Source organism: Leiobunum rupestre, chromosome 11, assembly GCF_980474605.1.
Source record: "Leiobunum rupestre chromosome 11, qqLeiRupe1.1.hap1, whole genome shotgun sequence".
Lineage (NCBI taxonomy): Eukaryota > Metazoa > Arthropoda > Arachnida > Opiliones > Sclerosomatidae > Leiobunum > Leiobunum rupestre.
In genome coordinates, this window is record NC_143394.1 from 28,881,000 (window position 1) to 28,952,001 (window position 71,002).

General features: G+C 42.9%; 2 protein-coding genes and 2 non-coding genes across 4 annotated transcripts; 3 read left to right on the forward strand and 1 right to left on the reverse strand.

The window, feature by feature from the left end:
- Window positions 1-35,288: 35,288 nt before the first annotated feature.
- LOC149922162 (putative glutamate receptor) lies at window positions 35,289-44,764 on the reverse strand. Its single transcript, XM_090162255.1, has 12 exons — window positions 44,735-44,764; window positions 44,559-44,682; window positions 40,691-40,777; window positions 38,081-38,085; window positions 37,890-38,011; window positions 37,748-37,838; window positions 37,555-37,669; window positions 37,262-37,408; window positions 36,986-37,203; window positions 36,642-36,928; window positions 36,395-36,581; window positions 35,289-35,327 (listed from the first exon to the last, which is right to left on the reverse strand). The coding sequence occupies exons 1-12, from the start codon at window positions 44,762-44,764 to the stop codon at window positions 35,289-35,291; spliced, it is 1,452 nt and encodes a 483-aa protein (XP_090018381.1).
- A 1,902-nt stretch (window positions 44,765-46,666) lies between these two features.
- On the forward strand, window positions 46,667-47,670 carry LOC149922163 (speckle-type POZ protein-like). Its single transcript, XM_090162256.1, has 2 exons — window positions 46,667-47,047; window positions 47,092-47,670. The coding sequence occupies exons 1-2, from the start codon at window positions 46,667-46,669 to the stop codon at window positions 47,668-47,670; spliced, it is 960 nt and encodes a 319-aa protein (XP_090018382.1).
- A 2,160-nt stretch (window positions 47,671-49,830) lies between these two features.
- TRNAW-CCA (transfer RNA tryptophan (anticodon CCA)) lies at window positions 49,831-49,902 on the forward strand. The gene has a single exon. It is a non-coding gene; the product is annotated as a tRNA-Trp (tRNA).
- A 57-nt stretch (window positions 49,903-49,959) lies between these two features.
- Window positions 49,960-50,031, forward strand: TRNAR-CCU (transfer RNA arginine (anticodon CCU)). The gene has a single exon. It is a non-coding gene; the product is annotated as a tRNA-Arg (tRNA).
- Window positions 50,032-71,002: the final 20,971 nt, after the last annotated feature.

The following is a 71,002-nucleotide window of genomic DNA, read 5'->3' on the forward strand; positions in this document are numbered from 1 at the left end:
AAGAGAGGAACGCCTACCTCTTAGTCTCAACTGAGGCGTGAAAAGAGAGGAACGCCTACCTCTTAGTCTCATCTGAGGCGTGAAAAGAGAGGAACGCCTTCCTCTTAGTCTCATCTGAGGCGTGAAAAGAGAGGAACGCCTCCCTCTTAGTCTCAACTGAGGCGTGAAAAGAGAGGAACGCCTACCTCTTAGTCTCATCTGAGGCGTGAAAAGAGAGGAACGCCTACCTCTTAGTCTCAACTGAGGCGTGAAAAGAGAGGAACGCCTACCTCTTAGTCTCATCTGAGGCGTGAAAAGAGAGGAACGCCTACCTCTTAGTCTCATCTGAGGCGTGAAAAAAAAAAGGAACGCCTACCTCTAAGTCTCAACTGAGGCGTGAAAAGAGTGGAACGCCTACCTCTTAGTCTCATCTGAGGCGTGAAAAGAGAGGAACGCCTACCTCTTAGTCTCATCTGAGGCGTGAAAAGAGAGGAACGCCTACCTCTTAGTCTCATCTGAGGCGTGAAAAGAGAGGAACGCCTACCTCTTAGTCTCATCTGAGGCGTGAAAAAAAAAAGGAACGCCTACCTCTTAGTCTCAACTGAGGCGTGAAAAGAGAGGAACGCCTACCTCTTAGTCTCAACTGAGGCGTGAAAAGAGAGGAACGCCTACCTCTTAGTCTCATCTGAGGCGTGAAAAGAGAGGAACGCCTACCTCTTAGTCTCATCTGAGGCGTGAAAAGAGAGGAACGCCTACCTCTTAGTCTCAACTGAGGCGTGAAAAGAGAGGAACGCCTACCTCTTAGTCTCATCTGAGGCGTGAAAAGAGAGGAACGCCTACCTCTTAGTCTCATCTGAGGCGTGAAAAGAGAGGAACGCCTACCTCTTAGTCTCATCTGAGGCGTGAAAAGAGAGGAACGCCTACCTCTTAGTCTCAACTGAGGCGTAAAAAGAGAGGAACGCCTACCTCTTAGTCTCATCTGAGGCGTGAAAAGAGAGGAACGCCTACCTCTTAGTCTCATCTGAGGCGTGAAAAGAGAGGAACGCCTACCTCTTAGTCTCAACTGAGGCGTGAAAAGAGAGGAACGCCTACCTCTTAGTCTCAACTGAGGCGTGAAAAGAGAGGAACGCCTACCTCTTAGTCTCAACTGAGGCGTGAAAAGAGAGGAACGCCTACCTCTTAGTCTCATCTGAGGCGTGAAAAGAGAGGAACGCCTACCTCTTAGTCTCATCTGAGGCGTGAAAAAAAAAGGAACGCCTACCTCTTAGTCTCAACTGAGGCGTGAAAAGAGAGGAACGCCTTCCTCTTAGTCTCAACTGAGGCGTGAAAAGAGAGGAACGCCTACCTCTTAGTCTCATCTGAGGCGTGAAAAGAGAGGAACGCCTACCTCTTAGTCTCAACTGAGGCGTGAAAAGAGAGGAACGCCTACCTCTTAGTCTCATCTGAGGCGTGAAAAGAGAGGAACGCCTACCTCTTAGTCTCATCTAGGGCGTGAAAAGAGAGGAACGCCTACCTCTTAGTCTCATCTGAGGCGTGAAAAGAGAGGAACGCCTACCTCTTAGTCTCAACTGAGGCGTGAAAAGAGAGGAACGCCTACCTCTTAGTCTCATCTGAGGCGTGAAAAGAGAGGAACGCCTACCTCTTAGTCTCATCTGAGGCGTGAAAAGAGAGGAACGCCTACCTCTTAGTCTCAACTGAGGCGTGAAAAGAGAGGAACGCCTACCTCTTAGTCTCATCTGAGGCGTGAAAAGAGAGGAACGCCTACCTCTTAGTCTCATCTGAGGCGTTAAAAGAGAGGAACGCCTACCTCTTAGTCTCAACTGAGGCGTGAAAAGAGAGGAACGCCTACCTCTTAGTCTCATCTGAGGCGTGAAAAGAGAGGAACGCCTACCTCTTAGTCTCATCTGAGGCGTGAAAAGAGAGGAACGCCTTCCTCTTAGTCTCATCTGAGGCGTGAAAAGAGAGGAACGCCTACCTCTTAGTCTCAACTGAGGCGTGAAAAGAGAGGAACGCCTACCTCTTAGTCTCATCTGAGGCGTGAAAAGAGAGGAACGCCTACCTCTTAGTCTCATCTGAGGCGTGAAAAGAGAGGAACGCCTACCTCTTAGTCTCAACTGAGGCGTGAAAAGAGAGGAACGCCTACCTCTTAGTCTCATCTGAGGCGTGAAAAGAGAGGAACGCCTACCTCTTAGTCTCATCTGAGGCGTGAAAAGAGAGGAACGCCTACCTCTTAGTCTCATCTGAGGCGTGAAAAGAGAGGAACGCCTTCCTCTTAGTCTCATCTGAGGCGTGAAAAGAGAGGAACGCCTACCTCTTAGTCTCAACTGAGGCGTGAAAAGAGAGGAACGCCTACCTCTTAGTCTCAACTGAGGCGTGAAAAGAGAGGAACGCCTACCTCTTAGTCTCAACTGAGGCGTGAAAAGAGAGGAACGCCTACCTCTTAGTCTCAACTGAGGCGTGAAAAGAGAGGAACGCCTACCTCTTAGTCTCAACTGAGGCGTGAAAAGAGAGGAACGCCTACCTCTTAGTCTCATCTGAGGCGTGAAAAGAGAGGAACGCCTACCTCTTAGTCTCAACTGAGGCGTGAAAAGAGAGGAACGCCTACCTCTTAGTCTCATCTGAGGCGTGAAAAGAGAGGAACGCCTACCTCTTAGTCTCAACTGAGGCGTGAAAAGAGAGGAACGCCTACCTCTTAGTCTCATCTGAGGCGTGAAAAGAGAGGAACGCCTACCTCTTAGTCTAAACTGAGGCGTGAAAAGAGAGGAACGCCTACCTCTTAGTCTCATCTGAGGCGTGAAAAAAAAAGGAACGCCTACCTCTTAGTCTCATCTGAGGCGTGAAAAGAGAGGAACGCCTACCTCTTAGTCTCAACTGAGGCGTGAAAAGAGAGGAACGCCTACCTCTTAGTCTCAACTGAGGCGTGAAAAGAGAGGAACGCCTACCTCTTAGTCTCATCTGAGGCGTGAAAAGAGAGGAACGCCTACCTCTTAGTCTCAACTGAGGCGTGAAAAGAGAGGAACGCCTACCTCTTAGTCTCATCTGAGGCGTGAAAAGAGAGGAACGCCTACCTCTTAGTCTCATCTGAGGCGTGAAAAGAGAGGAACGCCTACCTCTTAGTCTCATCTGAGGCGTGAAAAGAGAGGAACGCCTACCTCTTAGTCTCAACTGAGGCGTGAAAAGAGAGGAACGCCTACCTCTTAGTCTCATCTGAGGCGTGAAAAGAGAGGAACGCCTACCTCTTAGTCTCAGCTGAGGCGTGAAAAGAGAAGAACGCCTACCTCTTAGTCTCAACTGAGGCGTGAAAAGAGAGGAACGCCTACCTCTTAGTCTCATCTGAGGCGTGAAAAGAGAGGAACGCCTACCTCTTAGTCTCATCTGAGGCGTTAAAAGAGAGGAACGCCTACCTCTTAGTCTCATCTGAGGCGTGAAAAGAGAGGAACGCCTACCTCTTAGTCTCATCTGAGGCGTGAAAAGAGAGGAACGCCTACCTCTTAGTCTCAACTGAGGCGTGAAAAAAAAAGGAACGCCTACCTCTTAGTCTCATCTGAGGCGTGAAAAGAGAGGAACGCCTACCTCTTAGTCTCAACTGAGGCGTGAAAAGAGAGGAACGCCTACCTCTTAGTCTCAACTGAGGCGTGAAAAGAGAGGAACGCCTACCTCTTAGTCTCATCTGAGGCGTGAAAAGAGAGGAACGCCTACCTCTTAGTCTCAACTGAGGCGTGAAAAGAGAGGAACGCCTACCTCTTAGTCTCATCTGAGGCGTGAAAAGAGAGGAACGCCTACCTCTTAGTCTCATCTGAGGCGTGAAAAGAGAGGAACGCCTACCTCTTAGTCTCATCTGAGGCGTGAAAAGAGAGGAACGCCTACCTCTTAGTCTCAACTGAGGCGTGAAAAGAGAGGAACGCCTACCTCTTAGTCTCATCTGAGGCGTGAAAAGAGAGGAACGCCTACCTCTTAGTCTCAGCTGAGGCGTGAAAAGAGAAGAACGCCTACCTCTTAGTCTCAACTGAGGCGTGAAAAGAGAGGAACGCCTACCTCTTAGTCTCATCTGAGGCGTGAAAAGAGAGGAACGCCTACCTCTTAGTCTCAACTGAGGCGTGAAAAAAAAAGGAACGCCTACCTCTTAGTCTCATCTGAGGCGTGAAAAGAGAGGAACGCCTACCTCTTAGTCTCAGCTGAGGCGTGAAAAGAGAAGAACGCCTACCTCTTAGTCTCAACTGAGGCGTGCAAAGAGAGGAACGCCTACCTCTTAGTATCATCTGAGGCGTGAAAAGAGAGGAACGCCTACCTCTTAGTCTCATCTGAGGCGTGAAAAGAGAGGAACGCCTACCTCTTAGTCTCATCTGAGGCGTGAAAAGAGAGGAACGCCTACCTCTTAGTCTCAACTGAGGCGTGAAAAGAGAGGAACGCCTACCTCTTAGTCTCAACTGAGGCGTGAAAAGAGAGGAACGCCTACCTCTTAGTCTCAACTGAGGCGTGAAAAGAGAGGAACGCCTACCTCTTATTCTCATCTGAGGCGTGAAAAGAGAGGAACGCCTACCTCTTAGTCTCATCTGAGGCGTGAAAAGAGAGGAACGCCTACCTCTTAGTCTCAACTGAGGCGTGAAAAGAGAGGAACGCCTACCTCTTAGTCTCATCTGAGGCGTGAAAAGAGAGGAACGCCTACCTCTTAGTCTCAACTGAGGCGTGAAAAGAGAGGAACGCCTACCTCTTAGTCTCATCTGAGGCGTGAAAAGAGAGGAACGCCTTCCTCTTAGTCTCATCTGAGGCGTGAAAAGAGAGGAACGCCTACCTCTTAGTCTCAACTGAGGCGTGAAAAGAGAGGAACGCCTACCTCTTAGTCTCATCTGAGGCGTGAAAAGAGAGGAACGCCTACCTCTTAGTCTCAACTGAGGCGTGAAAAGAGAGGAACGCCTACCTCTTAGTCTCATCTGAGGCGTGAAAAGAGAGGAACGCCTACCTCTTAGTCTCATCTGAGGCGTGAAAAAAAAAAGGAACGCCTACCTCTAAGTCTCAACTGAGGCGTGAAAAGAGAGGAACGCCTACCTCTTAGTCTCAACTGAGGCGTGAAAAGAGAGGAACGCCTACCTCTTAGTCTCATCTGAGGCGTGAAAAGAGAGGAACGCCTACCTCTTAGTCTCATCTGAGGCGTGAAAAGAGAGGAACGCCTACCTCTTAGTCTCATCTGAGGCGTGAAAAGAGAGGAACGCCTACCTCTTAGTCTCATCTGAGGCGTGAAAAAAAAAGGAACGCCTACCTCTTAGTCTCAACTGAGGCGTGAAAAGAGAGGAACGCCTACCTCTTAGTCTCAACTGAGGCGTGAAAAGAGAGGAACGCCTACCTCTTAGTCTCATCTGAGGCGTGAAAAGAGAGGAACGCCTACCTCTTAGTCTCATCTGAGGCGTGAAAAAAAAAGGAACGCCTACCTCTTAGTCTCAACTGAGGCGTGAAAAGAGAGGAACGCCTTCCTCTTAGTCTCAACTGAGGCGTGAAAAGAGAGGAACGCCTACCTCTTAGTCTCATCTGAGGCGTGAAAAGAGAGGAACGCCTACCTCTTAGTCTCAACTGAGGCGTGAAAAGAGAGGAACGCCTACCTCTTAGTCTCATCTGAGGCGTGAAAAGAGAGGAACGCCTACCTCTTAGTCTCATCTAGGGCGTGAAAAGAGAGGAACGCCTACCTCTTAGTCTCATCTGAGGCGTGAAAAGAGAGGAACGCCTACCTCTTAGTCTCAACTGAGGCGTGAAAAGAGAGGAACGCCTACCTCTTAGTCTCATCTGAGGCGTGAAAAGAGAGGAACGCCTACCTCTTAGTCTCATCTGAGGCGTGAAAAGAGAGGAACGCCTACCTCTTAGTCTCAACTGAGGCGTGAAAAGAGAGGAACGCCTACCTCTTAGTCTCATCTGAGGCGTGAAAAGAGAGGAACGCCTACCTCTTAGTCTCATCTGAGGCGTTAAAAGAGAGGAACGCCTACCTCTTAGTCTCAACTGAGGCGTGAAAAGAGAGGAACGCCTACCTCTTAGTCTCATCTGAGGCGTGAAAAGAGAGGAACGCCTACCTCTTAGTCTCATCTGAGGCGTGAAAAGAGAGGAACGCCTTCCTCTTAGTCTCATCTGAGGCGTGAAAAGAGAGGAACGCCTACCTCTTAGTCTCAACTGAGGCGTGAAAAGAGAGGAACGCCTACCTCTTAGTCTCATCTGAGGCGTGAAAAGAGAGGAACGCCTACCTCTTAGTCTCATCTGAGGCGTGAAAAGAGAGGAACGCCTACCTCTTAGTCTCAACTGAGGCGTGAAAAGAGAGGAACGCCTACCTCTTAGTCTCATCTGAGGCGTGAAAAGAGAGGAACGCCTACCTCTTAGTCTCATCTGAGGCGTGAAAAGAGAGGAACGCCTACCTCTTAGTCTCATCTGAGGCGTGAAAAGAGAGGAACGCCTTCCTCTTAGTCTCATCTGAGGCGTGAAAAGAGAGGAACGCCTACCTCTTAGTCTCAACTGAGGCGTGAAAAGAGAGGAACGCCTACCTCTTAGTCTCAACTGAGGCGTGAAAAGAGAGGAACGCCTACCTCTTAGTCTCAACTGAGGCGTGAAAAGAGAGGAACGCCTACCTCTTAGTCTCAACTGAGGCGTGAAAAGAGAGGAACGCCTACCTCTTAGTCTCAACTGAGGCGTGAAAAGAGAGGAACGCCTACCTCTTAGTCTCATCTGAGGCGTGAAAAGAGAGGAACGCCTACCTCTTAGTCTCAACTGAGGCGTGAAAAGAGAGGAACGCCTACCTCTTAGTCTCATCTGAGGCGTGAAAAGAGAGGAACGCCTACCTCTTAGTCTCAACTGAGGCGTGAAAAGAGAGGAACGCCTACCTCTTAGTCTCATCTGAGGCGTGAAAAGAGAGGAACGCCTACCTCTTAGTCTAAACTGAGGCGTGAAAAGAGAGGAACGCCTACCTCTTAGTCTCATCTGAGGCGTGAAAAGAGAGGAACGCCTACCTCTTAGTCTCATCTGAGGCGTGAAAAGAGAGGAACGCCTACCTCTTAGTCTCAACTGAGGCGTGAAAAGAGAGGTACGCCTACCTCTTAGTATCAACTGAGGCGTGAAAAGAGAGGAACGCCTACCTCTTAGTCTCAACTGAGGCGTGAAAAGTGAGGAACGCCTACCTCTTAGTCTCATCTGAGGCGTGAAAAGAGAGGAACGCCTACCTCTTAGTCTCAACTGAGGCGTGAAAAGAGAGGAACGCCTACCTCTTAGTCTCATCTGAGGCGTGAAAAGAGAGGAACGCCTACCTCTTAGTCTCAACTGAGGCGTGAAAAGAGAGGAACGCCTACCTCTTAGTCTCATCTGAGGCGTGAAAAGAGAGGAACGCCTACCTCTTAGTCTCAACTGAGGCGTGAAAAGAGAGGAATGCCTACCTCTTAGTCTCATCTGAGGCGTGAAAAGAGAGGAACGCCTACCTCTTAGTCTCAACTGAGGCGTGAAAAGAGAGGAACGCCTACCTCTTAGTCTCAACTGAGGCGTGAAAAGAGAGGAACGCCTACCTCTTATTCTCATCTGAGGCGTGAAAAGAGAGGAACGCCTACCTCTTATTCTCATCTGAGGCGTGAAAAGAGAGGAACGCCTACCTCTTAGTCTCAACTGAGGCGTGAAAAGAGAGGAACGCCTACCTCTTAGTCTCATCTGAGGCGTGAAAAGAGAGGAACGCCTACCTCTTAGTCTCAACTGAGGCGTGAAAAGAGAGGAACGCCTACCTCTTAGTCTCATCTGAGGCGTGAAAAGAGAGGAACGCCTTCCTCTTAGTCTCATCTGAGGCGTGAAAAGAGAGGAACGCCTACCTCTTAGTCTCAACTGAGGCGTGAAAAGAGAGGAACGCCTACCTCTTAGTCTCATCTGAGGCGTGAAAAGAGAGGAACGCCTACCTCTAAGTCTCATCTGAGGCGTGAAAAGAGAGGAACGCCTACCTCTTAGTCTCATCTGAGGCGTGAAAAGAGAGGAACGCCTACCTCTTAGTCTCATCTGAGGCGTGAAAAGAGAGGAACGCCTACCTCTTAGTCTCAACTGAGGCGTGAAAAGAAAGGAACGCCTACCTCTTAGTCTCAACTGAGGCGTGGAAAGAGAGGAACGCCTACCTCTTAGTCTCATCTGAGGCGTGAAAAGAGAGGAACGCCTACCTCTTAGTCTCATCTGAGGCGTGAAAAGAGAGGAACGCCTACCTCTTAGTCTCAACTGAGGCGTGAAAAGAGAGGAACGCCTACCTCTTAGTCTCATCTGAGGCGTGAAAAGAGAGGAACGCCTACCTCTTAGTCTTATCTGAGGCGTGAAAAGAGAGGAACGCCTACCTCTTAGTCTCATCTGAGGCGTGAAAAGAGAGGAACGCCTACCTCTTAGTCTCATCTGAGGCGTGAAAAGAGAGGAACGCCTACCTCTTAGTCTCAACTGAGGCGTAAAAAGAGAGGAACGCCTACCTCTTAGTCTCATCTGAGGCGTGAAAAGAGAGGAACGCCTACCTCTTAGTCTCAACTGAGGCGTGAAAAGAGAGGAACGCCTACCTCTTAGTCTCAACTGAGGCGTGAAAAGAGAGGAACGCCTACCTCTTAGTCTCATCTGAGGCGTGAAAAGAGAGGAACGCCTACCTCTTAGTCTCAACCGAGGCGTGAAAAGAGAGGAACGCCTACCTCTTAGTCTCAACCGAGGCGTGAAAAGAGAGGAACGCCTACCTCTTAGTCTCATCTGAGGCATGAAAAGAGAGGAACGCCTACCTCTTAGTCTCAACTGAGGCGTGAAAAGAGAGGAACGCCTACCTCTTAGTCTCATCTGAGGCGTGAAAAGAGAGGAACGCCTACCTCTTAGTCTCATCTGAGGCGTGAAAAGAGAGGAACGCCTACCTCTTAGTCTCATCTGAGGCGTGAAAAGAGAGGAACGCCTACCTCTTAGTCTCAACTGAGGCGTGAAAAGAGAGGAACGCCTACCTCTTAGTCTCCTCTGAGGCGTGAAAAGAGAGGAACGCCTACCTCTTAGTCTCATCTGAGGCGTGAAAAGAGAGGAACGCCTACCTCTTAGTCTCAACTGAGGCGTGAAAAGAGAGGAACGCCTACCTCTTAGTCTCATCTGAGGCGTGAAAAGAGAGGAACGCCTACCTCTTAGTCTCATCTGAGGCGTGAAAAGAGAGGAACGCCTACCTCTTAGTCTCATCTGAGGCGTGAAAAGAGAGGAACGCCTACCTCTTAGTCTCAACTGAGGCGTGAAAAGAGAGGAACGCCTACCTCTTAGTCTCAACTGAGGCGTGAAAAGAGAGGAACGCCTACCTCTTAGTCTCAACTGAGGCGTGAAAAGAGAGGAACGCCTACCTCTTATTCTCATCTGAGGCGTGAAAAGAGAGGAACGCCTACCTCTTAGTCTCATCTGAGGCGTGAAAAGAGAGGAACGCCTACCTCTTAGTCTCAACTGAGGCGTGAAAAGAGAGGAACGCCTACCTCTTAGTCTCATCTGAGGCGTGAAAAGAGAGGAACGCCTACCTCTTAGTCTCAACTGAGGCGTGAAAAGAGAGGAACGCCTACCTCTTAGTCTCATCTGAGGCGTGAAAAGAGAGGAACGCCTTCCTCTTAGTCTCATCTGAGGCGTGAAAAGAGAGGAACGCCTACCTCTTAGTCTCAACTGAGGCGTGAAAAGAGAGGAACGCCTACCTCTTAGTCTCATCTGAGGCGTGAAAAGAGAGGAACGCCTACCTCTTAGTCTCGTCTGAGGCGTGAAAAGAGAGGAACGCCTACCTCTTAGTCTCGTCTGAGGCGTGAAAAGAGAGGAACGCCTACCTCCTAGTCTCATCTGAGGCGTGAAAAGAGAGGAACGCCTACCTCTTAGTCTCAACTGAGGCGTGAAAAGAGAGGAACGCCTACCTCTTAGTCTCAACTGAGGCGTGAAAAGAGAGGAACGCCTACCTCTTAGTCTCATCTGAGGCGTGAAAAGAGAGGAACGCCTACCTCTTAGTCTCAACTGAGGCGTGAAAAGAGAGGAACGCCTACCTCTTAGTCTCATCTGAGGCGTGAAAAGAGAGGAACGCCTACCTCTTAGTCTCATCTGAGGCGTGAAAAGAGAGGAACGCCTACCTCTTAGTCTCAACTGAGGCGTGAAAAGAGAGGAACGCCTACCTCTTAGTCTCATCTGAGGCGTGAAAAGAGAGGAACGCCTACCTCTTAGTCTCAACTGAGGCGTGAAAAGAGAGGAACGCCTACCTCTTAGTCTCATCTGAGGCGTGAAAAGAGAGGAACGCCTACCTCTTAGTCTCAACTGAGGCGTGAAAAGAGAGGAACGCCTACCTCTTAGTCTCATCTGAGGCGTGAAAAGAGAAGAACGCCTACCTCTTAGTCTCATCTGAGGCGTGTAAAGAGAGGAACGCCTACCTCTTAGTCTCATCTGAGGCGTGTAAAGAGAGGAACGCCTACCTCTTAGTCTCAACTGAGGCGTGAAAAGAGAAGAACGCCTACCTCTTAGTCTCATCTGAGGCGTGTAAAGAGAGGAACGCCTACCTCTTAGTCTCAACTGAGGCGTGAAAAGAGAGGAACGCCTACCTCTTAGTCTCATCTGAGGCGTGAAAAGAGAGGAACGCCTACCTCTTAGTCTCATCTGAGGCGTGAAAAGAGAGGAACGCCTACCTCTTAGTCTCAACTGAGGCGTGAAAAGAGAGGAACGCCTACCTCTTAGTCTCAACTGAGGCGTGAAAAGAGAGGAACGCCTACCTCTTAGTCTCAACTGAGGCGTGAAAAGAGAGGAACGCCTACCTCTTAGTCTCATCTGAGGCGTGAAAAGAGAGGAACGCCTACCTCTTAGTCTCAACTGAGGCGTGAAAAGAGAGGAACGCCTACCTCTTAGTCTCAACTGAGGCGTGAAAAGAGAGGAACGCCTACCTCTTAGTCTCAACTGAGGCGTGAAAAGAGAGGAATGCCTACCTCTTAGTCTCATCTGAGGCGTGAAAAGAGAAGAATGCCTACCTCTTAGTCTCATCTGAGGCGTGAAAAGAGAGGAACGCCTGCCTCTTAGTCTCAACTGAGGCGTGAAAAGAGAGGAACGCCTACCTCTTAGTCTCATCTGAGGCGTGAAAAGAGAGGAACGCCTACCTCTTAGTCTCATCTGAGTCGTGAAAAGAGAGGAACGCCTACCTCTTAGTCTCAACTGAGGCGTGAAAAGAGAGGAACGCTTACCTCTTAGTCTCAACTGAGGCGTGAAAAGAGTGGAACGCCTTCCTCTTAGTCTCATCTGATGCGTGAAAAGAGAGGAACGCCTACCTCTTAGTCTCGTCTGAGGCGTGAAAAGAGAGGAACGCCTACCTCTTAGTCTCGTCTGAGGCGTGAAAAGAGAGGAACGCCTACCTCCTAGTCTCATCTGAGGCGTGAAAAGAGAGGAACGCCTACCTCTTAGTCTCAACTGAGGCGTGAAAAGAGAGGAACGCCTACCTCTTAGTCTCAACTGAGGCGTGAAAAGAGAGGAACGCCTACCTCTTAGTCTCATCTGAGGCGTGAAAAGAGAGGAACGCCTACCTCTTAGTCTCAACTGAGGCGTGAAAAGAGAGGAACGCCTACCTCTTAGTCTCATCTGAGGCGTGAAAAGAGAGGAACGCCTACCTCTTAGTCTCATCTGAGGCGTGAAAAGAGAGGAACGCCTACCTCTTAGTCTCAACTGAGGCGTGAAAAGAGAGGAACGCCTACCTCTTAGTCTCATCTGAGGCGTGAAAAGAGAGGAACGCCTACCTCTTAGTCTCAACTGAGGCGTGAAAAGAGAGGAACGCCTACCTCTTAGTCTCATCTGAGGCGTGAAAAGAGAGGAACGCCTACCTCTTAGTCTCAACTGAGGCGTGAAAAGAGAGGAACGCCTACCTCTTAGTCTCATCTGAGGCGTGAAAAGAGAAGAACGCCTACCTCTTAGTCTCATCTGAGGCGTGTAAAGAGAGGAACGCCTACCTCTTAGTCTCATCTGAGGCGTGTAAAGAGAGGAACGCCTACCTCTTAGTCTCAACTGAGGCGTGAAAAGAGAAGAACGCCTACCTCTTAGTCTCATCTGAGGCGTGTAAAGAGAGGAACGCCTACCTCTTAGTCTCAACTGAGGCGTGAAAAGAGAGGAACGCCTACCTCTTAGTCTCATCTGAGGCGTGAAAAGAGAGGAACGCCTACCTCTTAGTCTCATCTGAGGCGTGAAAAGAGAGGAATGCCTACCTCTTAGTCTCAACTGAGGCGTGAAAAGAGAGGAACGCCTACCTCTTAGTCTCATCTGAGGCGTGAAAAGAGAGGAACGCCTACCTCTTAGTCTCAACTGAGGCGTGAAAAGAGAGGAACGCCTACCTCTTAGTCTCAACTGAGGCGTGAAAAGAGAGGAACGCCTACCTCTTAGTCTCAACTGAGGCGTGAAAAGAGAGGAACGCCTACCTCTTAGTCTCAACTGAGGCGTGAAAAGAGAGGAACGCCTACCTCTTAGTCTCAACTGAGGCGTGAAAAGAGAGGAATGCCTACCTCTTAGTCTCATCTGAGGCGTGAAAAGAGAAGAATGCCTACCTCTTAGTCTCATCTGAGGCGTGAAAAGAGAGGAACGCCTGCCTCTTAGTCTCAACTGAGGCGTGAAAAGAGAGGAACGCCTACCTCTTAGTCTCATCTGAGGCGTGAAAAGAGAGGAACGCCTACCTCTTAGTCTCATCTGAGTCGTGAAAAGAGAGGAACGCCTACCTCTTAGTCTCAACTGAGGCGTGAAAAGAGAGGAACGCTTACCTCTTAGTCTCAACTGAGGCGTGAAAAGAGTGGAACGCCTTCCTCTTAGTCTCATCTGATGCGTGAAAAGAGAGGAACGCCTACCTCTTAGTCTCAACTGAGGCGTGAAAAGAGAGGAACGCCTACCTCTTAGTCTCAACTGAGGCGTGAAAAGAGAGGAACGCCTACCTCTAAGTCTCATCTGAGGCGTGAAAAGAGAGGAACGCCTACCTCTTAGTCTCATCTGAGGCGTGAAAAGAGAGGAATGCCTACCTCTTAGTCTCAACTGAGGCGTGAAAAGAGAGGAACGCCTACCTCTTAGTCTCAACTGAGGCGTGAAAAGAGAGGAACGCCTACCTCTTAGTCTCAACTGAGGCGTGAAAAGAGAGGAACGCCTACCTCTTAGTCTCATCTGAGGCGTGAAAAGAGAGGAACGCCTACCTCTTAGTCTCAACTGAGGCGTGAAAAGAGAGGAACGCCTACCTCTTAGTCTCATCTGAGGCGTGAAAAGAGAGGAACGCCTACCTCTTAGTCTCAACTGAGGCGTGAAAAGAGAGGAACGCCTACCTCTTAGTCTCATCTGAGGCGTGAAAAGAGAGGAACGCCTACCTCTTAGTCTCAACTGAGGCGTGAAAAGAGAGGAACGCCTACCTCTTAGTCTCATCTGAGGCGTGAAAAGAGAGGAACGCCTACCTCTTAGTCTCATCTGAGGCGTGAAAAGAGAGGAACGCCTACCTCTTAGTCTCATCTGAGGCGTGAAAAGAGAGGAACGCCTTCCTCTTAGTCTCATCTGAGGCGTGAAAAGAGAGGAACGCCTACCTCTTAGTCTCAACTAGGGCGTGAAAAGAGAGGAACGCCTACCTCTTAGTCTCATCTGAGGCGTGAAAAGAGAGGAACGCCTTCCTCTTAGTCTCAACTGAGGCGTGAAAAGAGAGGAACGCCTACCTCTTAGTCTCATCTGAGGCGTGAAAAGAGAGGAACGCCTACCTCTTAGTCTCAACTGAGGCGTGAAAAGAGAGGAACGCCTACCTCTTAGTCTCATCTGAGGCGTGAAAAGAGAGGAACGCCTACCTCTTAGTCTCAACTGAGGCGTGAAAAGAGAGGAACGCCTACCTCTTAGTCTCATCTGAGGCGTGAAAAGAGAGGAACGCCTACCTCTTAGTCTCATCTGAGGCGTGAAAAGAGAGGAACGCCTACCTCTTAGTCTCATCTGAGGCGTGAAAAGAGAGGAACGCCTACCTCTAAGTCTCATCTGAGGCGTGAAAAGAGAGGAACGCCTACCTCTTAGTCTCATCTGAGGCGTGAAAAGAGAGGAACGCCTACCTCTTAGTCTCAACTGAGGCGTGAAAAGAGAGGAACGCCTACCTCTTAGTCACAACTGAGGCGTGAAAAGAGAGGAACGCCTACCTCTTAGTCTCATCTGAGGCGTGAAAAGAGAGGAACGCCTACCTCTTTGTCTCATCTGAGGCGTGAAAAGAGAGGAACGCCTACCTCTTAGTCTCAACTGAGGCGTGAAAAGAGAGGAACGCCTACCTCTTAGTCTCATCTGAGGCGTGAAAAGAGAGGAACGCCTACCTCTTAGTCTCAACTGAGGCGTGAAAAGAGAGGAACGCCTACCTCTTAGACTCATCTGAGGCGTGAAAAGAGAGGAACGCCTACCTCTTAGTCTCAACTGAGGCGTGAAAAGAGAGGAACGCCTACCTCTTAGTCTCAACTGAGGCGTGAAAAGAGAGGAACGCCTTCCTCTTAGTCTCATCTGAGGCGTGAAAAGAGAGGAACGCCTACCTCTTAGTCTCATCTGAGGCGTGAAAAGAGAGGAACGCCTACCTCTTAGTCTCATCTGAGGCGTGAAAAGAGAGGAACGCCTACCTCTTAGTCTCAACTGAGGCGTGAAAAGAGAGGAACGCCTACCTCTTAGTCTCAACTGAGGCGTGAAAAGAGAGGAACGCCTACCTCTTAGTCTCAAATGAGGCGTGAAAAGTGAGGAACGCCTACCTCTTAGTCTCATCTGAGGCGTGAAAAGAGAGGAACGCCTACCTCTTAGTCTCATCTGAGGCGTGAAAAGAGAGGAACGCCTACCTCTTAGTCTCAACTGAGGCGTGAAAAGAGAGGAACGCCTACCTCTTAGTCTCATCTGAGGCGTGAAAAGAGAGGAACGCCTACCTCTTAGTCTCAACTGAGGCGTGAAAAGAGAGGAACGCCTACCTCTTAGTCTCAACTGAGGCGTGAAAAGAGAGGAACGCCTTCCTCTTAGTCTCATCTGAGGCGTGAAAAGAGAGGAACGCCTACCTCTTAGTCTCAACTGAGGCGTGAAAAGAGAGGAACGCCTACCTCTTAGTCTCAACTGAGGCGTGAAAAGAGAGGAACGCCTACCTCTTAGTCTCATCTGAGGCGTGAAAAGAGAGGAACGCCTACCTCTTAGTCTCAACTGAGGCGTGAAAAGAGAGGAACGCCTACCTCTTAGTCTCAACTGAGGCGTGAAAAGAGAGGAACGCCTACCTCTTAGTCTCAACTGAGGCGTGAAAAGAGAGGAACGCCTACCTCTTAGTCTCAACTGAGGCGTGAAAAGAGAGGAACGCCTACCTCTTAGTCTCATCTGAGGCGTGAAAAGAGAGGAACGCCTACCTCTTAGTCTCAACTGAGGCGTGAAAAGAGAGGAACGCCTACCTCTTAGACTCATCTGAGGCGTGAAAAGAGAGGAACGCCTACCTCTTAGTCTCAACTGAGGCGTGAAAAGAGAGGAACGCCTACCTCTTAGTCTCAACTGAGGCGTGAAAAGAGAGGAACGCCTTCCTCTTAGTCTCATCTGAGGCGTGAAAAGAGAGGAACGCCTACCTCTTAGTCTCATCTGAGGCGTGAAAAGAGAGGAACGCCTACCTCTTAGTCTCATCTGAGGCGTGAAAAGAGAGGAACGCCTACCTCTTAGTCTCAACTGAGGCGTGAAAAGAGAGGAACGCCTACCTCTTAGTCTCAACTGAGGCGTGAAAAGAGAGGAACGCCTACCTCTTAGTCTCAAATGAGGCGTGAAAAGTGAGGAACGCCTACCTCTTAGTCTCATCTGAGGCGTGAAAAGAGAGGAACGCCTACCTCTTAGTCTCATCTGAGGCGTGAAAAGAGAGGAACGCCTACCTCTTAGTCTCAACTGAGGCGTGAAAAGAGAGGAACGCCTACCTCTTAGTCTCATCTGAGGCGTGAAAAGAGAGGAACGCCTACCTCTTAGTCTCAACTGAGGCGTGAAAAGAGAGGAACGCCTACCTCTTAGTCTCAACTGAGGCGTGAAAAGAGAGGAACGCCTTCCTCTTAGTCTCATCTGAGGCGTGAAAAGAGAGGAACGCCTACCTCTTAGTCTCAACTGAGGCGTGAAAAGAGAGGAACGCCTACCTCTTAGTCTCAACTGAGGCGTGAAAAGAGAGGAACGCCTACCTCTTAGTCTCATCTGAGGCGTGAAAAGAGAGGAACGCCTACCTCTTAGTCTCAACTGAGGCGTGAAAAGAGAGGAACGCCTACCTCTTAGTCTCAACTGAGGCGTGAAAAGAGAGGAACGCCTACCTCTTAGTCTCAACTGAGGCGTGAAAAGAGAGGAACGCCTACCTCTTAGTCTCATCTGAGGCGTGAAAAGACAGGAACGCCTACCTCTTATCCTCAACTGAGGCGTGAAAAGAGAGGAACGCCTACCTCTTAGTCTCATCTGAGGCGTGAAAAGAGAGGAACGCCTACCTCTTAGTCTCAACTGAGGCGTGAAAAGAGAGGAACGCCTACCTCTTAGTCTCAACTGAGGCGTGAAAAGAGAGGAACGCCTACCTCTTAGTCTCAACTGAGGCGTGAAAAGAGAGGAACGCCTACCTCTTAGTCTCATCTGAGGCGTGAAAAGAGAGGAACGCCTACCTCTTAGTCTCATCTGAGGCGTGAAAAGAGAGGAACGCCTACCTCTTAGTCTCAACTGAGGCGTGAAAAGAGAGGAACGCCTACCTCTTAGTCTCAACTGAGGCGTGAAAAGTGAGGAACGCCTACCTCTTAGTCTCATCTGAGGCGTGAAAAGAGAGGAACGCCTACCTCTTAGTCTCAACTGAGGCGTGAAAAGAGAGGAACGCCTACCTCTTAGTCTCATCTGAGGCGTGAAAAGAGAGGAACGCCTACCTCTTAGTCTCATCTGAGGCGTGAAAAGAGAGGAACGCCTACCTCTTAGTCTCATCTGAGGCGTGAAAAGAGAGGAACGCCTACCTCTTAGTCTCAACTGAGGCGTGAAAAGAGAGGAACGCCTACCTCTTAGTCACAACTGAGGCGTGAAAAGAGAGGAACGCCTACCTCTTAGTCTCATCTGAGGCGTGAAAAGAGAGGAACGCCTACCTCTTAGTCTCATCTGAGGCGTGAAAAGAGAGGAACGCCTACCTCTTAGTCTCAACTGAGGCGTGAAAAGAGAGGAACGCCTACCTCTTAGTCTCATCTGAGGCGTGAAAAGAGAGGAACGCCTACCTCTTAGTCTCAACTGAGGCGTGAAAAGAGAGGAACGCCTACCTCTTAGACTCATCTGAGGCGTGAAAAGAGAGGAACGCCTACCTCTTAGTCTCAACTGAGGCGTGAAAAGAGAGGAACGCCTACCTCTTAGTCTCAACTGAGGCGTGAAAAGAGAGGAACGCCTACCTCTTAGTCTCATCTGAGGCGTGAAAAGAGAGGAACGCCTACCTCTTAGTCTCATCTGAGGCGTGAAAAGAGAGGAACGCCTACCTCTTAGTCTCATCTGAGGCGTGAAAAGAGAGGAACGCCTACCTCTTAGTCTCAACTGAGGCGTGAAAAGAGAGGAACGCCTACCTCTTAGTCTCAACTGAGGCGTGAAAAGAGAGGAACGCCTACCTCTTAGTCTCAAATGAGGCGTGAAAAGTGAGGAACGCCTACCTCTTAGTCTCATCTGAGGCGTGAAAAGAGAGGAACGCCTACATCTTAGTCTCATCTGAGGCGTGAAAAGAGAGGAACGCCTACCTCTTAGTCTCAACTGAGGCGTGAAAAGAGAGGAACGCCTACCTCTTAGTCTCATCTGAGGCGTGAAAAGAGAGGAACGCCTACCTCTTAGTCTCAACTGAGGCGTGAAAAGAGAGGAACGCCTACCTCTTAGTCTCAACTGAGGCGTGAAAAGAGAGGAACGCCTTCCTCTTAGTCTCATCTGAGGCGTGAAAAGAGAGGAACGCCTACCTCTTAGTCTCAACTGAGGCGTGAAAAGAGAGGAACGCCTACCTCTTAGTCTCAACTGAGGCGTGAAAAGAGAGGAACGCCTACCTCTTAGTCTCATCTGAGGCGTGAAAAGAGAGGAACGCCTACCTCTTAGTCTCAACTGAGGCGTGAAAAGAGAGGAACGCCTACCTCTTAGTCTCAACTGAGGCGTGAAAAGAGAGGAACGCCTACCTCTTAGTCTCATCTGAGGCGTGAAAAGAGAGGAACGCCTACCTCTTAGTCTCAACTGAGGCGTGAAAAGAGAGGAACGCCTACCTCTTAGTCTCATCTGAGGCGTGAAAAGAGAGGAACGCCTACCTCTTAGTCTCAACTGAGGCGTGAAAAGAGAGGAACGCCTACCTCTTAGTCTCAACTGAGGCGTGAAAAGAGAGGAACGCCTACCTCTAAGTCTCATCTGAGGCGTGAAAAGAGAGGAACGCCTACCTCTTAGTCTCAACTGAGGCGTGAAAAGAGAGGAACGCCTACCTCTTAGTCTCATCTGAGGCGTGAAAAGAGAGGAACGCCTACCTCTTAGTCTCATCTGAGGCGTGAAAAGAGAGGAACGCCTACCTCTTAGTCTCAACGGAGGCGTGAAAAGAGGGGAACGCCTACCTCTTAGTCTCAACTGAGGCGTGAAAAGTGAGGAACGCCTACCTCTTAGTCTCAACTGAGGCGTGAAAAGTGAGGAACGCCTACCTCTTAGTCTCATCTGAGGCGTGAAAAGAGAGGAACGCCTACCTCTTAGTCTCAACTGAGGCGTGAAAAGAGAGGAACGCCTACCTCTTAGTCTCATCTGAGGCGTGAAAAGAGAGGAACGCCTACCTCTTAGTCTCAACTGAGGCGTGAAAAGAGAGGAACGCCTACCTCTTAGTCTCATCTGAGGCGTGAAAAGAGAGGAACGCCTACCTCTTAGTCTCAACTGAGGCGTGAAAAGAGAGGAACGCCTACCTCTTAGTCTCATCTGAGGCGTGAAAAGAGAGGAACGCCTTCCTCTTAGTCTCATCTGAGGCGTGAAAAGAGAGGAACGCCTACCTCTTAGTCTCAACTGAGGCGTGAAAAGAGAGGAACGCCTACCTCTTAGTCTCATCTGAGGCGTGAAAAGAGAGGAACGCCTACCTCTTAGTCTCATCTGAGGCGTGAAAAGAGAGGAACGCCTACCTCTTAGTCTCATCTGAGGCGTGAAAAGAGAGGAACGCGTACCTCTTAGTCTCAACTGAGGCGTGAAAAGAGAGGAACGCCTACCTCTTAGTCTCATCTGAGGCGTGAAAAGAGAGGAACGCCTACCTCTTAGTCTCATCTGAGGCGTGAAAAGAGAGGAACGCCTACCTCTTAGTCTCAACTGAGGCGTGAAAAGAGAGGAACGCCTACCTCTTAGTCTCATCTGAGGCGTGAAAAGAGAGGAACGCCTACCTCTTAGTCTCATCTGAGGCGTGAAAAGAGAGGAACGCCTACCTCTTAGTCTCATCTGAGGCGTGAAAAGAGAGGAACGCCTACCTCTTAGTCTCAACTGAGGCGTGAAAAGAGAGGAACGCCTACCTCTTAGTCTCATCTGAGACGTGAAAAGAGAGGAACGCCTACCTCTTAGTCTCAACTGAGGCGTGAAAAGAGAGGAACGCCTACCTCTTAGTCTCATCTGAGGCGTGAAAAGAGAGGAACGCCTACCTCTTAGTCTCAACTGAGGCGTGAAAAGAGAGGAACGCCTACCTCTTAGTCTCATCTGAGGCGTGAAAAGAGAGGAACGCCTACCTCTTAGTCTCAACTGAGGCGTGAAAAGAGAGGAACGCCTACCTCTTAGTCTCATCTGAGGCGTGAAAAGAGAGGAACGCCTACCTCTTAGTCTCATCTGAGGCGTGAAAAGAGAGGAACGCCTACCTCTTAGTCTCATCTGAGGCGTGAAAAGAGAGGAACGCCTACCTCTTAGTCTCATCTGAGGCGTGAAAAGAGAGGAACGCCTACCTCTTAGTCTCATCTGAGGCGTGAAAAGAGAGGAACGCCTACCTCTTAGTCTCAACTGAGGCGTGAAAAGAGAGGAACGCCTACCTCTTAGTCTCAACTGAGGCGTGAAAAGAGAGGAACGCCTACCTCTTAGTCTCATCTGAGGCGTGAAAAGAGAGGAACGCCTACCTCTTAGTCTCATCTGAGGCGTGAAAAGAGAGGAACGCCTACCTCTTAGTCTCAACTGAGGCGTGAAAAGAGAGGAACGCCTACCTCTTAGTCTCATCTGAGGCGTGAAAAGAGAGGAACGCCTACCTCTTAGTCTCAACTGAGGCGTGAAAAGAGAGGAACGCCTACCTCTTAGACTCATCTGAGGCGTGAAAAGAGAGGAACGCCTACCTCTAAGTCTCAACTGAGGCGTGAAAAGAGAGGAACGCCTACCTCTTAGTCTCATCTGAGGCGTTAAAAGAGAGGAACGCCTACCTCTTAGTCTCATCTGAGGCGTGAAAAGAGAGGAACGCCTACCTCTTAGTCTCATCTGAGGCGTGAAAAGAGAGGAACGCCTACCTCTTAGTCTCATCTGAGGCGTGAAAAGAGAGGAACGCCTACCTCTTAGTCTCATCTGAGGCGTGAAAAGAGAGGAACGCCTACCTCTTAGTCTCAACTGAGGCGTAAAAAGAGAGGAACGCCTACCTCTTAGTCTCATCTGAGGCGTGAAAAGAGAGGAACGCCTACCTCTTAGTCTCAACTGAGGCGTGAAAAGAGAGGAACGCCTACCTCTTAGTCTCATCTGAGGCGTGAAAAGAGAGGAACGCCTACCTCTTAGTCTCATCTGAGGCGTGAAAAGAGAGGAACGCCTACCTCTTAGTCTCATCTGAGGCGTGAAAAGAGAGGAACGCCTTCCTCTTAGTCTCATCTGAGGCGTGAAAAGAGAGGAACGCCTACCTCTTAGTCTCATCTGAGGCGTGAAAAGAGAGGAACGCCTACCTCTTAGTCTCATCTGAGGCGTGAAAAGAGAGGAACGCCTACCTCTTAGTCTCATCTGAGGCGTGAAAAGAGAGGAACGCCTTCCTCTTAGTCTCATCTGAGGCGTGAAAAGAGAGGAACGCCTACCTCTTAGTCTCAACTGAGGCGTGAAAAGAGAGGAACGCCTACCTCTTAGTCTCATCTGAGGCGTGAAAAGAGAGGAACGCCTACCTCTTAGTCTCAACTGAGGCGTGAAAAGAGAGGAACGCCTACCTCTTAGTCTCATCTGAGGCGTGAAAAGAGAGGAACGCCTACCTCTTAGTCTCAACTGAGGCGTGAAAAGAGAGGAACGCCTACCTCTTAGTCTCATCTGAGGCGTGAAAAGAGAGGAACGCCTACCTCTTAGTCTCAACTGAGGCGTGAAAAGAGAGGAACGCCTACCTCTTAGTCTCATCTGAGGCGTGAAAAGAGAGGAACGCCTACCTCTTAGTCTCAACTGAGGCGTGAAAAGAGAGGAACGCCTACCTCTTAGTCTCATCTGAGGCGTGAAAAGAGAGGAACGCCTACCTCTTAGTCTCAACTGAGGCGTGAAAAGAGAGGAACGCCTACCTCTTAGTCTCATCTGAGGCGTGAAAAGAGAGGAACGCCTACCTCTTAGTCTCAACTGAGGCGTGAAAAGAGAGGAACGCCTACCTCTTAGTCTCAACTGAGGCGTGAAAAGAGAGGAACGCCTACCTCTTAGTCTCATCTGAGGCGTGAAAAGAGAGGAACGCCTACCTCTTAGTCTCATCTGAGGCGTGAAAAGAGAGGAACGCCTACCTCTTAGTCTCAACTGAGGCGTGAAAAGAGAGGAACGCCTACCTCTTAGTCTCATCTGAGGCGTGAAAAGAGAGGAACGCCTACCTCTTAGTCTCAACTGAGGCGTGAAAAGAGAGGAACGCCTACCTCTTAGTCTCAACTGAGGCGTGAAAAGAGAGGAACGCCTACCTCTTAGTCTCATCTGAGGCGTGAAAAGAGAGGAACGCCTTCCTCTTAGTCTCATCTGAGGCGTGAAAAGAGAGGAACGCCTACCTCTTAGTCTCAACTGAGGCGTGAAAAGAGAGGAACGCCTACCTCTTAGTCTCATCTGAGGCGTGAAAAGAGAGGAACGCCTACCTCTTAGTCTCAACTGAGGCGTGAAAAGAGAGGAACGCCTACCTCTTAGTCTCATCTGAGGCGTGAAAAGAGAGGAACGCCTACCTCTTAGTCTCAACTGAGGCGTGAAAAGAGAGGAACGCCTACCTCTTAGTCTCATCTGAGGCGTGAAAAGAGAGGAACGCCTACCTCTTAGTCTCATCTGAGGCGTGAAAAGAGAGGAACGCCTACCTCTTAGTCTCAACTGAGGCGTGAAAAGAGAGGAACGCCTACCTCTTAGTCTCATCTGAGGCGTGAAAAGAGAGGAACGCCTACCTCTTAGTCTCATCTGAGGCGTGTAAAGAGAGGAACGCCTACCTCTTAGTCTCATCTGAGGCGTGTAAAGAGAGGAACGCCTACCTCTTAGTCTCAACTGAGGCGTGAAAAGAGAAGAACGCCTACCTCTTAGTCTCATCTGAGGCGTGTAAAGAGAGGAACGCCTACCTCTTAGTCTCAACTGAGGCGTGAAAAGAGAAGAACGCCTACCTCTTAGTCTCATCTGAGGCGTGTAAAGAGAGGAACGCCTACCTCTTAGTCTCAACTGAGGCGTGAAAAGAGAGGAACGCCTACCTCTTAGTCTCATCTGAGGCGTGAAAAGAGAGGAACGCCTACCTCTTAGTCTCATCTGAGGCGTGAAAAGAGAGGAATGCCTACCTCTTAGTCTCAACTGAGGCGTGAAAAGAGAGGAACGCCTACCTCTTAGTCTCAACTGAGGCGTGAAAAGAGAGGAACGCCTACCTCTTAGTCTCAACTGAGGCGTGAAAAGAGAGGAACGCCTACCTCTTAGTCTCATCTGAGGCGTGAAAAGAGAGGAACGCCTACCTCTTAGTCTCAACTGAGGCGTGAAAAGAGAGGAACGCCTACCTCTTAGTCTCAACTGAGGCGTGAAAAGAGAGGAACGCCTACCTCTTAGTCTCAACTGAGGCGTGAAAAGAGAGGAATGCCTACCTCTTAGTCTCATCTGAGGCGTGAAAAGAGAAGAATGCCTACCTCTTAGTCTCATCTGAGGCGTGAAAAGAGAGGAACGCCTGCCTCTTAGTCTCAACTGAGGCGTGAAAAGAGAGGAACGCCTACCTCTTAGTCTCATCTGAGGCGTGAAAAGAGAGGAACGCCTACCTCTTAGTCTCATCTGAGTCGTGAAAAGAGAGGAACGCCTACCTCTTAGTCTCAACTGAGGCGTGAAAAGAGAGGAACGCTTACCTCTTAGTCTCAACTGAGGCGTGAAAAGAGTGGAACGCCTTCCTCTTAGTCTCATCTGATGCGTGAAAAGAGAGGAACGCCTACCTCTTAGTCTCAACTGAGGCGTGAAAAGAGAGGAACGCCTACCTCTTAGTCTCAACTGAGGCGTGAAAAGAGAGGAACGCCTACCTCTAAGTCTCATCTGAGGCGTGAAAAGAGAGGAACGCCTACCTCTTAGTCTCAACTGAGGCGTGAAAAGAGAGGAACGCCTACCTCTTAGTCTCAACTGAGGCGTGAAAAGAGAGGAACGCCTACCTCTTAGTCTCATCTGAGGCGTGAAAAGAGAGGAACGCCTACCTCTTAGTCTCAACTGAGGCGTGAAAAGAGAGGAACGCCTACCTCTTAGTCTCATCTGAGGCGTGAAAAGAGAGGAACGCCTACCTCTTAGTCTCAACTGAGGCGTGAAAAGAGAGGAACGCCTACCTCTTAGTCTCATCTGAGGCGTGAAAAGAGAGGAACGCCTACCTCTTAGTCTCAACTGAGGCGTGAAAAGAGAGGAACGCCTACCTCTTAGTCTCATCTGAGGCGTGAAAAGAGAGGAACGCCTACCTCTTAGTCTCATCTGAGGCGTGAAATGAGAGGAACGCCTACCTCTTAGTCTCAACTGAGGCGTGAAAAGATAGGTACGCCTACCTCTTAGTCTCAACTGAGGCGTGAAAAGAGAGGAACGCCTACCTCTTAGTCTCAACTGAGGCGTGAAAAGTGAGGAACGCCTACCTCTTAGTCTCATCTGAGGCGTGAAAAGAGAGGAACGCCTACCTCTTAGTCTCATCTGAGGCGTGAAAAGAGAGGAACGCCTACCTCTTAGTCTCATCTGAGGCGTGAAAAGAGAGGAACGCCTACCTCTTAGTCTCATCTGAGGCGTGAAAAGAGAGGAACGCCTACCTCTTAGTCTCATCTGAGGCGTGAAAAGAGAGGAACGCCTACCTCTTAGTCTCATCTGAGGCGTGAAAAGAGAGGAACGCCTTCCTCTTAGTCTCATCTGAGGCGTGAAAAGAGAGGAACGCCTACCTCTTAGTCTCAACTGAGGCGTGAAAAGAGAGGAACGCCTACCTCTTAGTCTCATTTGAGGCGTTAAAAGAGAGGAACGCCTACCTCTTAGTCTCAACTGAGGCGTGAAAAGAGAGGAACGCCTACCTCTTAGTCTCATCTGAGGCGTGAAAAGAGAGGAACGCCTACCTCTTAGTCTCAACTAGGGCGTGAAAAGAGAGGAACGCCTACCTCTTAGTCTCATCTGAGGCGTGAAAAGAGAGGAACGCCTTCCTCTTAGTCTCAACTGAGGCGTGAAAAGAGAGGAACGCCTACCTCTTAGTCTCATCTGAGGCGTGAAAAGAGAGGAACGCCTACCTCTTAGTCTCAACTGAGGCGTGAAAAGAGAGGAACGCCTACCTCTTAGTCTCATCTGAGGCGTGAAAAGAGAGGAACGCCTACCTCTTAGTCTCAACTGAGGCGTGAAAAGAGAGGAACGCCTACCTCTTAGTCTCATCTGAGGCGTGAAAAGAGAGGAACGCCTACCTCTTAGTCTCATCTGAGGCGTGAAAAGAGAGGAACGCCTACCTCTTAGTCTCATCTGAGGCGTGAAAAGAGAGGAACGCCTACCTCTAAGTCTCATCTGAGGCGTGAAAAGAGAGGAACGCCTACCTCTTAGTCTCATCTGAGGCGTGAAAAGAGAGGAACGCCTACCTCTTAGTCTCAACTGAGGCGTGAAAAGAGAGGAACGCCTACCTCTTAGTCACAACTGAGGCGTGAAAAGAGAGGAACGCCTACCTCTTAGTCTCATCTGAGGCGTGAAAAGAGAGGAACGCCTACCTCTTTGTCTCATCTGAGGCGTGAAAAGAGAGGAACGCCTACCTCTTAGTCTCAACTGAGGCGTGAAAAGAGAGGAACGCCTACCTCTTAGTCTCATCTGAGGCGTGAAAAGAGAGGAACGCCTACCTCTTAGTCTCAACTGAGGCGTGAAAAGAGAGGAACGCCTACCTCTTAGACTCATCTGAGGCGTGAAAAGAGAGGAACGCCTACCTCTTAGTCTCAACTGAGGCGTGAAAAGAGAGGAACGCCTACCTCTTAGTCTCAACTGAGGCGTGAAAAGAGAGGAACGCCTTCCTCTTAGTCTCATCTGAGGCGTGAAAAGAGAGGAACGCCTACCTCTTAGTCTCATCTGAGGCGTGAAAAGAGAGGAACGCCTACCTCTTAGTCTCATCTGAGGCGTGAAAAGAGAGGAACGCCTACCTCTTAGTCTCAACTGAGGCGTGAAAAGAGAGGAACGCCTACCTCTTAGTCTCAACTGAGGCGTGAAAAGAGAGGAACGCCTACCTCTTAGTCTCAAATGAGGCGTGAAAAGTGAGGAACGCCTACCTCTTAGTCTCATCTGAGGCGTGAAAAGAGAGGAACGCCTACCTCTTAGTCTCATCTGAGGCGTGAAAAGAGAGGAACGCCTACCTCTTAGTCTCAACTGAGGCGTGAAAAGAGAGGAACGCCTACCTCTTAGTCTCATCTGAGGCGTGAAAAGAGAGGAACGCCTACCTCTTAGTCTCAACTGAGGCGTGAAAAGAGAGGAACGCCTACCTCTTAGTCTCAACTGAGGCGTGAAAAGAGAGGAACGCCTTCCTCTTAGTCTCATCTGAGGCGTGAAAAGAGAGGAACGCCTACCTCTTAGTCTCAACTGAGGCGTGAAAAGAGAGGAACGCCTACCTCTTAGTCTCAACTGAGGCGTGAAAAGAGAGGAACGCCTACCTCTTAGTCTCATCTGAGGCGTGAAAAGAGAGGAACGCCTACCTCTTAGTCTCAACTGAGGCGTGAAAAGAGAGGAACGCCTACCTCTTAGTCTCAACTGAGGCGTGAAAAGAGAGGAACGCCTACCTCTTAGTCTCAACTGAGGCGTGAAAAGAGAGGAACGCCTACCTCTTAGTCTCAACTGAGGCGTGAAAAGAGAGGAACGCCTACCTCTTAGTCTCATCTGAGGCGTGAAAAGAGAGGAACGCCTACCTCTTAGTCTCAACTGAGGCGTGAAAAGAGAGGAACGCCTACCTCTTAGACTCATCTGAGGCGTGAAAAGAGAGGAACGCCTACCTCTTAGTCTCAACTGAGGCGTGAAAAGAGAGGAACGCCTACCTCTTAGTCTCAACTGAGGCGTGAAAAGAGAGGAACGCCTTCCTCTTAGTCTCATCTGAGGCGTGAAAAGAGAGGAACGCCTACCTCTTAGTCTCATCTGAGGCGTGAAAAGAGAGGAACGCCTACCTCTTAGTCTCATCTGAGGCGTGAAAAGAGAGGAACGCCTACCTCTTAGTCTCAACTGAGGCGTGAAAAGAGAGGAACGCCTACCTCTTAGTCTCAACTGAGGCGTGAAAAGAGAGGAACGCCTACCTCTTAGTCTCAAATGAGGCGTGAAAAGTGAGGAACGCCTACCTCTTAGTCTCATCTGAGGCGTGAAAAGAGAGGAACGCCTACCTCTTAGTCTCATCTGAGGCGTGAAAAGAGAGGAACGCCTACCTCTTAGTCTCAACTGAGGCGTGAAAAGAGAGGAACGCCTACCTCTTAGTCTCATCTGAGGCGTGAAAAGAGAGGAACGCCTACCTCTTAGTCTCAACTGAGGCGTGAAAAGAGAGGAACGCCTACCTCTTAGTCTCAACTGAGGCGTGAAAAGAGAGGAACGCCTTCCTCTTAGTCTCATCTGAGGCGTGAAAAGAGAGGAACGCCTACCTCTTAGTCTCAACTGAGGCGTGAAAAGAGAGGAACGCCTACCTCTTAGTCTCAACTGAGGCGTGAAAAGAGAGGAACGCCTACCTCTTAGTCTCATCTGAGGCGTGAAAAGAGAGGAACGCCTACCTCTTAGTCTCAACTGAGGCGTGAAAAGAGAGGAACGCCTACCTCTTAGTCTCAACTGAGGCGTGAAAAGAGAGGAACGCCTACCTCTTAGTCTCAACTGAGGCGTGAAAAGAGAGGAACGCCTACCTCTTAGTCTCATCTGAGGCGTGAAAAGAGAGGAACGCCTACCTCTTATCCTCAACTGAGGCGTGAAAAGAGAGGAACGCCTACCTCTTAGTCTCATCTGAGGCGTGAAAAGAGAGGAACGCCTACCTCTTAGTCTCAACTGAGGCGTGAAAAGAGAGGAACGCCTACCTCTTAGTCTCAACTGAGGCGTGAAAAGAGAGGAACGCCTACCTCTTAGTCTCAACTGAGGCGTGAAAAGAGAGGAACGCCTACCTCTTAGTCTCATCTGAGGCGTGAAAAGAGAGGAACGCCTACCTCTTAGTCTCATCTGAGGCGTGAAAAGAGAGGAACGCCTACCTCTTAGTCTCAACTGAGGCGTGAAAAGAGAGGAACGCCTACCTCTTAGTCTCAACTGAGGCGTGAAAAGTGAGGAACGCCTACCTCTTAGTCTCATCTGAGGCGTGAAAAGAGAGGAACGCCTACCTCTTAGTCTCAACTGAGGCGTGAAAAGAGAGGAACGCCTACCTCTTAGTCTCATCTGAGGCGTGAAAAGAGAGGAACGCCTACCTCTTAGTCTCATCTGAGGCGTGAAAAGAGAGGAACGCCTACCTCTTAGTCTCATCTGAGGCGTGAAAAGAGAGGAACGCCTACCTCTTAGTCTCAACTGAGGCGTGAAAAGAGAGGAACGCCTACCTCTTAGTCACAACTGAGGCGTGAAAAGAGAGGAACGCCTACCTCTTAGTCTCATCTGAGGCGTGAAAAGAGAGGAACGCCTACCTCTTAGTCTCATCTGAGGCGTGAAAAGAGAGGAACGCCTACCTCTTAGTCTCAACTGAGGCGTGAAAAGAGAGGAACGCCTACCTCTTAGTCTCATCTGAGGCGTGAAAAGAGAGGAACGCCTACCTCTTAGTCTCAACTGAGGCGTGAAAAGAGAGGAACGCCTACCTCTTAGACTCATCTGAGGCGTGAAAAGAGAGGAACGCCTACCTCTTAGTCTCAACTGAGGCGTGAAAAGAGAGGAACGCCTACCTCTTAGTCTCAACTGAGGCGTGAAAAGAGAGGAACGCCTACCTCTTAGTCTCATCTGAGGCGTGAAAAGAGAGGAACGCCTACCTCTTAGTCTCATCTGAGGCGTGAAAAGAGAGGAACGCCTACCTCTTAGTCTCATCTGAGGCGTGAAAAGAGAGGAACGCCTACCTCTTAGTCTCAACTGAGGCGTGAAAAGAGAGGAACGCCTACCTCTTAGTCTCAACTGAGGCGTGAAAAGAGAGGAACGCCTACCTCTTAGTCTCAAATGAGGCGTGAAAAGTGAGGAACGCCTACCTCTTAGTCTCATCTGAGGCGTGAAAAGAGAGGAACGCCTACATCTTAGTCTCATCTGAGGCGTGAAAAGAGAGGAACGCCTACCTCTTAGTCTCAACTGAGGCGTGAAAAGAGAGGAACGCCTACCTCTTAGTCTCATCTGAGGCGTGAAAAGAGAGGAACGCCTACCTCTTAGTCTCAACTGAGGCGTGAAAAGAGAGGAACGCCTACCTCTTAGTCTCAACTGAGGCGTGAAAAGAGAGGAACGCCTTCCTCTTAGTCTCATCTGAGGCGTGAAAAGAGAGGAACGCCTACCTCTTAGTCTCAACTGAGGCGTGAAAAGAGAGGAACGCCTACCTCTTAGTCTCAACTGAGGCGTGAAAAGAGAGGAACGCCTACCTCTTAGTCTCATCTGAGGCGTGAAAAGAGAGGAACGCCTACCTCTTAGTCTCAACTGAGGCGTGAAAAGAGAGGAACGCCTACCTCTTAGTCTCAACTGAGGCGTGAAAAGAGAGGAACGCCTACCTCTTAGTCTCATCTGAGGCGTGAAAAGAGAGGAACGCCTACCTCTTAGTCTCAACTGAGGCGTGAAAAGAGAGGAACGCCTACCTCTTAGTCTCATCTGAGGCGTGAAAAGAGAGGAACGCCTACCTCTTAGTCTCAACTGAGGCGTGAAAAGAGAGGAACGCCTACCTCTTAGTCTCAACTGAGGCGTGAAAAGAGAGGAACGCCTACCTCTAAGTCTCATCTGAGGCGTGAAAAGAGAGGAACGCCTACCTCTTAGTCTCAACTGAGGCGTGAAAAGAGAGGAACGCCTACCTCTTAGTCTCATCTGAGGCGTGAAAAGAGAGGAACGCCTACCTCTTAGTCTCATCTGAGGCGTGAAAAGAGAGGAACGCCTACCTCTTAGTCTCAACGGAGGCGTGAAAAGAGGGGAACGCCTACCTCTTAGTCTCAACTGAGGCGTGAAAAGTGAGGAACGCCTACCTCTTAGTCTCAACTGAGGCGTGAAAAGTGAGGAACGCCTACCTCTTAGTCTCATCTGAGGCGTGAAAAGAGAGGAACGCCTACCTCTTAGTCTCAACTGAGGCGTGAAAAGAGAGGAACGCCTACCTCTTAGTCTCATCTGAGGCGTGAAAAGAGAGGAACGCCTACCTCTTAGTCTCAACTGAGGCGTGAAAAGAGAGGAACGCCTACCTCTTAGTCTCATCTGAGGCGTGAAAAGAGAGGAACGCCTACCTCTTAGTCTCAACTGAGGCGTGAAAAGAGAGGAACGCCTACCTCTTAGTCTCATCTGAGGCGTGAAAAGAGAGGAACGCCTTCCTCTTAGTCTCATCTGAGGCGTGAAAAGAGAGGAACGCCTACCTCTTAGTCTCAACTGAGGCGTGAAAAGAGAGGAACGCCTACCTCTTAGTCTCATCTGAGGCGTGAAAAGAGAGGAACGCCTACCTCTTAGTCTCATCTGAGGCGTGAAAAGAGAGGAACGCCTACCTCTTAGTCTCATCTGAGGCGTGAAAAGAGAGGAACGCGTACCTCTTAGTCTCAACTGAGGCGTGAAAAGAGAGGAACGCCTACCTCTTAGTCTCATCTGAGGCGTGAAAAGAGAGGAACGCCTACCTCTTAGTCTCATCTGAGGCGTGAAAAGAGAGGAACGCCTACCTCTTAGTCTCAACTGAGGCGTGAAAAGAGAGGAACGCCTACCTCTTAGTCTCATCTGAGGCGTGAAAAGAGAGGAACGCCTACCTCTTAGTCTCATCTGAGGCGTGAAAAGAGAGGAACGCCTACCTCTTAGTCTCATCTGAGGCGTGAAAAGAGAGGAACGCCTACCTCTTAGTCTCAACTGAGGCGTGAAAAGAGAGGAACGCCTACCTCTTAGTCTCATCTGAGACGTGAAAAGAGAGGAACGCCTACCTCTTAGTCTCAACTGAGGCGTGAAAAGAGAGGAACGCCTACCTCTTAGTCTCATCTGAGGCGTGAAAAGAGAGGAACGCCTACCTCTTAGTCTCAACTGAGGCGTGAAAAGAGAGGAACGCCTACCTCTTAGTCTCATCTGAGGCGTGAAAAGAGAGGAACGCCTACCTCTTAGTCTCAACTGAGGCGTGAAAAGAGAGGAACGCCTACCTCTTAGTCTCATCTGAGGCGTGAAAAGAGAGGAACGCCTACCTCTTAGTCTCATCTGAGGCGTGAAAAGAGAGGAACGCCTACCTCTTAGTCTCATCTGAGGCGTGAAAAGAGAGGAACGCCTACCTCTTAGTCTCATCTGAGGCGTGAAAAGAGAGGAACGCCTACCTCTTAGTCTCATCTGAGGCGTGAAAAGAGAGGAACGCCTACCTCTTAGTCTCAACTGAGGCGTGAAAAGAGAGGAACGCCTACCTCTTAGTCTCAACTGAGGCGTGAAAAGAGAGGAACGCCTACCTCTTAGTCTCATCTGAGGCGTGAAAAGAGAGGAACGCCTACCTCTTAGTCTCATCTGAGGCGTGAAAAGAGAGGAACGCCTACCTCTTAGTCTCAACTGAGGCGTGAAAAGAGAGGAACGCCTACCTCTTAGTCTCATCTGAGGCGTGAAAAGAGAGGAACGCCTACCTCTTAGTCTCAACTGAGGCGTGAAAAGAGAGGAACGCCTACCTCTTAGACTCATCTGAGGCGTGAAAAGAGAGGAACGCCTACCTCTAAGTCTCAACTGAGGCGTGAAAAGAGAGGAACGCCTACCTCTTAGTCTCATCTGAGGCGTTAAAAGAGAGGAACGCCTACCTCTTAGTCTCATCTGAGGCGTGAAAAGAGAGGAACGCCTACCTCTTAGTCTCATCTGAGGCGTGAAAAGAGAGGAACGCCTACCTCTTAGTCTCATCTGAGGCGTGAAAAGAGAGGAACGCCTACCTCTTAGTCTCATCTGAGGCGTGAAAAGAGAGGAACGCCTACCTCTTAGTCTCAACTGAGGCGTAAAAAGAGAGGAACGCCTACCTCTTAGTCTCATCTGAGGCGTGAAAAGAGAGGAACGCCTACCTCTTAGTCTCAACTGAGGCGTGAAAAGAGAGGAACGCCTACCTCTTAGTCTCATCTGAGGCGTGAAAAGAGAGGAACGCCTACCTCTTAGTCTCATCTGAGGCGTGAAAAGAGAGGAACGCCTACCTCTTAGTCTCATCTGAGGCGTGAAAAGAGAGGAACGCCTTCCTCTTAGTCTCATCTGAGGCGTGAAAAGAGAGGAACGCCTACCTCTTAGTCTCATCTGAGGCGTGAAAAGAGAGGAACGCCTACCTCTTAGTCTCATCTGAGGCGTGAAAAGAGAGGAATGCCTACCTCTTAGTCTCATCTGAGGCGTGAAAAGAGAGGAACGCCTTCCTCTTAGTCTCATCTGAGGCGTGAAAAGAGAGGAACGCCTACCTCTTAGTCTCAACTGAGGCGTGAAAAGAGAGGAACGCCTACCTCTTAGTCTCATCTGAGGCGTGAAAAGAGAGGAACGCCTACCTCTTAGTCTCAACTGAGGCGTGAAAAGAGAGGAACGCCTACCTCTTAGTCTCATCTGAGGCGTGAAAAGAGAGGAACGCCTACCTCTTAGTCTCAACTGAGGCGTGAAAAGAGAGGAACGCCTACCTCTTAGTCTCATCTGAGGCGTGAAAAGAGAGGAACGCCTACCTCTTAGTCTCAACTGAGGCGTGAAAAGAGAGGAACGCCTACCTCTTAGTCTCATCTGAGGCGTGAAAAGAGAGGAACGCCTACCTCTTAGTCTCAACTGAGGCGTGAAAAGAGAGGAACGCCTACCTCTTAGTCTCATCTGAGGCGTGAAAAGAGAGGAACGCCTACCTCTTAGTCTCAACTGAGGCGTGAAAAGAGAGGAACGCCTACCTCTTAGTCTCATCTGAGGCGTGAAAAGAGAGGAACGCCTACCTCTTAGTCTCAACTGAGGCGTGAAAAGAGAGGAACGCCTACCTCTTAGTCTCAACTGAGGCGTGAAAAGAGAGGAACGCCTACCTCTTAGTCTCATCTGAGGCGTGAAAAGAGAGGAACGCCTACCTCTTAGTCTCATCTGAGGCGTGAAAAGAGAGGAACGCCTACCTCTTAGTCTCAACTGAGGCGTGAAAAGAGAGGAACGCCTACCTCTTAGTCTCATCTGAGGCGTGAAAAGAGAGGAACGCCTACCTCTTAGTCTCAACTGAGGCGTGAAAAGAGAGGAACGCCTACCTCTTAGTCTCATCTGAGGCGTGAAAAGAGAGGAACGCCTACCTCTTAGTCTCAACTGAGGCGTGAAAAGAGAGGAACGCCTTCCTCTTAGTCTCATCTGAGGCGTGAAAAGAGAGGAACGCCTTCCTCTTAGTCTCATCTGAGGCGTGAAAAGAGAGGAACGCCTACCTCTTAGTCTCATCTGAGGCGTGAAAAGAGAGGAACGCCTACCTCTTAGTCTCAACTGAGGCGTGAAAAGAGAGGAACGCCTACCTCTTAGTCTCATCTGAGGCGTGAAAAGAGAGGAGCGCCTACCTCTTAGTCTCAACTGAGGCGTGAAAAGAGAGGAACGCCTACCTCTTAGTCTCATCTGAGGCGTGAAAAGAGAGGAGCGCCTACCTCTTAGTCTCAACTGAGGCGTGAAAAGAGAGGAACGCCTACCTCTTAGTCTCATCTGAGGCGTGAAAAGAGAGGAACGCCTACCTCTTAGTCTCAACTGAGGCGTGAAAAGAGAGGAACGCCTACCTCTTAGTCTCAACTGAGGCGTGAAAAGAGAGGAACGCCTACCTCTTAGTCTCATCTGAGGCGTGAAAAGAGAGGAACGCCTACCTCTTAGTCTCATCTGAGGCGTGAAAAGAGAGGAACGCCTACCTCTTAGTCTCATCTGAGGCGTGAAAAGAGAGGAACGCCTACCTCTTAGTCTCATCTGAGGCGTGAAAAGAGAGGAACGCCTACCTCTTAGTCTCAACTGAGGCACCAAAAAGAGAGAAGTGCCTATCTCACTTCTCAGTTTCATCTGAGGCGCAAAAAGAGAAAATTGCCTATTTCACTTCCCAGTTTTATCTAAGGCTTATCAGTCTTAATTGAGGCTCGAAAAGGGAGAAGCGCCTATTTCGCCTCTTATTCATATCAAAGGCACAATAAAGAGAGGAGCATCTATTTCGCTTCTATGTCTCAATTGAGGCTCGAAATGAGAGCAGCGCTGATTTCAATTGAGGTTTTTGTAGAGAGAAGAATCTATTTAAATTTTTACTTATGAAGAATAACCATGTTTAGATGATTTTTAACTTGGTATCCAGTCAAGAGTGAAACACACACCTGTGACGCTTTTCCTTCCCCTCTCTCGGAACGGTCAAAAATTGTACCTTGACACTCGCTAATCATCACAACATAGTCGTACTCCATAATTATAAATAAATAAATTATTTATATAGTTTACAGCCCATATAGACGTTGAAAGGAAAAAGTAGGAGTGCTCATCGGCGAAGTATCGTCCGAATCCGATAAAATATTGTAGTGTAAGTCGGAAAATTTTCCGGAAAATGACCGAGGCCTTTTTTCCGGAAAATTTTCAGTATTTTTCCGAAAAAAATAAAAAAAAGTTTTAATTCCATGATTAGTCTAATATTGTTTGCAAATTTAAATAAAGCGGCATTTTCGCCTCATTTTTTCTAATCTAATAGTAAAACTAAACCTCTAGACTAGTTCAAACTGATAAACAATGTAGCACTATAATGTTTTTTAGTATGTTTACTGATATTAGACATTTTACATAGATAAAAAGTTAAAAACATTAAAAACCCTTAAAAAGTAATTTATGTTTCAATTTTTTATTTTTCCGATTTGCGGAAAATTTTCCGGGAAATTTTCTGGAAATTTTTCCGCATTTTATTTTTCCGGAAAATTAACAACACTAAAATATTGTGACATTTTTTATATTCAAGGCCGATTCTACAATGCTTCCACTAGATATCCCACAATAAGCATTGACTTAGATATTTTCAGATTAAATAATTTACATTTATGAACAATTGAAATATTATTTAATATTAACAAAAATTTAGTCCTTACTTCACTTTATAGTAATTCAAAGAGGAATTTAAAATTATGTTAATTAGAAAAAGGCATATTTCAAAAAGAATGTGATTGTGCTATATTCTAGCATTTAATTAAAAAGTCCACGTCGGCATATTACATGAGCTATATGGCCATTGTTATATGGGAGTCATAGTTTTTTTTTAATTATTATTATTGCAGTACATGTTGATCGATCAATGTGGAAAAATTACGACATGTGTTGTAAATGTTTAATTAAGAGAGATACTTTTCCAAATAAGTTATATAAATACTTATTTAGGTGTGATATATCTTTTTTAGGCATTTGCGATGAATTTACTAAAGTCATTAAAATTAATTTACATGTTGTTTTTCTAGCAAAACTAACAGCAAATTTAAAGACTCTTTAACAACATTCACCGCAATTTGTGCCAGATTAACGGTATTTCAGTCAACTTTGGAGCACTGTCCATTCAATTAATGGCCACTTAAGCGGACCTTAGATTACTTGTATAGTTTTTGAGAATTGTTAATACTTCAAATTTACAGACTTTTTTATGCAAATAGGGGTGTTTAAAAGGTGTTAAGAAAATGTTAAACCTCGTCCACACGGCCGTTTTAACACTTCCAAAACGGTGTTACTTTTTAAAGGTGTAAAAATAGTGTGACTTAACACTATGTAAATGTTTAAATATGGTAAACATTCCAAGAAATTAGGATTCAAATTTCGACTCATGAAAAAGTGTACAAATAGTGTTAAAACGGTTATAAACAACACCCCAATTTCCTAGAGTGTATGTAAATTTGGAAAGTTCTTTGGCACAAAGCGATCAATAGTGAAAACTACTTTTGTTATTGGTCAACTAAAGGTAGTGCTTTGAAAATGGCCAGCTAGTTTAATGCAGTGTCCATAAAACCCGTTAATGTTTTCAGAGAGTTAAACTATGTGATTGGAAAACCGTGGGAAATGCAATTTTCAGAATATTCGTTAATGTCATCTTAATTTCCGTTACTGTCTCCAGAATTACCATTAATGTTACCAGTTAATACGATCAATTATGATTTAAGATGACCCATGAGCCGGATTATGTGGCCTGATAAGCTGTTCTTGTGGATTGAGAATATGTTCGTGTCGATTGAGAACAGATTAATATGTATTAAGAACCCGATAAATTGTTCATCTGACCTTAAAACCAGTTTATGTGAGAAGAGAACCGGTTGTTGTCGCCAAAAAGCCTTCGTATGGAGCCCAAAATCCTGTTTAAATGGCTAAACTGGCCACAAAATTGTGTTACTATTGTGAAACGTGCTGTTTACATACATATTACTAAGCCTATTACTAAAAGTTTAAAGAGTACTTGTGCCCGGACGGTGAAAATGACTCGTGCCTGGTAGGGACACTTTTTTTCTTTTTACTTTTAAATACTTTACTAGGCATTAATATTTGGCGCGTATTGATGTTACTAGGGTGATTCTGGCGGTCCCTTAATGATGGTTGTTCGAGGAAATCGCTTTTACCTGATGGGTGTCGTTTCCTTCGGAAAGAGATGTACCACTACGGGATATCCTGGTGTTTACGCCAATGTTCGAATGTTTCTGCCTTGGATAACACGGAATGGCACGTAAATTTAATCTTTAATGTTTTTTTTTGCTACTCACAAAAGCATGTACAGTTATTTTTGTAATTAGTGCACATAAATGTTGTTTTACAGAACGGTATAGTGTAGCGCCAGGTTCTAAGGAATGGCGATAACGTACCTTTTTCGAGGGCGTCTCTTTGTCACTGTGTTTTTCGATTCTTTTTTAAAGTTAAAAAACGATAGATGGTACCATTTTGTGTCAATTATAAACGTGTTTAGCAATCTGGGGAAAATGTTCGGTTTCTTGGCATGCTTTCGGTATTTTTCATGGTTTTTGCAATCCAAGAGGGCAGCAGTCTTACAACCGCGAACGCTTACGATCTCTAGAAGAACGACGCCTATGCTAATGGCTAGGCATAAAGACCACAAGTAGAATATGACTACCAAATCCGCCATGTGTAAAGTTTGTTGTTCCGACGATTCACCCGCCGCGCAACGTTCCAAGCCGCCGTATTGTTTACGGACCCAGAGATCCACCAGTTTGCTTTCGACCATCCAACGAATTCTGTAAGGTGTAAATGGATAACTTAACTTACACTTTTAATTGTATAATCGCGTGACGTACCTTTTATTGATTTGTCTGAGTAGCGCGTCATTAAAATCTTTGCTAACAGCCATTCCTAGGGTATGCCCAAAAAATTCCTGCTTGGCTAAGTAAAATTCCCCCTTCTTCATTTTGGCGCAGTGAGTACTGATGGCGTACTTCAATGTAGGAAGGTCGGATATGACGACTCTCTTGGATAATTGCACAATCTTCATCATGTCTTCGTTAAACAACTGATGGAGGGGCAAAGTTCCGTTGACGGCGAGTACTTTCTTCCAAATTTGTTTAATTTCAGGGGCTGGAGAATCCTATAAGGTAAAGAATTAAACTACCATTTATCCTCGTATTGGGTACGATCGACCTACTTTTATGAGGGCTTCGTAAGCGGATCCTTCCCATACGAAAACACCAATTCGCTCACTGCTAGCCAAGTCCTTTACGCTTTGAATTTTATTCGTGTCGTCTTTGATCAACATACTGGCCTTCAAGGTTCCGCTAAAGGTGTTCATCAGTACGATGACGGCTAACCACCAGCAAGCCAATACAAGGCGCGATGACGACGCCCTTGGCATCGTTGGTACGGCTATTAATAACAACACAGAATTTGCTTACCGATAAAACTATTTGGAACCAAGTCTTACCCTCGCACAGAAGCGTTCCTAGGAAGTGGAAAAAATGCAACCAGTAATTGACCTTATATTTCCATATACTCAGCGGCACTGAAAGTGCATTATCTTTGTGGTTTGGTTGAGACAATTTATAAATGGTACTGCCAAAAAGAGTTAGTGCTGATATGATACAAATAATTACCAGTAACATCACCCAAACCTATAGTTTTAGTAGATGGTCAAACATGATATCAATTAGTAAGACAACACTTATGTTACCGAATAATTGAAGACTGAAAAGTATCCGAACATATTTTTTGTCGTACCGTAGGTAATCCCTCCAAGAATACCGAAATAGGTTATCATTGCAGGGGCTGTGTAGGTTACAATTTGATTTCGTTCGTAGGTGGACGCGAGTGGACCTATAATCATGTCGCATTTCTGGAAAAGAGAAACCAGATCTAATAGACTAATACCCTAGCAAAAGTACATCCTTCGCAGTCAACGCTCGGGCATTACTTTTCTTTGCACCATTCCAACCAATCCTGACCAGTATCCCGATGGATATCTAAATCCCCATTGACCATCTGGTGCTGATACTAGTGTGTAACTGTGAATATGTAAATAAGTCAATATTGTAAATGTTTAAATCAATTCTCACCTCTGTAGTACGCACTTAAATCCTATTAATTTAGATAATAAAGTAAGAATATCCGCCATAGGACCTTCAACTTGAATGGTTCCTTCTTTAACCAGTTTTGAAACATTGGCCCATGGCATCCACTACAGGTTAATTCATAAATTTTTTATAGATCCCTAATAATTTCTAAGTTAGTTAGTTTAGTAACTTACCGTTCCTGCACAAATTCGTAAAAATGAGTTATTCATCCTAATTAGGTCGTTTTTGTTTTTAGTCTTTCGGCAGCTCAGAAGAGTCCCTTTGTGGTTGAAGTCCTAAGAGAGAGTATGCCACTACAAAAAATATGACTTTGTGAACGGTACGATCCGTATGGTAATTTGGGTTTGAAAACCACAATTGAGTTAAATTTAGAATTTAAAAAAGGTTTTAGCCATAATGGAAAATTTAATAAATTATTAGTTTACCTATATTTTGCTTCGATATTCCCCAATCGGAAGTCGATCGCCATGCAAGATTAATAAGTTTTTTCTGTCATATAACCAGATCTTTTGGGTTTCGCGCTGATAAACGCTTTAGACCACAAGCCCTCGTTATACTTTTGCTATTCATTATGTAGTATTTCTTTTATAAGCTCGGGTTTTACGATCTTTATTTTTAATTTTTAAAGATAACATTAGTTTATTGCATTTTGCTTATATGAAGATCCCTACTTGAGTGTCTTCCTATAAGCTTTCAAGTTCATTAGAATGTATGGTATAAAATTGTTATTTGTTATCAAAATATATAAAAAATGTATTGCTCTAAGTTTTGAATGCAGTGTAGAGGCTAGATGCAAAAGTGCATGCCAAATACTCTTTTGATTAAATTCATATAGCAATAAATTTATAGTTCAGCTGCTGTACAAAATTTTAAAATAATTTCCCGTTTTTTATGGAGTAACAAATTTTCAAAAGTAATAATAACAACAAAAATTGATAATTGATCGATTTAAAAATTAAGTTTTTGCGCGTGACATTACCTATACATTGTAATCATAAGTTAATGATACCTCTAAGTAGACAAATGGCTATGCTGCCTATGGCGGATATGCTTGTCTAAATTGACCTATGTCTCTCCGTACTGCGTATCAAAGTAGCCTTAACATAGACTTGGAACTGCCGAAGCTGACGTTTCTTTAATCCCGTTTGGTGCAAGGCTAGCTTGAACTTCCCCAAAAGAGATAAATTTCGGTATTCCCTTAGAAAATTCGTTCCCCCGCAGAGGACAAAGAACGTTTTTTTGCTACACTCTTTTTAGAAACTGGGCGCCGCCATTATCGTACAGACAACCATCGAGCAAGCCCTCTACCACAGAAATTTCTTCCCCCCAAAACCGGTTTTTTCATCACCCTCCCCGTAGACTGTAAGGTAATGGCGGTCGATTGGGGAGGTGCGTTTAAGAGTCTATAGTTTCATTCTCGACCGCACAGCGCGCTGGGTCCGAGATATTTTTCAAAACTTTCAGTTTCGCGGGAATCGGAGAGACAAGATTTGACATCACATTTTCTGGACAAAGATTCCACCTTGAAAGGGCTTATTTGTCTACTTAGAGGTATCATTAACTTCTGATTGAAATTTATAGCAGGCACATTTAGCTGTTTTATAACCTAACATGGCGACGTATTTTCAAGCGTAAAATTAATTTTAACCAATAACTCTTCAAAGATTGAAATTTAAGCGAGAATTTTTGAAGGTTGTGTCCGGTGGCACTTACGACCCTGCCTGGATTTTACAGAATTATGTAGTGGCGCCATCTACATTTCTAAAATTTAAACATTGAGGTTTTAAAAATTCAGCTCAGTGAACTGGATAAAAAATATTTATGGAGACGTAATCGTTTTGAGAAAGATACAGATCATAATGATCGAAATAATACGGGATCCGCATTTTGAAGAGTTATGTTTCATGATAACGCAAGAAACCGACTAACACGAACAGCTATAACTACAATATGTTCTTATGATGACAGGGAAGCTTTGAAAAATAAAAATTACTTACAAATTTAATTTAAAATAGTTGTTAAATATACTTATTTATTTAAATTATGGCATTACAAATCGAAACCTTTTCCCAAGTTATCTTGATATGCACCCCCCCCCCCCTTGAGCTTCTTCGATGGGCCCTACAGCTACGGGTCCTCCTCGTGGGGATTTTGCCCCCCCCCTCTTCACGGCCCATAAAATAACCACAATTCGTGATAACGCCGAAAACTCGATTTTTAAGAGCGCTTTTTTCGATTTCCGCTCATAATACACTTGTTGAGGTTAACGGTAATAGTTAGTGTAGGGAGCTGTTGGCTCGCGTGGCTTGCAGGGCTTGCCACCACCCTCCTACGCATTGTAACCCGGCCACCTGAATTAAAAAGTCACTCGATGACTTAGACCTAGGGTGGTGCCTTGGGTATTAGCCTAGCTGATTATTAAAAAAAAATAATAACAAAAGCGCTCACAATTAGAGGAGCGGTGCGCATCACTTGATTGCAAATCGATGTTGAAGTTAATCGTCCACTGAGGCATGAAGATCCAGCAATTTATGAGCTTGTCACGCTGGCCCCTGCCGGGTTCTGTGTAAACTGAAAATGCTAATAGCCAAACATTATCAAAAGGGTATGTACTTCATATCTCAAATTATTTTATCAAAATTAAAAGTTCAAGTCGATAATATGAATTCCTACTTACACATTTGGCAAGAACACGGAAAAGCGCTATTTGCGGGTTAGTTCAAACTAATAATCATAATCTGACAGCTTTGTTAGGTATTTTCGTAGCCGACTGATTCACTTACCCATAGAAATTTCATAGGGCACTAAAATGCTGCTGTCCACAAAGCAAGTTGGACCTCCTTTCAGCCAATGATTTAGGGCAGACGATGCTTTCAATTGCCAGGATTTTTAATTTCCTGTATATTTTTGCGGTGGTTTTCCGATTTTGACTTATTGAGATAATCACTTTATTATAATCGTAAAATTATTTATTTTTGTTTTCTTAAATTTGAATATTTAATAAATTATCATTAAGTTTTGTTAAAAGTAAATTTTGCTTCGACACGTATCCTGCTTTACCCCAATTTGAAAGAAATTTTAAATAAGGCTAAGTTTTAATGGTGCTACTTTAGTATTGCTCTACACCGAAACGATGCTAAAATGTTTGGACAATATAATGCAACCTAAGTAAATGTTATCCAAATGTTTAAGGTGCGTGCGGGCTAGGTTAAGTTTAGATAGTGTTGTTTATTTAACGGGAAAAAAAATTTAAACTGAAAGTACTTTTTAAGGGTTTTTAATGCTTGTAACTTTATATCGATATAAAATGTCTGACATCAGGAAACATATTACAAAACATTTATGATTTATAGTGTTACATTGTTAATCAGTTTAAACTAGTCTCGAGGTTTAGCGCAGCGTTGCCATACGTACTATAATTATGGTACAAATACCATTTTGCATCATATTATAAATGGTACTATAATTTTGATAGCGAATTATATAGTACCAAACTGTACCATGTTTCCAACCTATTGTACTATAATGGTACTATTTTGATATTTACATTATTTCTAATACTAAAATAATAAGAATTTCCAGAAGAAAATAGGGGGAAGTACGCTTCTAGTCAGCTTTGGAAAGGCGTCACTTTTCACGAATTTTCGCGCCCAAACGGTTTGGCGGGAAATCGCGGATGAATACATCGTTTAAAAAATCAATTTTTCTTAAATTGAACAATTGTAACATATTGTCCTTCTCATTCTCTGCAAATTGAGCTAAGGCGTATTTGCTTTCGTCGTTTATAGCCGTGTTGAATCAAAACAAAAGTGGAACTACTTTTTCAGTTTGGTTTATTATGCGTAAAAAGGCGTTTTCGTGGGTCACACGACGACTTCTACGGCTCTAAGCTACAGATACGTACTTCCCCTATTTGCTTCTGGAATTTCTTATTAACTATACATAAAATCATCGCCTGAAAGCCAAAACCACGTAACTTTATACTAATTAAAAGTATAGTTAAATTTATGTAGTTTTTGCTTTCAGGCGACGAAATATCAAGCCCTCGTTCAAGTGTTGCCTGATAACTCGATAGTCAATACCCTAGATATCGGAATTTCTAATCGTCGCGCGCGGCAATATTTCAAAAATCATTCTAGTTAGCTATTCCGATTTCTATGATCGATATTGACTACATCAACTCCACATAAAGAAACGTCACGAGAACAGTTATCTGCGTGATATGCAACAAACACTTTAAATTAAAAGTAATTAATACTATTTTATATTGGTACCATAATTTCCATTGTTGTACTATAACTTTTTACCATAGAAATCTCATAGGTAACTAAAATGCTGCCGTGTAACTGGCAAATGGGCCAAACGCCGTGGCAGACGATAGCCAGATCTCAGCCAATCAGAGCTCAAAGAGTGGTTCTGCCAAGAATTTAATGTCACCAGAGAGAATGACGTCACCTATCTCCCGCTATAGTAGCGGAACCAAGGAGGATTATTATCCTCCTTGGTGGAACCACTCTACGGCCTCTCATTGGCTGAAGGTTCAGGGCGAACTGGCGTCAAGCTCGGCCGTAGGCGGCAGCATTCTAGTTACCTATGAGATTTCTATGCTTTTTACCCTTTGTACAATAATTTGGTCAGAAAATCTGGCAACGCTAGATTTAGTTCTACTTTTAGATTCGAAAAAATGAGGCGAAAATGCCGCTTTATTTTTATTTGTAAATAATATATTAGACTAATCATGGAATAAAACCTTTTTTTATTTTTTTCGGAAAAATACTGAAAATTTTCCGACTTACAACACTAACTGTAAGTTTAGATGGGTCGCAGCTCCTGAGGCAGTGTAACTAAATCTAACGTAGCTTTTGCTTTTGCTGTAATATTGCCCTAACAATAAAAAAAACCTCTTAAGTGGTTAGAATTATCGCCTCGCAGTATTTAATACATTTTTTACATAATTTGCTTATATTTAAATAAGTTTATTTAAGATAAAACGTTCCTATGACTTTTTAATTTGCCTGTAGCAGACGCTATAGATCATAGAAGCAAGTTCGAACCAAGGTTGGTAAAATACTGCGTATAAAAAGGTTAGCTCTTTCGACGGGGTCTGTAGAGAAGCGCTTCAGCGGGTACGTTGGGGGGCTTGGCAACTACCGGCCCACCTTCAGTGACGTCGCTGGTTGACAGGAAACCAGAAACAAGCCGCGGGGAGGGTAGTAGAGCGCGAAGAGAGGAGAGACTAGAGAAATCAGTCGCATTCCTAATAAAAGAAACCAGAAAAACTGCGGTATAGAAAATAAATACGTGCAGTCGTTTTCCATTCAGTTTTACACTTGTTTTTGGCACTTTATATAAATTTCTGTAAGTATTATATTCTCTAAATTTTAAAACTTCCAGTATTAGCTGACATTAAACCCAGAACTTTTATAAGCTTATAGCATAGGGCCTAGGCCTAATATTATTATAAATTAATAGTGAAATTGTAAAAGTGATAGTTTTAAGGTAAAGTTGGAAAGGAAATTAAGATTTAAATTTTTATCAATAACCTAACTAATGAACGTATGCCATTATTTTCAAAATATCCAAGAGATATTGTTTTTGTTATTTAAAAATGAGAACTAAAAATGTAATTAAGAAACAAAACCAAAAATCTAACCCAGATGGCGTGATTTACCAAATCCCTTGTGGCGCATGTACAGATAAATACGTTGAAGAGACGATGAGACCAATACAAACTCGGATTAAAGAACATCAACGCGCAGTGAAAAACCTTGACCCTCACAATAGCTTAGCCTACCATACATTAAAAGCCGGTCATATTATTAACTTTACAGATAAAAAAATCCTCCACACTGAAAAACCTAATTTCAAACGTAAATTTACAGAAAAAATCCTGATACAAAAATTCGGAAACTTAAATTTAGATAAAGAGGGCGAAATTTCCCCGATATGGGATATCGAAAATTGTCGCATTGTCCCTCCAACTACATTTACCTAAATAAAAAATAATAATATAACCTCTCTTGTAATAAATTGTAGAAATATGACGTCATTATACCTAATGTAAAAAATCTATAAATAAGCATGTTTTCGACTAAATCTTCACACTTGACAAAGGATCTTGTAAGACCCGAAACGTAGTGTCGGACGTTGATTCAAACATCACGTTTTAAAATGTTTGTTTTTAATTTTCATTTTGTTAAATAAATTTTAATTAAATTCAAATCGCCTCATGAGTTTTCCGTAATTAATACAAATACCTCCATTAATACTGCAATCTCATTGGTTCTTAAAAATTACGTTTTTCGACGCGATTAACGCTGCTGCGAGGACGCAAAAAATAAGACCACCTCCTTTCCCCCCCCCCCCCCTTAGCGTGACGGGGTTAGGTGCTCAACGTGTCCGTCGATAGTCTCGACATATTCATTCTCCCTGAGTATAAATAAATACATTCTTGGTAAAACTATATTAAATAAATCATTAAATATTGGCTCCAGGTTCAAGTAGCCCCCTTTGGAAAAGCAATGCTCAAATGAAATTTTAAATCGCCAAATACCAAATACCACCAAAATTACTGCCATATAAAATCCGTTTCACTTTTGCGGGAGAATCACAGAGCAAAAAGCATATATTTAGTCCATAACTTATACGTACATGCTCCTTGGTGAACTGTGATCCAACTAGGACTAGCTGGGTAATTGGCGCGTAAAGCGGCGTAAGTAACGGTTAGTATCCTAGCTTTCCGGAATTTTACAACTGAAAATTTCCAGTTTTGACCCTTTAAATAAACCTTATTAAGAAGATATTCAGAAGAAACAACAATTATTTACCCTGATTTCATCCTGAGAAACCGTGCTCATCGCGGGATTTTTTGGTAATGTAAATTTCGCAGTTTTACTACCTTAAGGCCTAACGTTAGCGTAAGGTTAGATTACAATCTTATGAATACTAAGGATTTTCGGTTGAAAAATTTCTTAGCATAGCGAGAGGATTTGTCATAAATGCAATAGGCTTTTCCATACAATATTTCTACGTGCTTTCATTCGTGTTTTTTCCTACGTCCCAAACCACCAATTTCGCTAAAACTAAACAAAAAGTTGAATTTTCCGGTAAGATTTCCCCAATGAGGTAGAATATAAACTAGAGATACAAACCAATCTGGGATTCGCGGGACACGTTTTATTTGAGTAGGAGAATTAGGCTTAAGTTTCAACTTTATCCAATCGTGTTGGCGCCATCTGTTTCTATAAGCAGACACTTTTGCAAAATATATTAAGGTTTAGTTTTCCAATAACACGATAGATGGCGCCAATACGATTTGATTAAGTTCATTTACTAGGCCTAACTCTCCAACTCAACAAATACTGTCCCACGAAACGGTAGGTCATGGAAGGCGGTTTTGGATCTCTATTTATTCTAACTCATTGGATTTCCCCAAACATTTTACGCGGAGCTCGGGTTAGTCTTAGGGATTTCGGAGTTCAAACTGATTTTAATTTATTTTCGATTCTAATTAAATGAATTATTATTGCAATACTCATATCAACTCTGTGAAAGTATTGTTAATACTTCGATATTTATTAGCTATTATTTTATGATAAACAACAATCATTATCTGATACACTGTTAAACATCATCGAAGCTGTAGTAAGTTTATCGTTATTTAAAATATTTAAATCATCTCCTTTTATGACTAGTTGAGTAAACGAAATACTTTTATACTTTACACATTTGATGTAACAAATTTAACAATATCACTTGGATTAATTTTAATCCGCCGTGTTTTGTAAATACTTACACTCGGTAGCAGACGACATACCAAGCTCAATAGTCGAGCGAAGGTAAAAAAACAGGAGTAATATATATAACACTGATCTAAATCATTCTTGCAAAAACAATTTTCCTTACCCCTCTTACCTTAACGAACATTTAATGGAAAGGTATATTGGAAATCGTTGCTATTGTTACGTTTAGTCACACCAGGGTTATTCGAATCATTGCCTACGTTTTTATAAAGGCCTGTACACGGAAAATTCTTCAATAAATTCATTTAATTTCACTTTGGAAATTCTGGTCACTATATGCTCTCTCGTATCCATAGAAATAGAAATGAGACTAGAAGCACGATTAGATTCTGGTGAGGTGTACGAGTTAGAAGGCTGCCATGAGAGTGGAATCGCCAGTATTCTCTGTGGAAGCACGCCATCTATTTAAAAAAATTAAGTTAATTTTTATTTAATAGATGGCGCACTCCTGCGTGGATTAGTAGCGATTCCACTCTCATGGCAGCCTTCTATAGCTTGCCCATTTTCCTTGAGATTACCGGATAGCGCATTGGTTCTAGTCTTATTTCTACGCTCGTATTTCGACCCGTTGCCTAGGCGACGGCAAGTCTTAAAATTGAATACTGTTGCATTACGACCAATTTTGGATCTAGTTTAGTCGTGCACGTTAGACAGTCTTGTAAATAGCACAGTTCTGCAGGACCAAATTATCTTTATTAATTGCTCGAACCAGTTAATAAATTGAAAAACTAAGGGGCCATTAATTGTGAAATTTAATGTCCCGTTTAAAATTTAAAAGTTTCAAACAATTTTGTTTTATCTTTTCTACTCTTATAGATAGTCGTACCCACCGCTGAACACTGTTCTAATCGAAAAGAAAAGTTCGGTTGCGTTTGAAATTGTTTTCCTGTCACCCACTGTTTCTGACTTTCTTGATCTTCAAATTAAATCGCCGGCTAAATTGAGAATCGAGAGCAAATGGCTTCGAATATCGAACATGGATGCATCCTTCGCACAGAGAATGAACTGAGTCACTTCAGAGCGGTTTGGACGATCGAGAATTTTCTCCAAAATTTGACGAAGATTGGGAATTTCCTTAACAGTCCACCATTCATGTGCACCAAGGGAACAGATTACGGTGTCGAATTTACTTTGGATATCTATCCACGGGGTGCGAGTGCGACTATAGAAAGCGAGTTATTCGTCAGCGTATTTCTGTGTATTCATCAGTTACCAGAAGATGCGAAGGATATGAAGTTTAGTTTTGATGTATCGTTGATTGACGCGTATAACAAGAAAGTGAAGACCTGTTACCGCGAGGTTTCCCAACATTTACATTTCGTCGACAGAAAAAAAAAGGTCTTGGATTTCTTAAATTTACCAGCCGTGCATCGCTTATTAAGAATGCGCATGCATGGTTGCCGGGCGGTCATCTCACTTTGGAATGCAACGTCACAGCTCACTTCGAATCTAAAAAGCGGGTTTCGACAGTCAGAATTGAGATGGAATCTGGCAGAACGATAACGTCGGAAGAAGAAGCGGAAGTATTAAAAATGGTCTACGAGGAGAAGATCTGCCCCGACGTCAAGTTGAAGGCCTCGGATGGCCGCTTGTTTGACGCCCACAAGTGTATCCTGTCCGTCAGATCGCCCTATTTCAAGGCCATGTTTGGACACCCAATGAAGGAGAACGTGGAGGGCCTGGTGGACCTTAGTAAGGACATGAATGGACAGGAGCTGGAGGCGTTGCTCAATTACATCTATTTGAGCGCCCCGCCGGTCAATCTTGACGATACCGCGCGCAAAATGTTTCAGATCGGAGATATGCAAGGCATCCAAGGCCGGAAGCAGATCAGCGAGCGAACTTTGATTGCTCAACTCACCGACGCCAACGCTCTGGACTTGCTGACATTCGCCAACCAACATGGCGCCAAAGAATTAAGAACCGCCGCCGCTAGACAAATTGTCAATTTAAAAAAATGAACCACCAATCCCGGTCACTTTATTTTCAATCATTTTATTTGTAGTTTGGATTGTGTTTTGGTTTTGTCACTAGTAAAGTTATTTGCATTTTCATAAATGAAGCGTTTTAAATTTGCACACAGTACATTGAAATTGAAACCTCGCAATTAGAATCTCGGGTCGGAGATTCGATTTCTTCGCAAATTTCACCCGCGGGACCCTTTTTGTCTGGGGCAAATTGCCAATTATCTAAAATTTCTCCTGTCTCGTGGGTACAAACGCCGAACTAAAATTATCACCGCAGCAAAAAAAATTAAATTACATGGCAATGCGAATGCTAGGGGGCGGGGAAAATGTTCAATGCTGCGAAATCAGCGATAGGCTGATCCCATCATTAATAGGCTTTTCCATAAAATATTTCTACGAGCTTTCATTGTTTTTTTCTACGTCACACACCACCAATTTCGCTAAAACTAAACAATAAGTTGGCTGTACTTTTTGCATTTGCCGATAAGATTTCCCCAAACTGATTTTAATTTATTTTCGATACTAATTAAATGAATTATTATTGCAATACCCATATCAACTGTGTGAAAGTATACTTAGATATTTATTAGCTAGTATTTTCTGATAAACAACAATCTTTACCTGATACACTAGCTACTGACTACTGTGACTTTCAATGAAATGTTAAACCTAGTTAAGTAAACGAAATACTTTTATACTTTAAACGTTTGATATAACCAATTAAACAATATCACTTGGGTTAATTTTGATCCGCCGTGTTTTGTAAATACTTACACTCGGTAGCAGACGACATACCGAGCTCAAGAGTCGTGCAAGGGTAAAAACAAGGGGTATTATATAAACAGTTTTCCTTCCCCCTCTTACCGTAACAAATATTTTATGGAAAAGTCTATTGTCACTCTGCTCAATTTAAGAATTCTTTCATATCTAACGACAAAGGTTGCTTTACGTTTCCCATCACTTCCCCATCCCACGAAAGGAGCGTGGCAGCGTGCTTTCGATAATCATTCATTTCACAGCGAATTCCCCCCCCCCCACCACTTTACGCCCCTTCCTGAGCCAGACCACTCGCAAATATTACAAATTTGGTTATTTGCATGAAATTCTAGAAAGTACTTTTTTTCCTCGAAAACTATAATTGCACGAATATCGATATTTTTATGGAAAGGAATATCATCTTTTCGTGTAATTTCCTCAATTTTGGAAAAGGTAGGTTCGAGATCAAATTGATCAATGTGCAAGTTGTAGAGCGTCATCAGTAACTAAAGAATATTGTTCCTACGATGAAAAAATCATCATTTACATAACTTGAAAAATTGACAAACTGGGCAAGCCAAAATAAACTTTCAGAACTTTTCGACTGCACACTTTTACTAAGAATGACTTCATTGTTCAATCATTTATTTAATTCTCGATTTTAGATAGCCTAAATCTATTTATTTAAATTTGCAATTTTGAAAGATTTTTTTTATAAAAATCTTCATAATAAATAGTTTTAATGACGCTTCTTAATAGCTACAAGGATTCAAAGAAAACGTTTTCAAATATCGATTACGGATACACCAAGAATAAACAGCATAGCTTCAGCATGGACGATTATTCAGCGAAGACTGCCGCCCTATGCCGCCCCGTTCTCACTCGCACCTCAGGAACAGATTACGGGCTGGAATTCTCACTACTAGGAAGATCACTTGGGGACGCACACTTCAAATTAAAAAAAATGGTTTCTTTGGTCAGAATTTAGACGGAATCTGACGGACTGATCACGTCGAATTGAGGAGAAGAATCATATAGGATGGTCTACCGGAAGAATTGATGCCCGACGTCAGGCTGAAGGCCACGGAAAATTGCATTCTTTCGGTACCATCACCTAGCTACTTCAAAGGGCAAGTTTGGACACCCTCTGATGGAGTATGAGGAGTTAAAAAACAATCATCAAATCATCTACAAAGCCCTAAATATTAAATATATATTTTTTGGCATCACAGTCTCAGATACTTTTTGGCATCACAGTCTCAGATATTTTTTTGGTGTCACAGTCTCAGATATTTTCGGGCATCACAGTCTCAGATATTTTTTTGGCATCACATCACAAGATGTTTTTTGTATCACCAAAAAATTTCAAGTCGAACCAGTTAAGTACAATGGGGTCGTGGCTCGGTGGCGCAACGGTAGCGCGTCTGACTCCAGATCAGAAGGCTGCGTGTTCGAATCACGTCCGAGTCAGTTAGTTTCTTCTTCGTGTAATTCATAACATATCAAGTCGAACCAGTTAAGAGCAATGGCATGGTGGCGCAACGGTAGCGCGTCTGACTCCTGATCAGAAGGCTGCGTGTTCGAATCACGTCCGAGTCAGCTTGTTTCGTCTTCGTGTAATTCAGAACATTTTAAGTAGAACCAGTTAATGGCATTGGTATCGTGGCTCGGTAGAATTATAAGGTAGTTTTTTAAATCGACCAGAGATGTCGGACTTCGATCTGGCAGTAGAACTTGGTGATATCACTCTTGGCTCCATGTCAATGGGGCAGGACTCAGCTTATCGATTTTTATGGCGTTGCAAATTGCGCTCTCCAATTGGCCCGATTATGAGGAATCGGTCTAGCTATGGCATCATCAGCGTTTGTCATTGCCTACTGTAGGGCCAATTAGAGAGCCACTCTTCCCGTAAACGTAGTTTGATTGACACTACGCAATAACGTTAAGTCCAGCCCCCGCGACAGGCTGATGTGAAGGGTACAGCCAGACCCTATACGGGATTCCCTATATCTTAGAATTAGAATAAACAGTGATTTTTAATTTTTATTCATATTTGAGTTGGTTACGGATTATGCTTACACTAGCTAAAAATCAACCGCTGTGTGTTGTTTCGGTATGCCTTTAATTATCTGGTTTCCAACTGCCTAACGTTCTATTACCGAATGTGGCACGTCATTACCATACGTAAACAAAGCAGTTTGGAAATTCCCTTGATTTAGCTATCGAACAAACGTTAAATTTTAATATTTAGTAATATTTCGTGTAATATATAACAAATTTATCTGGTTTCAAACTACTTTGTTTTCGCATGGCAATGGATCCAATATACTTGCCATTTTCAGTAATAGTACACAAAGCAGTTGGAATCCAAATAATCTAACGACATATTCAACACCCGTAACCAACTCGAAAAATATGGACAAAAATGAGAAATCAGCGTTTTTTCTAATGATAAGATATGAAGAGCTACCTCATTGAGCTACCTCTAAATTTTGCTGAATTTACCCCATATTTCTCATGAATATTTTTCAAACATTGGAACAAATTTAAAGGGTAAGACTGCAACATTTAAGAAATAAACGAATAAGGACCACCCCTCCCGGGTATTCTAATGGTTTATAATCGAATAACATCCTAGTGACCCCTTCAGTTTCGCGTCCAGGCAATAGAATCTTTCTGGTTCCGGCGCTGTGTACCCAGGGCCGGGCTGGCCCATACGGTGAGGCGCCCGTGCCTTTGCTTCAAAAAGCAGTTCGGGCGCTCCTTTGACGCCCACGGCGCCCATATTAATGGCGCTTTAAGCACCACGCCGACTGCACCTTCAATTTCACAGTGCGGCCGTGTGTGTACCTATCATAGAATCAAGAATGTATTTATTTAATATCAGAAAGAATGACTATTTTCGATAAGTTAGTGGTCTGCCATGGACCGAGTGGTAGAAAAGGGGAAGGAAAAACTCAGGAGTTTTTATTTTCCTGTGTATTTCACCTTCCGTTTTCATCATCGCCGAAGCAGTTAAATTTTAGTCGTCATCGAGTTGATTTTGTTCTCTACGAACCTTGGGTAGCCGGGGAAGGCTGAATTTTTCTGGTGCCGACGAGAAGTTCGACGTCGTCCGGGGCTAATTTCGCTTGAAAATTCCCGTTTTTTAATCATTGTACGAGTTATTGAAACTTAAAAATCGTTATTTATTTTTATTTTACAAGAAGACGTCTAAAATCCCTCGACTTGTTATTGGTCAAATTTGGAATGACCTTCAAGGTCATGGAAATTTTCATTATCAAGTGACCCCCTGCACTGTCCTGAAAACACATTGGCCCTGTACCGCTTTTCAGTTAACACCCTGTATTGCTCGTATCTAGTCAGATCAAGACACGTCGAATTATACAGGAGATTCCATGGTTTTGAATGCTAAATATTTAAAATCGGTTTATTTAAGTGCCATATATAAAGCCTCAATTTAATAGAAAATTTCTTAGATCGTAGCTGGAAAGTGGTGTATAATTTGCAGAAGGATAAAACCGACGATGGAAACCTTTATGTTTGCAGTGAGTACTCTTCTGGAAATATTAAAGAGCTTTCGAAATTTTGGAGTGTTTTGAGTCCCAGAGAAAAATTTCCATTTCTTTACTGCCGAATCGCGTTACTCAGTATAACGAATAATGGCAATTACGTCAAAGTGAAAGAAAATACTAAAAGGATATTGAAAACTTATCTCGCTATTCAGTGGTTTCGTCAAGAACCAGAAAAAGGTTAGACGAGAATTTGTGCGTGTTCTACCAATCTGAAAATGCCTATAAACTTTCAAGAGTTTCACGAGATGAAATGGGTATTAAATTTATAAAAGTTAGGGCGCAAGGCGGTTGGGGGGGGGGGGGGCACGGAAATAGAAAATTCTACCGGAACGTCCGTATCTGCCAAACTAAATAATAAAAGCGGTGGAGTAACTTGAGGAAGAGGTTAAGTAGATGTCATGGACATTTAACTACACCGATATCTGAACCTTCTGGGCCTCTTTGACCAAAATTAAGAGAGCATTTCATTTTTACTCTTATCACAAATGGTGCGGATACAGCCATTACCCAACTTCTAGTACCTATTGCCCAAAAGTGAGACGACTACACTGTCATATCAACGAACTCTTTTCTAACCTTAACGGCGGTCAACGTTTCACGAAACTTTATCTCAAGGATGCCTACAATCAAATAGAGCTTGATGAAGAGTCAAGAAATCTAGTGGTAATAAATACTGAAAAGGGACTTTTCAGATATACCAGATTGCCGTTCGGAGTCTCATCAGCTGCTGCTGTATTCCAAAGACACATGGAACAAATTCTTGCCGGTATTGACAGAATAGCAATTTTTCAAGACGACTTGCTTTTGACTGGTAGAAGCGACGAAGAACATATCAGTACCTTAGAGAAAGTTCTCTTTCGTCTGGAAAATTCTGGAGCAAAGTTGCGAAAAGAAAAGTGTGAGTTCATGGTCGAGTCAGTCGAGTACCTGGGACACGTACTTGATGCTCAAGGTCTACACCTATCGCAGAAACACCTGAAGCCTATTACTGAAGTGCCGATTCCAAAGAACGTACTACGCTAAATTTGTCCCAAATATGTCTACATTAAGGGTGAAGAATGGATATGGGACTCTAGTGCTGCAGATTCCTTCCGTCGAGCCAAGGGAGTTTTAACTTCGCATTCTGTTCTAGTGCACTACGATCCAACTAAGCAAATTACTCTTGCTTGTGACGCCTCACCCAGTGGATGTTGGAGCTGTTCTTTCACACGTTGAACCTGATGGCCATGACAGACCTATTGCCTTTACCTCACGAACTCTAAGCAAAGCCGAGCAGAACTATAGCCAAATTGAAAAAGAGGCTCTCGCTCTAATCTTTGGGGTTACCAAATTCCGTGAGTACATTCTTGGAAGAAAATTTACATTACTTACAGACCACAGTCCACTTGCTACTCTACTGAATCCTGCAAAACAAATACCTACCACAACTGCTGCGAGAATTCAAAGATGGGCAATCACATTGGCTGCCTATGACTACGTTATAAAATATCGACCTGGTTCCAAGAACGGAAACGCAGACGCTATGAGTCGACTACCATTACCGACACCAGATAGATTGATAGAAGACGGTTGGCCACGGAAATCTCCGACTGATGACATAAAAGCCTTTTTCAGTCGTCGAACAGAATTGACTCATATTATTATTTGGAATAATCGAATTTTTATTCCGAAGCAGTTTCGATCTACTATCTTAGACGAGTTGCACGTTGGACACTTTGGCATGACCAAGACAAAACGACTAGCCAGAACTACAGTCTGGTGGCCAAACCTCGACGCTGACATCGATAAATTAGTTTCTTGTTGCCACGAGTGTCAGCAACGAGCAGCGATGCCTCCGCAAACAACTACTCATTGGCCTAAAACTTATTTTCCTATGGAGCGAGTACATGTAGATTATCTTGGACCTATTGGCACCGACATGATCCTGGTATTTCAAGACACGTATTCTAACTGGTTAGAAGCTATTGCAGTCAAATCATGTTCATCGCAAGTTACCATTGACGTTCTCCGAGACATATTTTCACGTAACGGACTACCTTCTTGCCTCGTAACTGATAACGGTACGAACTTTACCAGTAACGAATTTGTCACTTTCACGAATCGAAATGGCATCAAACATTTGACAATAGCACCCTACCATCCGCCATCAAATGGACACGCGGAAAAAGCTGTCTCAACCATCAAGAAAGGACTTGCAAAAATTAAAGAAGGTACTATAAAATCACGCCTAGCTAAAATATTGTTTTCTCACAGACGTCTGCCAAACGAGGAAGGATATACACCCGCCTCGCTGTTTCTCAATAGAGAACTCCGTAGCCGATTGGACTGTTTACGACCTCCACTGAAAAGTAACGAGCGAGAAAAACAAGAAAACATCAACAGTTCCTTTAAACAAGGTGATACCGTCTGGACTCGAAACTACGGTAAAGGTCCAAAATGGTACGAAGGTACAATCTTAGCGCCGATTGGAAATGCAATGCTCTCGATTCAAACACCTGCCGGAAACCTGAGACGACATGTCAATCAGACAAGACTTCGTTCAATTCCTTGTTCAACGACGGCGAGTAACAACTCTGGTCAAACAGTCGTGAATACCAGCGTTCAAGTTTCAAATCAGACACAACCAGACAACCCACCTGATCCAGTACCCAGAGCAACGCATCAGCCTCCACTTCGAAATTCTAGCCATCACCGCGCCGTAGCAGACATAAAGACCGCCTCGGTTCCACAAACACCTAGACGGTCATCCAGACAACAAAGGAAACCGGAAATACTTCAGTATGACTAAAATTTTCTTGGGGAGGAAATGTGACGTGTCGACGTCTTTATCTTTTCATTTTTTTTATCAATGTATAAAGTTCGTTTTTATTCCCCAAATGAATGGTATATAAAGAAAAGTACAGCAACCCTAAATCACTTCTGGCGATGTAATCTAAATGCATAGTTCCTCCTTTTTGTAAATAAATATGTTTTAATCGTAACTTTCGCATAGTATTAATTTTCTCTACAACTTCGAACTGCACGATACAACAGAATGCTAAATATTTAAAATCGGTTTATTTAAGTGCCATATATAAAGCCTCAAAATTTAATAGAAAATTTCTTAGATCGTAGCTGGAAAGTGGTGTGTAATTTGCAGAAGGATAAAACCGACGATGGAAACCTTTATGTTTGCAGTGAGTACTCTTCTGGAAATATTAAAGAGCTTTCGAAATTTTGGAGTGTTTTGAGTCCCAGAGAAAAATTTCCATTTCTTTACTGCCGAATCGCGTTACTCAGTATAACGAATAATGGCAATTACGTCAAAGTGAAAGAAAATACTAAAAGGATATTGAAAACTTATCTCGCTATTCAGTGGTTTCGTCAAGAACCAGAAAAAGGTTAGACGAGAATTTGTGCGTGTTCTACCAATCTGAAAATGCCTATAAACTTTCAAGAGTTTCACGAGATGAAATGGGTATTAAATTTATAAAAGTTAGGGCGCAAGGCGGTTGGGGGGGGGGGGGGGGGCACGGAAATAGAAAATTCTACCGGAACGTCCGTATCTGCCAAACTAAATAATAAAAGCGGTGGAGTAACTTGAGGAAGAGGTTAAGTAGATGTCATGGACATTTAACTACACCGATATCTGAACCTTCTGGGAATCTTTGACCAAAATTAAGAGATAATTTCATTTTTACTTCTATCACAAATGGTGCGGGTACAGCCATTACCCAACTTCTAGACCCTATTGCCCAAAAGTGAGACGATTACAATGTCATATATTTGGAGATAGAGGGCGGTATATCCTTATTCTCCAAATTCAAATATCGTTTTATATTTGCGTAATACTTTCCTTCTATATATGTGTAAAAATCTCGTTCTATTAAGCGTTCCCTACCATACATTTTCGTTCCCTACCATGTATTGGCGTTCCCTACAATATATTGGAGTTCCCTACCATATATTAAATTCCCTACCATATATTTTTGCGTTCCCTACCATATATTTGCGTTCCCTACCATGCATTGGCGTTCCCTACCATATATTGGCGTTCCCTACCATATATTGGCGTTCCCTGCCATATATTTGCATTCCCTACCATATATTTTTGCGTTCCCTACCATATATTTTTTGGTTGCCTACCATATATTTGCGTTCCCTACCATGTATTGGCGTTCCCTACCATGTATTGGCGTTCCCTACCATGTATTGGCGTTCCCTACAATATATTGGCGTTCCCTACCATATATTAAATTCCCTACCATATATTTTTGCGTTTCTTACCATATATTTTTGGTTCCCTAGCATATATTTGCGTTCCCTACCATATATTGGCGTTCCCTACCATATATTTTTGCGTTCCCTACCATATATTTGCGTTCCCTACAATGTATTGGCGTTCCCTACCATATATTTGCATTCCCTACCATATATTTTTGCGTTCCCTACCATATATTTGCGTTCCCTACCATATATTGGCGTTCCCTACCATATATTTTTGCGTTCCCTACCATATATTTGCGTTCCCTACAATGTATTGGCGTTCCCTACCATATATTTGCATTCCCTACCATATATTTTTGCGTTCCCTACCATATATTGGCGTTCCCTACCATATATTTGCATTCCCTACCATATATTTTTGCGTTCCCTACCATATATTTTTTGGTTGCCTACCATACATTTTCGTTCCCTACCATATATTGGCGTTCCCTACTATATATTGGCGTTCCCTACCATATATTTTTGGTTCCCTACCATATATTTGCGTTCCCTACCATATATTTGAGTTTATATTAATTACCTCTCCGAGGGGACAAAGTCCCCTAGGAGGGGTTATACAACGACCGTGTCTGTCTGTGGGTGGGTCTGTGGGTGGGTCTGTGGGTCTGTCTGTCTGTCAGGACTGCGAACGCGTTCGCATTTTCGGTGCAAAGTGTAATCACTGCGTACGCAGTTTCTCAAAGGGTTGGCAAAACCACCGGGTGACGGTGAGTGTTAACGGATGCATTTGCGGTTTGTTTTTGATGGTGTTTTTTCGCTCACCGTCGTGACGGTTTGGTGTATTACGTTTTTGTAATGTTTATGCGTAGGTTGTGAGTGTTGAATTTTTTGTGTTTGTGTTCTGATGGTTGTGCATGTTGAGTCTGTTGTGTTTATATGGCCGTTTTCTCTCCAACTTCTTCTTAATGACTTTGGGACGGACCGAGTGCTGAGTGTAATGCTACCTCTCAACGTCCAATGGCAGGGTTTCCACCAGTTGTACACGGTATTCGTCTTAGTATCAATTTGCGATCGCATCGGGCGGGATTTGAACCCGAGACCTCCTGATTGACAGGCGGACGTTCTACCACAGAACCACCGACACTTGTTACGCCTTATTGAAAATTAGACCTTCAGCTTTATCGGAAGCGTATTTAATAGAGTAGGAAATTTTGGTTTAATTGAAATAGAATTGAAATTGAAATTATTGCATCGAAGAAATTCTAATTTAGCGTTTCTCTATTGATTAAAAACAAATGCGCCACCCAGGTTTCGAACCCAGACCATTCGGCTTGGCAGTCGAGCGCTCTACCACAGAACCACCGATAGCTGCTTAGATTCACTGAAATTAAGACAGGCATCGTAAGCATAATAGGTAATAAAGTCTTTTTTTATTAATGAATTTATGAAGGCCTAATCTGGTATTTTTTAAAGGTTAAATCTTGTTTTAGCGCAGTCAGCCGAGATTAGAGGGTTAAAGGGTAGACCCTGTGGGTGGTCCACTTTCTTAACGACCTATATATAGTTCTGTTAATTCAAAGGAGATAATTTAACGTTAATTGCTTTAAGAGCTGGCGGTTTGTCAAGTGGCTCTCTGTGCTTTGTTGATGGTAAGGTTTTTGCTTCTTGTAAATACATTTGGTGTGGATATTTGGATATCTACGATTTCTAACGCAGTCAATGATTTCTTGGGTGTGCGAGTCATTATATGATATTGGAAATTGGACGGCATTGGTCTTTTTCATGTGGTATGCGTCACAACGTCAACAGGAAGTGAACGAGTCGTCCACTACCAGATATCTACGGTATCTTCATCAAGGGCGAGTGTTGAAATAAAATGAGCGTTAAAGATGCGGCAAGTATTTCGTAAGCGAGTAATTCCAAAAAGCCTCTGTAGATATTTCTTTCATTAAAATTTGCTTCGTATTATATTTAACTGATAAACTTGTTCTGTAAAAGGGTTTAATTCAATTGTGCATTGTTATAGTACGTCTAACTTACTGTTGTAACTACTTAACGTATGATATTCTGAATAAATTAAAATTGGTCGTTTCGTCTCAATTATTTTAATTATAATTAAAATTTTATACCGGGCGGGATAGAAATGGGTTAATATTTTTAACAAATAACTCTAAATTGCGGAGATATATCTTTAAGGGTTATCTCGAGAAATTAATACCACTAGGGACAATTCTTCCGAGGAGAGGTATATTTTGTTTTGCCAACTTGTTTTTTTCTGGTTTCGCGCCCGATATCTCCTCGTACGAATGCGAGTTCATAGCACGTCACCTATCCACACTTTACCAACCAAAGTGGTAATTATTGTAGGGCTTACATAACCTAACGAGAAACGTATAAAGTAAAATGTTTTACTGCAGTAAACTAATGTTATGAAAATTAGGGGAAAGTCTTATCCTTTGAAGTCGTTCCTAAATATAAAGAGAGCAAACTAAACTGTTTTATACTCGAAATGAAAATTTAAAAAAATATTGTACGTGGTATTGCTTTAGTAGAGGAATGCCTGGTATTATAAATTAGAGTCGCCACTTATAAAGAAAACATTTGTACGACCAAAGCGAGATATTTAAAATACATTTGTGACAATGTTATCATAGAATAGGTTATTTATATTTGTAAAATTAAAGGTTCGCCTATCAAGATTTTATGTTATTTATTTGGTTTACTGTTCATGTTTACCTAATCTCGATTTTTGATATTATTTCGTAGTAATTTCTGAAATTTTCCACTATTTCTATTTGCTATTAAATTTAATTTACTCTATACTTTTTTTATTTGCCCTATCCCAAAACACTTCCTATTCTCATTAATTTTTGATATTTCAAACAAAACGCATCAGCGACTGTGCAAACTCTACAACTTTCTTTGGTACCCACTATCTTATACTAGGTAGCGCTTTGATGAATTATCTCTTCCCTGACGGTTAATTTATCCTCGTTCGAAATGTCTATTAATAACCATATGCTAAGGAGCCAATTGCAAATCCAATTGATAGGCTTTTAATTAAAATTGAATATCAGCAGCGTAACTTAAATTACAATATATTATGGTACCTCTCTCGTGAAACCAAATTTCTACTCAGGAAAATGAACTCTAAAACATATAGCTCTACCACCTGCAACGATGTCACAACATTGGTTTTCAAAAGGCTTATTCAAATGAAAATAACAATTTCTATATTTATTTCAAAATGTGCAAATGCAATTACCCGAATTTTACGATTATAATATGAATATCGCAACGTATGTAAGACCTCTAGTTTCAGGTATATTTTTCCTAATTAGCGCAAAACGCGTTTCCCAGATTGTCCCCTATACGATTATAACACCATAAGTTTGATAATAGCTTTGGCATCAGGGCAGTTAAAAGACACTTGCCTACATCCGGGCTTAACCAAATGGACGATCTTTATATACCTTCAAATTGTGTATCTCAAAAATATCCTAAAATCATATATATAATAGAAATTTAGTGCTATTTTAAAGGTGATATCGATTTTCAAAATGGCTATCTTTTAAATAATTTACTTAGACCCTATAATATACATTCGAAAATCTAAACCACTTCTGTTAGGTCACTGAAAACATCGGCAACCGTATGTGCTACATTGAAAATTTCATTGAAGAACGAGCTCTCAATTTACGTAATGTTCACTTTCTGTTAGCTCTCGAAAAACCTTACATTTTCATTTAAATTGCAGATAATACATTGTATTTTTATATTACATGTTAATTTTGGCCACTATCGAGAATTCGAAAAATGAAAATATCACTGTTAGAAACCAAATCTTCTGCTTAGACATTTCTGTGTTACTTATCCTATTCCGAGCAGTTTTAGGTAAATGTCGGCTCTACTGCATATTTGATTAAATCCCCGGTCAAAGTTAACCCAACTTCGTTTGCTCAAACGTCTAGTTAATTAGAATTTTAAAACCTTAAAGAATGAGAGGATTTTGTAAATTTCATGATTTTGTGTTATCGCATTTTGGGCCCATAAGTCCATTTTCCTCATACTAGAATGACTATTTTTCTAATTGTTTCAGGAATTATATACACTTGGGAAATGCAAAAACGGTTAATGGAAAACGTTTACACTGAGACCGGAATAGACACAAGAGCTGTATATATTACTGAAAGCCATGGAACCGGCACCGAATTTCGGGACTGGAATAATCTCAGGTACCCAGAAATAAACCATTACTTATCGCTTGTAACTCACTTGATGAAATTTGCGTTACTGATGCCGTCGAAATTGAAGGTTACTTTTTCCAATGTAGAATCGCATCGTTGCGAGTCTACGTGTATAGTTTCCCAATTTCGATTAACATCTTGATCGATACAGACAGAGCGTCTGTGGACACACTATAGCTTGTTCATGTCTGGCTGGTAAAATAATAAAATCAAATTCTTCCGAACAAGCGGTACAAAGTTTCGTTGACCATCAAGAAGATAACTATGCCTTATGGCAAACATTGGAAAATCTTCAATAAAAAATGTTTAAGGAAACAAATTCACCTTGTAAGCGTTTTTTGCAAAATGATATTTTATCAAACACACGGTTGAATGAAAGTTCCTTGCGGGCATCATTGGATTTGGCGATAGAAAATTTAAAGGACATTCACTTCTTTTATTATTGATAATCAAAAGACGTACCACGTGACTATTGGGTTACTGAACAATAACATATATTTGACTATAATATAGGCGAAGAGTTAAGGTCAATCATTTGGAATTTAGATGCCAAAGAAGAACCATCGGAAAAGTACGATTTGGTTATCGCCAAAGATTTACGTTTAGCATTAGGAGGTGGAATTACAATTAAGTCGGCCATTTTGAGTTTGGCTAAAGCTACGAAACATAACGGTTTCGTCAATTTAATATAGCGAATTCGACTCACACCCGCTGATAAATTTCTAACCGTTGTCAGCTACTGGAAGGATATTTTCGGTAGCATCTGAGAATGAGATCGAAGATGCCTTCAAAAAAATGGATATCACTCTTATTGGGAAAAAGACAGTAAGCCCAACCCAAGAAAAAACTAGCTGTTGTAAAAATAGGCACCAATAATTGTTGAACGTCTTGATAATGGCAATATGAAATTGAATCGAAACCTGGGTCAAGTTCCATTATTAAACTTTTAAACACTTGTGCACAAGAAAGGTTCCGAAGAGGCTGATGGAAATAAAATGAAGGGAGAAACTGCTCTTTCCCTATAAAATAACCCCTTTTTAACAAGGACACTGGATGATACCCTATGAATGATTAGTAAGTGCTACTGCCACTACATTAGGTAAAGGGTGCTTAAGATTAGCTCTTTTTGTCGATTAATAAAAATTGTTACGATTCTAAAGAAACTGTTCATTTACTTGTCATCGTAGAAATAATTATATTAAAAAAGAGTTAATATCAAAAGTCAAAATTGTTGCCAGAGATTCCTACAGTAGGGGCTCATCTTAACGTTGGAATTCAACGGACGCCCGAGCGTAAAAGATGTCTGCTGAATAGCGACCACCATGAAATAATTGGTGAAGAATTTCAATATAAATTGCAATGGACGGCTCACATATAGGGCACTCTGAATGTTTATTAAAACAGAGTTGTTACATATATATGGAAGAGTTTAAAGTCTAATAAATTATACTCAATGATAAGTGATATATTAACCACAGTTAATAGTGACTAAAAATTTTCTTTTTATAAAATTATGAAGGGACTTATTTAAAGATGAGTTTAAACTTATTTAAAAAATAGACTAGGATTAAAAATAAGGAAATTTTTTGTATGGGAATAAAGGACCCTAAAATTACAGAAGCTTTCGGTCACGAAGACCTTCCTAAGTTTATGTGGTCACCACTCTCTAATTACGTATGCGCCATGTCTCCCATACTGCTTACAGTAACGTTAGTTTTTTTAGTTTTATTTTACTTTTCTCGTACTGCACAGCTTACCGATGTAATGTGTGCTATTTTGGAAAAAGATTACTTTCATTTCTAAAACTGTTTGTCATTACTTTATTAGGCCTAGAGGTCGGCGGAACGAATTTCGATAAACCATAAAAAGTTGGGTTAATTGTTCTTTATGAACATTTTATACGAATAAACAACGATTTAACATGCAAAAATAATCGGTTTTTTCGTATATTTTTTGAATAATTTGCGGTTATGAATAAAAATAAATAATTGGATAATTTCTTATTCGAACGCCGACCTCTAATTAAGCCCACTGGTACCAGTTTACAAATATATTAGAAAATTTGTCTTATTTAATACTTAAATGTCTATAAAATAAATTACTGTAATGCAATAACACTCTAGTTTCCTTTATAATACCCGTCATCCAAAGAATTAAAAGATTTCCTTTAATTAATCTGGAATATCTGTTATATTTTTGGCTGCGTTTCGTATTACCAGACTAGTTACAGCTTCTTTTCATTGAGCCGTAACTAGCTTTTCTTGGGCCCTGTGCAAAGGTCAATTTTTGGGCCCCTTATTTTTGGGTAAATTACTAAGACAAGCACAGAACGAATTGTGCAGGGAAAATAATTCAGAATGAAATATTATGGCACAAGTTTGTGGGCGTGATGTTCGACGGTGAGAATAATGGTGGTACTGGCTCTATGCATACACATTTTAAATTGTAATGCCATTTTTAACCGAGCTCCAGGTCATTTGGCGTCCATAAATTCAAATTATATAAGGTAATATTTCCATTTACTAATTTCATTGCCCTTTTTGGATATTTACTGAATTTTGTAAATATTTAAAGTTTATTGGCCGAGCGAGGTGTTAGGCTTAAATAATATTCATAATTGATTTTCAAGGGCCACACTGACGTTTACAAAAATCTGGGTAAAAATTCAGTAACTCCTCTTCAGTATTTTCGCTCTTTTTAAGAATTATTTCCAAAGGGAAACCCGAGGAGCAGATCTCTTCCTTCATTACTAGGACACCCTCACATGACTAAATCATGATTAAATATTATTAAAAAAAATTTTAGCTTTGGCTGTACAAAAAATAAAAATTATTAATACATGATTAAATTTTAAATCATTATTATTAGAACACCCTGCAACAGAGTGACCTACATCTCGGGAAACCTCTTAAATTCAAACGACAGCGTTTCCACTTCGATAGCCGCCGTCAGTTCCGTTCATTTAGTTTGCTTAAAATTTATTGAAATTTTTAGCATAGGAAAAAACTAAGATAACCATCAGCCGCATAGAAATTGAATTTCACAGTTTTAGATCAAAGATAATTTTATTATAGTAAATCGGTTTTTTGGGCACTCTCTCCTGACCCTTAATACACCTGACATGCATGATAAGGGCCCCCTAACGTCATTTATGGGCCTTCCTTGGCTTCTGGGCCCTGTGCGGCCGCACCTGTCGCACGAGCCTAGTTACGGCACTGTCTATTCCTGCTTGTTTCTCATCGGAAAGGTTCGAATTGGCTACAAGATTAGAAACGGCTGACTTCAGCTTGTTGGTTCGCCCAAATAACATTGTCACCGGAAATTCGTGTCCAACAGAAAGATGGAGCAGTACTTTTTAGTGGTGTCGTCCTCTTTTCAAAATCGCTTTATTGAGAGATATATCTTTTAGGCCTGTCTAATCCATGATGGATAAGTATAAAAACTCCATCACCATCAGAACAATGTTAACTATATTATAAATGTAGCTTCTTTGTAGCACTCATCGCCGTTTGCAGCGAAATATCGATCGAAGAAAACGAGATCTTTTATCAAGGCTTGTACGAGTGGTATTTAATATTACTAAAAATTCTACTTAAGAACCTGGAAATTATCAAGCTATTTTTCTTTTGAAACATCCTAATATTTTTATACATAATATAGCGATTTTCAAATTGTTTTCCAGTATTTTATGCTCGATTTTAATGTTTTTATTTTTACCAGATGGCGCCAATTTCCCCTTTCTGTGGGGAAGGAATAAACATTTGCACATTTTTTAAAAACAACTACTCATTAAACAAATATTAATTTCAAGAAACATTTGGCATTAGAAAATCACGAAATCATGATGTGTATAGTAATCCATTTCATTGATAATTTAAAAATTACGTTTTGGCGCCCAAAATCGATTGATTATAGTTTAGAAGTACATTAAAGACTGGGGTTTCTAAATTTTTGAGAAAAATTAGCGTTAAAAAATTTTAAACCTGAGATTTTTGCTTAACTTATTCGTAACGCATAAACGTCGCAGTGGATCTGACCATTGGGCTAACAATTATTTAAACATGGCTCTTACAAGTAGAGGGACGGTAAAGAAACATTTCAATGCACGTGGAGTTTGACGTCACCAGGGCTCCAAGATTATGGCCCGATTGAATTTAGCCGAATCCAAAACTGCAAATGAACCGAAATGAATATAGCATTGCAAGGCGTAAAACGGCATTACAACCCTATAATTTTCCCCCAAAAATTAAAAGTAGAAGAGATTGAAACACAAATATATAAATAAAATATTTAGTTTTCAAATAAATGGGCACTTAAATAATATTAATTAAAATAGAAGATTGTTTAAAATGAAGGTACACATATGTATACGAAACGGTTTTAGTTTCAGTAGGGTCTCGTTTTTCTCCAGAGAAAATAAAATCATCCAGGTTTGTGAAACGTTTGGATACACATACAAACCTAAACAATCCTGCACTTGTGTTAACTGAATTTTTAACAAGGCACTACTAGAAAATGAGTTTGGGCAATATTCCATTGCAGAAAATGAGTTTGCATAATATCAGAAGTAAATGAACCGAAGTTATCGAAATAGCGTTCAGAATTGGAGGGCGATTTCCTTATGAAAATGATGATAAAATCGAGTCAAATAAAAATTATTTTCTCATCCCCGTCCCTTAACGCGATAATTTTCGCTTGGGAATTGTGGTTGTATCTATTTCTATGCATAAAAAATGGTTTCATAAAAACATAAACGGTTTTTTTTTCGGTTTAGGAGCGCGCATAATTTCAAATTCGAGGTCAAAACGTAACTTCATAAGGAAAACGCCTCCAACACTGGGAGTATAGCAGTCTGATAACTTCGGTTCATTTACTTTGGATATTTCCCATAACAGAAAATGAGTTTGCACAATATCTCATAGCAGAAAATAAGCTTAGGCAACATTCCATTTCAGAAAATGTGTTTGGATAAAATTCCTTAGCAGAAATTGTGTTTGGGCAATATTCCATCGTAGAATACGAGTTTGGGTAATATTCCACAGCAGAAAATGAGTTTGGGCAATATCCCATAGCAGGAAATGAGTTTTGGTAATATTTCATAGAAGAAAATGAGTTTGCACAATATTTGATAATAGAAAATGATTTTAGACAATAATCCATAGCAGAAAATAAATTGCGAAATATCGAATAGCAGAAACCGAGTTCAGAGATAACTATTGAGTATTTTCTATTGTCCAAACTCATTATCTGGCATAGTATTGATCGTTGATGTCATTTTATGGTTTTCAATAGCACTAAGCCATCGCGACGGCGAGCATCAAAGTAAAACAATTTAGGTAAGGGGTCATTGCGTTCGTAATCGATCAGTCATGTCACCTTGAAAATCGATTTTTATAAACTGCTAAGAGCGTGCTCATGTGACTCAAAAACGGAGGTAGACAAAAACTTTGATTTAAAAAAAAAATAGTCTGAATATTTAATAACTTCGGGCTGCTAAAATTGATGGCGTTGTCAAAATAAAACTGATATTCTACCGCTTTTTGTTATGAAATTTTTAAAATTAAAATGAGTGTTTTGGGAGTGTCATTAGGAAAACGTATTATAAACATTTCTTGATAAAATTCTTGTAAAAATAGCATTTAGAATATATTGATCAATTTACGGGAAAAATGCAAGAGCAGAAAAGTATCTTGATATCAATATCAAATTGATGTCAATAATATTAGTTACTTTCAATTGAAAATTATATTATGCCATAAATTATATATGACACAAAATTATTATTGCAATCCGTAAACAATGAAATATAACATATCATAATGGACTATATATAAGTTTTTTATCCGAAATATTCTAAATGTCACAGCTCTGCATCCAGAACATATTTCCCTGTACCTGATCTCGAAAGGGGTACTCACGCGGAACAAGTATGTACTTAGGTTTTACTGACAATAGACGATACTACACCGTCTAGACCCACTAGCGTGACTTACTACCCTCCGTTAGACGTTTACCCTGGTTTTTTACAATGCTATAAATCTAGGCTGCGTTCAGTAACCGGTTAAATGGCGCTTTCTTAGAGATTTTATCGATGAGCATCGTAAGGTTTATTTTCCCGCAGTAGACGTTTAAATATAACCTGATCAGTGATTTGCCTATACAAGTAGTAATACAGAGATCCAGGACATACTTGTAAAAGCGTTATATTAATAGTGTTAACATATGTAAGACATTTTTGAGCGTGCTTCGTGGGATATAGTTCTGGTCCCCAAAACGCGATGGTGCCAGTAAAAACGTTTCATACTATGGAGAGATCTGGATATTTTCCAAATATGGCCTTATTTTCAACAAGACGTTCAATATACTAACACATACCTTTTTTTGTCTTGAAAAAATAGCTTTTGGCCCAAAAAGTTGAAACGAAAAATAACGCCAGGTGTTTGGGTTTGAATTTTCGCCGCCATCTTAGGGGCTGCCGCCAGCGCCCCTAACCCCGTATGAGCGATTTGCGAACTATCCTAACTTTTAAAATAGCGCAATTTAGGCTTAGGTCTCTTATAACTGGAACGCGCCGCGCGTGCAAAACATTTTTTTGGCGTCTTCAGCAACGCGCGCTTTTACGTTGTTTTTCTGTCTCACCGACTTCTCACCAGGTGTCGCGGCGGACGCGCGCTTTTCAATTTCCCGAAATTTCTTTATTTTATTAAAAATTAACCACTCAATATTTTTTGATGCGGTTTTCGCCATAAATTTTAGTTTTTAATGGACTATAGGGCTATCTAACGGGTTAAAGCTTGACCGTTCCCCTTTAATAAATTAAAGAAATTAATTGAAAACTGTACAAAATGACCAAGGCCTAATTTGATAACATTAAAAAAATAATGATAAGCTTACGCTTATGTATGGATGAGGATGAAATATTTGAAAAAAGGTTTTCCTGGAAATGTTAGGATATTCTATCTAATCTCTTCTGAGATTTCGCGTATTCAGGCTCGATATCTTGCTTTGTCAGGGCGCTGTGAATACAAAACTCAATGAAGAAACCTATGGCCGTTATGAATCTGCTGGAGCATCAAACCACTTTTTGTCAATACGTCGCGTTATAAATATTTCTAAACGGCCTTTAAAATTAGTCATATGAGACAGTAATTGAAAACTGGTGTCCAAAACTTAATTTATCTGCGTGTCGAATTTCAATAGTGCTTCTGTTGGTACAATAGAGGCTCTCTTGAAAACCCTGATTGCAAAGCCTCCTCGTGGCGAGAGCCGGGCAACGTATGGCTAATAACCTGCGGCTGATTTGCACAGGTATCACTGTCCCTATCCGGATTGTCCTTAATGGGGTCACTGGTGTCGTTCGCGGCTGCAGGGGCTGATTTCTGGGCTTGCGCGCCAGTTCGCATCGCCCCCTTCGCCGCCAGCCGGAGGGGGGACGGGTGTGTTCGTGGTTGCTGGGCTCGGACTTTGGGTTCGCGCGATGGTTCGCTCCATACCTGTCATTTGATAACCTTATCGGGGATGGTTTTTGCAGTGGAAGAGAAAGTCTCTCTAGCCCTCAGCTGTGCGAGGATGGGTTCTCGGGCAGGCCCATGGTGTCGCCTTTTGTTGGGCCGTGATGAGGGCGTTTGTTTGCCATATGTGAGCCGGTTTTTATAGCTGTCTCACTGGCCGAACGTTTGTTTCGCAAAGCGCATTTTTGTCCGGACCTGGTTGAGTGTTGTGGGCCGCCGTAGTGCCTAGCGGAACGGCGGGGTACAAATACATCACTTTATGTTGGTACAATAGAAGTACTATTGAAATTCGGGGTATATAAATAAAATAATCCATGTTGGTACAATAAGGTTACCAAAAGAGTAGTTTTTCTCTGTTTTAATTGCTTTGTAATAACTGAGGACGTTGGATTTTCAATTTTGAGCTGACCAAGACAAGATCGATAAACATTGGTGATTAGAAACGCATCGGTGGATTAAATAGCTTGAAACGTAACTTAAAACCTTTGCTTTAGTAGGTTTACGCTTTCAATTGATTTCCAAATTTACAAGTCTTCTTCAGAGCGATGACTTTGGCCTTGCAGAACATTGTAACTTTCCAAATTTGATAAATATTCATCTGGTCCTGGAGCTGGGGTTTTAAAGCAATCAATATTCAGTATGAAATAATCTAAATCGTCAATGCAATTTGAATCTGGTGGCTTTAAAAGGTTGTTTACGGACGCAGCTCTATATGCTGCCCGGAATTGTTGAGGATTTGACAAATAGAACCAAAATATTTCTCAACAAAATCTTGGATAATTCTTCCAGTTAATAAAAACTGAAATCCACAATTTTCTTTCAGGTCATTCCACAAAAGGCTTTTAGTAAAATGAATTGCATTAAAAATATTATTATTAATATTTTATACAACCATTTTCATGGTTTTGATTTGGAAGATTATAATAATCAGTCCGAATATTTTTAGCAGGCAATGGTTCTGTCGTAAAATCAAATGTTCTTTTCGAATTTGAATTAACTACAGGCCCTGCAATATTTAATCAATAAATGTTCAGTGGCTATCACTTATCAATGATGAAATTTCAGTAATTACAAACGCGTATATATCGGTCTTTTTTTTCGAAAATTTTAAAAAAGATAAACGATTTTCTTGTTTTCGCTGAAAAAACTGGCCTTGGTATAATTAAAACTTCAATAAACATGTCAAAATATTGAAAGAATAACGCATTTAATTTTTGTCTTGTCAAAAATGCGTAAATATCAAACAAATAAGCTGTTTAGGTTACTTTTTCCAATGTAGAATCGCATCGTTGCGAGTCTACGTGTATAGTTTCCCAATTTCGATTAACATCTTGATCGATACAGACAGAGCGTCTGTGGACACACTATAGCTTGTTCATGTCTGGCTGGTAAAATAATAAAATCAAATTCTTCCGAACAAGCGGTACAAAGTTTCGTTGACCATCAAGAAGATAACTATGCCTTATGGCAAACATTGGAAAATCTTCAATAAAAAATGTTTAAGGAAACAAATTCACCTTGTAAGCGTTTTTTGCAAAATGATATTTTATCAAACACACGGTTGAATGAAAGTTCCTTGCGGGCATCATTGGATTTGGCGATAGAAAATTTAAAGGACATTCACTTCTTTTATTATTGATAATCAAAAGACGTACCACGTGACTATTGGGTTACTGAACAATAACATATATTTGACTATAATATAGGCGAAGAGTTAAGGTCAATCATTTGGAATTTAGATGCCAAAGAAGAACCATCGGAAAAGTACGATTTGGTTATCGCCAAAGATTTACGTTTAGCATTAGGAGGTGGAATTACAATTAAGTCGGCCATTTTGAGTTTGGCTAAAGCTACGAAACATAACGGTTTCGTCAATTTAATATAGCGAATTCGACTCACACCCGCTGATAAATTTCTAACCGTTGTCAGCTACTGGAAGGATATTTTCGGTAGCATCTGAGAATGAGATCGAAGATGCCTTCAAAAAAATGGATATCACTCTTATTGGGAAAAAGACAGTAAGCCCAACCCAAGAAAAAACTAGCTGTTGTAAAAATAGGCACCAATAATTGTTGAACGTCTTGATAATGGCAATATGAAATTGAATCGAAACCTGGGTCAAGTTCCATTATTAAACTTTTAAACACTTGTGCACAAGAAAGGTTCCGAAGAGGCTGATGGAAATAAAATGAAGGGAGAAACTGCTCTTTCCCTATAAAATAACCCCTTTTTAACAAGGACACTGGATGATACCCTATGAATGATTAGTAAGTGCTACTGCCACTACATTAGGTAAAGGGTGCTTAAGATTAGCTCTTTTTGTCGATTAATAAAAATTGTTACGATTCTAAAGAAACTGTTCATTTACTTGTCATCGTAGAAATAATTATATTAAAAAAGAGTTAATATCAAAAGTCAAAATTGTTGCCAGAGATTCCTACAGTAGGGGCTCATCTTAACGTTGGAATTCAACGGACGCCCGAGCGTAAAAGATGTCTGCTGAATAGCGACCACCATGAAATAATTGGTGAAGAATTTCAATATAAATTGCAATGGACGGCTCACATATAGGGCACTCTGAATGTTTATTAAAACAGAGTTGTTACATATATATGGAAGAGTTTAAAGTCTAATAAATTATACTCAATGATAAGTGATATATTAACCACAGTTAATAGTGACTAAAAATTTTCTTTTTATAAAATTATGAAGGGACTTATTTAAAGATGAGTTTAAACTTATTTAAAAAATAGACTAGGATTAAAAATAAGGAAATTTTTTGTATGGGAATAAAGGACCCTAAAATTACAGAAGCTTTCGGTCACGAAGACCTTCCTAAGTTTATGTGGTCACCACTCTCTAATTACGTATGCGCCATGTCTCCCATACTGCTTACAGTAACGTTAGTTTTTTTAGTTTTATTTTACTTTTCTCGTACTGCACAGCTTACCGATGTAATGTGTGCTATTTTGGAAAAAGATTACTTTCATTTCTAAAACTGTTTGTCATTACTTTATTAGGCCTAGAGGTC

What these genes read in the sequence shown, in the direction of transcription:
- LOC149922163 (XM_090162256.1), top strand. Translation starts at nt 46,667, where the DNA reads ATGGCTTCGAATATCGAACATGGATGCATCCTTCGCACAGAGAATGAA. An exon ending in TCGTCGACAGAAAAAAAAAG is followed by an intron (nt 47,048 to 47,091) that starts GTCTTGGATTTC and finishes TCGCTTATTAAG; the next exon opens with AATGCGCATGCATGGTTGCC.
- LOC149922162 (XM_090162255.1), bottom strand. Translation starts at nt 44,764, where the DNA reads ATGAGCACGGTTTCTCAGGATGAAATCAGG. An exon ending in CACAGTTCACCAAGGAGCAT is followed by an intron (nt 40,778 to 44,558) that starts GTACGTATAAGT and finishes GGCAATTGAAAG; the next exon opens with CATCGTCTGCCCTAAATCAT. An exon ending in CTCAGACAAATCAATAAAAG is followed by an intron (nt 36,582 to 36,641) that starts GTACGTCACGCG and finishes TACACCTTACAG; the next exon opens with AATTCGTTGGATGGTCGAAA.